Source organism: Struthio camelus, chromosome 17, assembly GCF_040807025.1.
Source record: "Struthio camelus isolate bStrCam1 chromosome 17, bStrCam1.hap1, whole genome shotgun sequence".
Classification (NCBI taxonomy): domain Eukaryota; kingdom Metazoa; phylum Chordata; class Aves; order Struthioniformes; family Struthionidae; genus Struthio; species Struthio camelus.
The window spans coordinates 14,445,300-14,517,388 of NC_090958.1; the positions used below are offsets into that span (position 1 = coordinate 14,445,300).

General features: G+C 38.8%; 1 protein-coding gene across 1 annotated transcript; it reads right to left on the reverse strand.

Annotated features, from left to right (window-relative positions):
• Positions 1-28,861: 28,861 nt before the first annotated feature.
• Positions 28,862-38,289, reverse strand: FZD10 (frizzled class receptor 10). The gene is made up of 2 exons (XM_009666649.2): positions 37,702-38,289; positions 28,862-32,301 (listed from the first exon to the last, which is right to left on the reverse strand). The coding sequence occupies exon 2, from the start codon at positions 31,688-31,690 to the stop codon at positions 29,933-29,935; it is 1,758 nt and encodes a 585-aa protein (XP_009664944.1). The 5' UTR covers positions 31,691-32,301; positions 37,702-38,289; the 3' UTR covers positions 28,862-29,932.
• Between the last annotated feature and the right edge of the window lie 33,800 nt (positions 38,290-72,089).

Genomic DNA, 72,089 nt, shown 5'->3' on the forward strand with positions numbered 1-72,089 from the left:
CACCACCGCAGTTGTAACTGACAAACGGGAAAACTAATCTGGTTCTTAGCTGAAGCACAGGCTTTTCAGCAACTTCCAAGGGTAAGCTGTACAAAGAGCTTTCTTATTAGGGAAAATACTGACCTGGGTGTTGTCAAATCTCTTGCAGAGACTGGTCAGGTGAGTCTTTGATCATACATTAAACAAAAGCAATTATTTTAATCTGTAGGAGCTTAAAGGAAGGGAGAAAAAAAACAAAAAGACTCCCTACCAAAGATTTAAGAGGAGAATTCATAGTGAGGCTTTTAAATGAGGATATAAGTTCACTGAAGATGGAAAAGTATTATATGAAACATCATAAGAATTGATGTTGCTCACAGACAAGGAGAATTTACTGTTAACTTTCCCAGTCCAGGCAGTTAAGGAACAGTTTAAATGTCTGAGCTTTCAGGAAAGGAACTGATTCATGAAGAAGAGAAAAATGGGCCAAGTTCTGTTCTCAGGGTGAAATTCATAGCTGTAAAATGTCTATATGATTCCTAAAATAAGCTTAGGTTGGCATATACACACCTTGTTTGGACGCTCTGATGATCAACCTCCCTTTCAGTGGAGTTTGGAAGAAAAATCTGCAACAGAATAATTGACCACATATTTTGCTGCAGGAAATTTCCTATATGTGTATTTTCATGCACCCTTTCAACCTGCTAGTGGTCCAAATAGCCTCTAATATCTTCTAACGTAAATCTTAGTTTCCTCATTCAGCATGCTAACTTAAAAAGTTCAGTGCTGCAAATATGAACATCACTAAAGAGACAAGCACTTTGTTCTGTCTTTCGTGACAACTAGCAGTGAAGTTTTGAGTCTGCACCTGACATACCAGGTTTCATTGCAAGGCCTGTATTTCTAGAGGAAGAGTAAGAAAATTATTTTCAAGGAAGAAAATGAAACATGTTTAAAACTGATGAACGTGTACGTTATGAAAGACAGCTGAGCTTGCAGTGACCCAAAGAAAGGATGTTCCCAGCAAACTGACAAGCCTGCGTAACTCCCATTAGTGTTGCAAGATATGCACATGTAGAGTGAGGAAAATGGACTCCAATTAATGTGTTTATAGAGAAAAATGCTGCTTGCAGTACACTGCTCCCCAGCTGAGCTGAGAGTGACTTTCCAAGATAAGACCCTGCTGTTACTCAGCTTCTAAAAAGGGTAAGAGAAGATTGGGCGATGGGAGGTTCAGATGGCAAAGTGAATTTGCCTTGGTGAATTTGAAGTGCTTAGACTGCAGTCTGCAGTTCAGCCGTTTACCTGGTTTCTGGGTGGTTTTTTTATTTACTGTCAATTTAACAAACCTTGTCCTCTGTTGATAGGGTGTCTTAGTGCTCAGCTTAGTACACCATTTTCCCCTCTGCAGCCTCAAGCTTTTACAATGTCACATTTGTTTTGGTGACTACAATATATTTGTTTGTAAGCCCTCATACCAGGCTGCAGTGCATGTTAATTCATTAAGCCTGACTGAATGTAAAATTACAACCCAGCAATGAGAATTTTGTCCTTGCACTGATGTATAATTAAAGTGGGGTCATCCAGGGAAATTTGAGTTCCCTTCTTCAGGGAAACTTTTTGTAATCTAGAGCAGTTAAAACCACTAGTTATTCAAGTTAATTCTCTTTACGGTATCGTGCCTTAGATAGGTATCTTCTGAAGGAGTTCTGATGTGGGCAAATAGTATGATCTGCATCTATTCCACCTCAGGCTCTGATTTCACAAGCTGAATAAAGCTGGACTGACTCCCTACTGGATTAATAGACTTCTAGCAAAAACAACTTGTGCCACAGGAAACGTGATGACATAACAAATTCCACTTGGTCCAGATCACCTATGGTCATTACAATATTCTTTGGCGCTTTCAGTAGGAACAGAGGTGCTATGCGTTCTCTTCTGCGTTAATGATCTCTTTGGATTCTCTTCGTCCAAATTCAGATATGGAGTTATACTGTGCCTCCTTAAAGCTTCCCTGTAGCTTCAGTTAGATACACTTTTCTCTTTCACTTCCTATCCTGGGCTGCTGTGACAAATGGCTAGCGAAAGTTAAGTAGCTGTCATATCTTATCCAAAATGTAGATTAAGAAATACATGAAATGATTGGTAATGGTTAAATAAAAGAGGTATACAAAGGAAATGAAATTTGTTTGGCTTCTCTGTTTGTAAGAGCTTATCTTATCATTCACAAATAAATCCAAATAATACACGTGGGACAGGCCTCTTCCTTCTGAATGGTGGTAAAGGTGTGGGCCTCGATACGAAGCTTTGGTTACATCCCACTTCTGCTGCAGGGCTGCTGAAAATGTGGGGTGGGCAGCCACCAGTCAGGAAGGTAAAATTCTGCTGTATACATATAGAAGATTTCAACAATAGCAGCGTAGGCAGCTTGCAGCCACCTCACCTTCCAGCAAGGGACACCATTCCATTTCTGAAATTCACTTCATGCACCAGGTAAGCACAAAGGATATATACTACTTAAATTCCACCATCTATGATGTAAATGAGCGCTTGTCCCAGCATGCTGCTAGACAGGTAAAAGTCGCTGCAGGAGTATTTGCTGGCATGGGCTAGGAATTGACAGAGTGATTAGAAATGGCTACTTTTGCTTTCAGCTGCATAAACTCAGTTGGAATGCTATGGCAACAGAAACCCATTGCATAAGAAACCTGCTCCTCCCGGCCTCTTCTCCTCACCACCATTTTGGCCTCATCTTCCTTGAGGTCTGTTTTCTTACCATAATCACTTTACCGGCACAAGCCCATACAGAACTGTGGAAGCAGGCAGAAGTGGCTGCATGAAGCAGAGGTGCAGTGCCATGTATCCTCTCTTTTGGTAAACCTGGAGAAAGGGGGGACAAATAGGCCAGGGGAAAAATACTCCCCCCATTTCCGTTTATTTATAGCTTAGCGTTCCATTTCTTCTAATTGTACAGTACTCTGGCTGAAAGCTCTACCTGGTATAACTGCAGTGACCTTGATTTACACTGGTAGATCACCAGATCGTAACAGTGAAGTTTCAGGAAGTTAAAAATGAGGAGCCAAAAGAAGCAGTTTATGGGGTATCACATCTCTTTAGAAAAACAGAAACTTCCGAGAATGTTAGAACTGTTTCCCATTCTTTGCTCTGATTCTTCAAATTCTTCCTCTTGCACCAAAATAGACTATTTGTTTATTACAGCAGGAACTAATATTTTCCCTGTAGCCAGTTAAAAGAAACACATCCTCTTTGTGGCTTTGAAAATCCCTACAGGATTATGAATGAATACTTCAAGAGTGTATTATAAATTCAGACATGTCTATTGGGCTTTCAAGTATCACAGCAGGAGCTTCTTACTGAGGCAACCTGAGGGTAAAGGCTTTCCCACCTTTCCAAAGTGACTCCTCCCACAAAATTTTCTTAGGCTGAAGTTAAAAAAAAAAAAACCTACCTAGCTGAGCTTCTTAGAGCTACTGTATTCTAAGCAGAGCTGAATATAGATATAATTTAGCACAATCACACACCCAGACGTTGCTCTGGAGCCCGCTCAGTTTTCCTGCAATACCTCTCTTTTGTGGTAGGTTGTTGTTTGAGAACAATGTGCCTTTTATTCTAAAGTCAAAGCAGGTTAGTTAAAACACTTGTTTGCCAGCACGTGCTGTCCTAGATGTGCAATGAGCACCTGTCATTACCTCCCCAAATTCCTCTGTTGCTCCTACTTGCCAACTGGCAGCGTCATAGCCCTGTGACAGTGATTACAAAATAGGATTAGACATAGCCCGTTTCTCCCACCCCCTGCTGCGAGTGCTGAACCAGCAACTTTGCCCTGTTTTGATCAGATGCACTCAGCACTGACATATAAATCTAGGATAGGGGAGGAACTAAAAGTATAGGGGAGGAATCAGCAACAAAGGGCCAAAATCAAGGGCAATTAGTAGGAAAAAAATGGGACTAAAGACAGTTTAAAAAGCACATAGCTTTGAATCTATATGTGCTTTCTTCTAAAAGGGGTAGGGAGTGTTGTTACTTTCAAATTTTCAGCTTTTTGAATGCACGTTGCCCCAGCAAAAAACCTTCAGTGGGCTGAGCTTCAAAATGAACTGCAAATGGAAAATGTATTTGAGCTTGAAAATGAAGGGCAGTTGTTAAGAAGTCATGCCATACAGTCTTTGAACTTTAAGAACCACCTGCAGCAACTGGTGTAGGTGGTACTTACAAGTATGTATCACTATGCTTGATGCTGGCTCATTGCTCAGCGTATGGTATGCATGCATGTAACTTCTCCATAAAGATTAGCAGAAGGGCTCAAAGAAGTAAATACATTATCTTTATGGATGTCAGCTAAAAATATAGGACGGCATCAAGAGAAGAGTTGAAGAGGACGGTGATCTGAGGATTTTTCTTGCTCTGTTAGAAACTGGAAAGGAAAAGCTGGTGTCAGGCTGCTCCAACGTTGTTGCAAATGGAGGAAGATTTGGGGTTGGAAGCTATTCGTACAATGTACAGGATACAGAGCACGAAGTGTTTTACTTGATCATATCTAGTGCCTGAGTGTGTATTCCTAGCACTTCACTAGCATTTACTGAAAGGAGCTGCCATTAAAGTAATTACCTTCCAAAAGAAACACTCAGAGTAAGAGTCATGAAGAAAACTTCCAAAACAAGACATATAATCATTCTTGTACTATATTGTTATACTATATTGCCATACTGCAATTACTGACATACTGCAAAATCTAAGTACCCGTAGAAGCGTTGGTTGTGTAAACTCTCACTTTACAATACAAAATACCATAGTACAGAAGAAAAACTTTGGTATGACAACTAATATATGTACTTCCAATTTCTTGCACATATACTGAACTTGAAATATGTGTGACGTTTCTCTGAAGTCTCTTGAAGAACTACTTAAATCTTAAATATATGATATATGCAGGCATTTCTGCAGGACAGTGGTCTGAGACACAATCACCCCTCAAATACTTTACAGTATAGTCAGTGACTGAACTTTGGAAGAGTGTCAGAGAGGAACCACACGCATCACCTGACATTAGTCCATGTGATTTAAAAGAGGCATGGCAAAGTGATGACAAAAACCTCTAACTTCAGCCAAACTTTAACTTCTATGTAAAAATCTTCTCTTCATTATTCCATTTCATAATGAACTCCTTGGTCTGAATGCAAGAGTCCTGTATTTCCACCAGTGAAACTGAAGGCCAGGTTTGTCCTTTGCTCTCTGTCTGGCTTATTAAGCCTGCTAATTTCTATTTATGATTATAAATGCAGATATCATACCCCAGGTCAAGCATTTTCAAAAATTCTCTGTTGTAGGCTCACCCAGTACAATATGTCCCTTAGTTTTAGTTGGCATATATAACAGAAACAAGGATAGAAGCAATAAGATCTTAGGCACTTGAAAAAACAAGATTGTTATCTCCATTTTTCAATTGCTATTAGTGAGAAAAGTAGCCAGCAATATGTAGGTCAGCATCAGTGGCTGCTTCAGTAGTCTGAGAACAGTTTAAAGTAAGGAAAAGGTTTCTCTTTGTGGTTGAATAAGTTACTCTATATCCATGAGGTATCTGTGTTTCACCCCCAAAGGGAGAAGCATTACCAGCAAATGAATGAATAGGGCATTCTGTGTTATGCCAGTAGCACTGTCTTTGAAAACAAGGGAGACAAGAAAAATAGATTCAGTGTGGCTTTTATTTTGCTGCCTACCATTGTAATGGAGCTCCTCCATTAACTCATTCTTGTCAATTTCAATTGAAAGTGACAGTTAATAACTTACGCCAGCATCTGCTTGCACTCAACGCAACAGCAGTAGAGCTCTGAAATGTTCTAATAGTGTGTTGAGAGACCTGGTTTGTGGGGAGATGTAATATCTTGCATTAGACTATTAGATATGGCTGGAGAAAAAAACGGACATGGACAAACTTTTCTGTAGGTCACCTGAAAATTCCAGCTCCTACTAATACACTGCTAAAATCCAGTGGGTACATACAGCCTGCTTCAACTGGCCATCATGGGAAGTTCAGCTCCTTACTGATGCCAGGCCACTGACTTCACTAAGCTGCACTGATTTTTCCCAGCAGACAGGAGCTGGTTCTGAGCTAGAAAAACAATTAATATTTTTATTCTATAGCCATATGCAATGACTGATCCAGATGATCGCATCTTTTCTACTGTGGGAATTAAGCAGCTCAGATCAGTGAGAGGGGAAACTTCACTCCAGCCCGTGTGGTGGTACTATTACTGCAGTCTACCACTGTGCCAAACAGTGATCCACAAGGTGGAGATCTGCATTACGCTATCAGAACGGTTTGTGAAGCAGGCAGGTTATCTAGCAGTGAGCGTTTCAAAGTTATCCTAGCTATCTCTTTGCCAAGCCCTTAGACAATTTATAACACTACCACTGTATATTATACCATCTCCCTGAATGTATTCTAACCTAAAAAAAATTACATTAACCAATACATTGCTCTACCTGACATATCTGCCTAAGTAAAACTTTTGGCTCACTCCAAACCTTTTAATATTCAAATCAAAGTAACAGATCTGTAATTGATTTCAATGCATGCTTAGATTAGGACATACCTACACTTGCCTAATTAGATTTATAACACCTCTTATTCAATTCATTGAACTGTTTAGATGTTCCTTAACATTTGCCCTTGTCACATTTTCAGTACTTGTAAAATACCAGATACTGTTGGTGCCGAGTTTTATGTTGTTCCTTCATCAGCGTGTAGGACAGCAGGTTCTGGTACACTCATTTTATTGTTTATTCCCTCCATCAGGGAACACTTATGTCCAGAGTACCGATTTATCCCAGTATTGCTACACTGATCTTCTCACAAATCATTTTGCTGATTTTTTTCCACATTCTCATGTTGCCATTTTTGATCACGTGCTTTTTACAGTATTTCCTTTTCATCTTTACCTGCACCCTTTTCTGAATGGAGTACATGGAAAAAACCCTCAAAAGTGGGACATATTTTCCCAGTTTTGGTCCTTAATATTTCCCTTTCTTACTATTTCCCATCTCTTCCGTTATTTCACTAGATCCTTTTCAGTGGCCTAGTTTTAACATCCCTTTACAGATGATTCTTGTAGCTGCAAAGCCCTGCTAATAACAGATTGTACTACTCAGGAGAAGTTATTTAGGGCAGGGACAGTCTTTTTGGTCTATGTTCGCACACAGATATCCTGAGCCAGCTGATGAAACTCAGAGGTACTGCTACAATAATGTGAATAATAAGCAACTACTGTTAAGCAGGAGAGCTAAATATATCTATTAATAGATAGGCAGACAGACAGACAGACAGACAGACAGACAGATAGGGGAAGGTAAATACATCTAAAATCTGGATGAAAGCTATTCTGTTTACACACTTCGTTTCTGATCCACAATGACTCTGCTCCCCATTTATTTCTTCTGAGGTCACCTACTTCCTTTCTTGCCCTGATCCAACTCCTGTCCTGAACCTTTTCATTTCCTTCAGATTCTTGCTCCTGAATTATTGGTGTATTGTTCACAGCTACTCACTGTAGCAAAAGGTAACAACAACTCTTAACGCTGCTAGTTAAATATTGTAGTGTACCAGGTAGCCTGCAGGGGACAACCTCACAAAAATGGCAGTATAAGGCCACGATTCTCTATTTCTATTCCACAGACCACAGGTCCAGCACAAGAGTTTCCTGCTTTCCCTTCCAACAGCTGCTGATTTTTCCCTTGTTCCTTCGGTCACAGACTACCATCTGTTCGGTTTTGCTAATTCAATGTTTGGATGGTTGTGCTCTATACCAGACCCTTTATCAGTTTTGAAAGCAAAACCAACAAAGTCTGATCCTTACTTCTCTTTCTTCCTCAGTTACTATTTTTGAACTAGAAAATATTGCAGCTCTGCTTTGGGACACAACCACAATAAACCACTGATACAGAAGAAAAAAACCAAAGGGGCCAAGAACAAGCAGGAATAGGAATTTCTTAAATCAGGTCTGTCCTAACAGGACAGTAATGTGCAACCACAGCCTAACAGTATGCAAAGGCTAAGAAAAAAGCAAGCCTTGTTTGATGAACTTCCAAGTAACTCAAGAGCTGCTGTCCCCTGCCCCTCAATCAAGCGACTGTATCATCAAAGGCCTTTTTGCATCCATAGCATCCAACAGACTAGCTTGAAAGACTCAGGAATTTAGATACCATCCTCTTGGATTTTGAATGGGGCCTGCTAGATGTGATACTAATCTGTGTTCCTTGGCGAGCTAAAGATCCTTTTCTCTGTGAAAGTGTGTGTGTGAGACAGAGTGGCTATGTCAGAAGGGATGATCTCAGCTTCTTGAGTGGCTTTAATTGCATAGGCTAATCACCCATACAGGCTGACTTCAGTTACTCTCTTTGTGACACAGTAAGCCTCTACGCAGCATAAACAATACAATAATAAAGAGACCCAAATATTAACCATTGCTGGCATCGTAACACCTGAGTGTTGCAGGAGACCTACGTGAAAATGCTGACAGGCAAAGCAGGAAGGGCTGGAGAAAGAAACACATCTCCCCAGTATCACTCCTCTATGCTAAATGATTTTGGATAAAAGAACATTTAATCCTTAGATCTCGTATATCTGGAAAGCATCTGATTCATATTTGAAACTGGGTGGACTGGACAGGCACTGAGTACTTTCAGAGTATCTTCCAAGGCGAAGATAGTCCTCTCCCTATTACAGATTTTGTTTTTGGAGTATGATTAGAAAATCTACCATTAATCCCCTGGGCACCAACACTTCCTAAATCAGAGTAGGTAAATCATTAACAACTTTCCAAGGTCCTTAAAGAGTTATGAGCAAAAAACCTATTGAACCTCTACTCTCAGAATGCTCCATTCTCTTACTTCTTTACCCAGACTGCATGTGTGACATGTGTTTGTGCAGGACAGCAAGGACTTATTGGCAAGTATATCACTTACCTTAGTATGGAAATTGCTGGCTATCATTAGAATGATTTAGAAAACAGATTAATCAAAAGAGTTTAAAGTGATATTTGCCAGCAAGAATCAGAAGCCTGTTAAAGAGTCCATACAAACAGAGCCATCTTGAACCTCTGCCTTTTACCATCTGGCTCCATCTCTAGACCCCCCGCCACTCCAAACACACACACAACCTTAATCTACCTCCTCTCAGTCACAAATTAGATGTGCAGCTTCTCTTCCTGGGCACCAGGAGAAGGTAGGGCTCAAATACACTTGTCTTCAATGGCAACCCACTGTAGCGACAGTTTGTTTGCCTGCACTTGTCTCTATAATGTGCAGATCAGGACAGACTGTTCTACATCAAGGCAGACAGTTGAGATCAATAATATAATTTCTTCCACCCACAGAAACATACTTCACCTGCAAATAGCTGGAATTAATTTAAAAAACCTACACTTCCCAGGCTCCACCAGAATTCTAAGAAAAGAGAGCTATCTCAAAAAAAATATTTTCCTCCAACAGTGAAGCAAAGCTTGAGAGTTCATAGGCTATATTATGTTAACTCTAGGACTTTCTAGCTTCTTCTGATTTTAAATCAGAGGTTGAGTTAATATAATTTCTTTGCATTAATAGCCTCTTTTTAACTAAAGGAAAAATGCAATGAAATTGGCTGTGCTTTATCATGTTACCATTTAAATTGTTCTAATTAGACTCTGAAGTTCATGTGTCACTTAGGTGAATGGGATAAAAGATGGCCATGACTCCATTTTTGTGGGTTTGCCGCTTCTAATTCTCTGATTCTCTAATATGGCTAGTCTAACACACAACGGAGTGTATTTACATTGTAACAGACGTACTTTGGCAGCCTTGATGTTAGTTATCCTTTGTCATTTTTTTTCCTTCTGTTGTTAAAATAGTGTTCTCACGGGCAAAAAACTCCCACTTTCAGGGGGTTTTCTATTGTCTGTTTTTCCCTTTTTTCCAGAATAAAAGAAAAGCAAAAACTTTTTTCTGCCTTTTTCTGTCTTCAACAAGGAACCACAAGAACGGACTGAAAGGTTTAAAATAGTCTGTAGTTCTAAAATACGTTTCAAGGAAAGTGCATGTAAGGAACAAATGATCATTCACATCTTCTGATTTTCCAGGCTATCACACATCCTTAACCCTAACTGGATGAGGAAGAACTTGCTCTGGAAACAATGGAACTAATGAAACCTCGTTTCCTAAGGGTTTCTGTGGTATGTACCAATACTCCCTCACAATGATAAGCTTTAAGCCTGTCTCCACATTGCCTTCTTCCATAACCACAGACAATGCCTCTAGGTAAAAACAACTGCAAGCCTTGCAATACCTCCAAAGACCCGCTCGCTACTATGGGGTCATGCCCTATAATACTTCCCATTTTGTCTCATTGTCTGTGTGTTCCTCACGAAAGCAGCTTCCTCCTCCATTCCCTACATACCTTTGTGTGCCCTCCTGGATGAGCAAGAAAGAGGAGATGCTGTGACTGGCATGGATTTACATTTATACTGGTTAACCAACTGGTACGCACCTGCTGCTTGGCCAGGAGCTGTGCCTCTGAGCTACCAGGCTGCCTAAGCTGAATGCATGAGAGCAGAGCCTTCCCTGCCTTCACTTTCTGACTGCTGAACTCATCAAACTTGTGGGAACTTAAGTTCTTTAGAGCTCCACTCTTCTTTTAAGTTTAGTTGAAATTAACTGATAGGGTGAACAGAAAGATAAGGAGGGAACAGACAAACACTGTAAATATATATGCCTTACTTCCATAGTGACACAGGTTAAAAAGGGGTCTGGAACTCATTCTACAGCTTTGTCTATCCTTTGACATGGATGCTTCACACTGGCATGTGAAGATTTCTACTATATAATAGCTTTTATCTCTCTTCTACTTCTTTATGTGGTCTCCATTACCATGTGAGTATTCCTCCTATCCCCCTACAATGAAGACGAGCAGTATTGTCATGCCAATTTGAAAGGTAGGAATTGAGCCAGAGAGACACCTTAGTGCAGAGAGTGAGAGCTAGGCAAAGGGGTAGATGTATTGCAACACCCAGCACTCTTAACCCCTTACTGTGACTAAACCCTTAAAAACCTGTCCTCAGCAACCTCAGTCTCAAAAAGGACATCACTTCTGCTGGGCTAAATTCATGCCAAGTGTGAATGCAGAGCAAGCCTGTGAGGATACTCAGATCTTATCCTCTTTGTGGTTCCTTGTTCCCTTTTTGATGCTCCTTTCTTTCCTCTCCCATGCCTTTATTTTTCTGCTCTTTTCTCTATTTTTCCCTTTCTCTTATTAAACCATCCATTAAAAAGAGGTATCTTCTATCTATAGCACTTGAGAAAGAGATTTTTTCAATGGACTTTGACTCAGCGCCTTCCACATCGCATCTGTGGCTTCACAAAGGCAGGAAATACTTCCTATTAGTTGTATTCTAGAGTTGTTTTATGCTCATAATAAATTAGTGGCTCTTGCTTGACTATGGAGCTCTTTATCTAGAATATGTAAGCCTTCCACCTTAATAGGCTGTATTCACCATGCTATGAAAGAAGTTTATACCTTGAAAAACACAAAAGGCATCCAATTTTCATTAAATAGGTGAAGTTGTTCATTGTGCAGTCTCTCCATAAGCTTCTGATGCATGTAATTTTGTTATTACAGCTATAGGTAAGTAAACAATATATCTGTCTTCTGTTAAAGAGATTTAGTTATGTAATCAAAAACAATTCAGTACCTGTTTAGCTTTGGTACTGGCTAACAAGAGTCAGATTCCACACCCTAGTGAAAGAAGGATCAAAGGCTCTTCTGGCATTAATGAACACTAAGCAAAAAACCTAAACATTCAGTCAAGACAGAACAAAACCTTAGACTCATGAGGCTGTGAGTTTTTTCCAATTTTACATAGTTTACACTTGAATCATGTCTACGGGTCTGTGACGACACAAATGGAGAGAAATAAAGTCAGGTGACAAAGGGTAGGACATTCAAAAGCATTTTCAAAACTGCCACTGACTTGACTGGAAGCAGGGTTTGGACAACAGGGTAGAGCTATGGACAGGCTGTCACTTCTGAAAAAGCATCTAATGTGATGGAGCATGATTATGACTCAGGAACACAATAAATGTTTCAGAAGGAGGCAAAAGGAAAAGGATGCACCTGACTGGCTTTGTAAGGCTGCTTACAAACGATACAATAAATCTTTCCCAACCAATGTGGCAATCAGCTGATATCCTGAAGCATAAGATTTGATTATTCACTTACCAAACACAATGACGGTTGTCATACAATTACCCTAAATAATTATAATAATATATTATTTTCATGGCAGTTATGCTAGGGAGCTTTGGATGGATCAGAATCCAGTTTGCTATGCCCAAAAACATACAAAAGAATTAGGGGTTCTTTCCCCCCAAAGTTTATGGAAGATGATAAACAGGAAAAACACATGGAATCGAGCCACTGATATTGGTCAGCAAAACAAGAAGCAATCACATTAAACCAGATGTTTAACCAATGCTATTTTTGTACAGGCAGGGAGTAGACTTTTAAAGAGGTATTAGAGGGATTACAAAGCAATTACTTAGGAGACGTTTAAGAGGTGCTCCACCTGTGCACAGAGGAAATACAGAAAAAGCAAAGGGGCTTAGTTGAAAAAATAGTAATTAAGTGATAAAGGGTGGCACCAAAAGGAGCAGTTGTGGAAATGACACCGAATTAGTGTAGGAAAGATGACAGGTAAAGAAAGAGCCTTGAAATTAGCAGAGAAGGGGCATCTTGTAAAGTGAAGCCACAAGTGGATCATCCTACAACACAACAAAACCAAGAAATCAGGAAAATTCTCTCTGCAACAATGTTAGATGATAAAATTGAGATAAGATGAAACTCTTTCGAATAGGGAGAAAGAGGCATACCTACTAAGATACAATTAGGAGGAATCTGTATTTCACCCAGATATATAGGGAAGTAAATAAGGATTCTAGATGCATTATGCAACCTTCCCCTACAGCTTGGATGTGATGATCTACAGAGAAAAAAACAAGCCAAAAAATAAGGTTCAGGTTGCATGCCCAAATGTTGATGAAGATGATGGTATTTCCATTCCGACAGAAAAAGAAAGGAAGAATCAAATCTTGTAGACCAACTACTGTCAGAAAGAAGTGTTGAGATTTTAACTTGGTTAAGAGGGGAGTTTCCTTTGTAAGAGCTAAAAACAAAATTAACATTCTGATTTAAAAACAAAACCAAACAAAACAAAATGAAATCTATACTCCAGGTTAAAAAAAAAAAACAGGAAATGAAATCAGTGATCTCTTACCTTTTGTTTCAATCAGTTTTGGCCACCCCACCTCAGTGATGTCAGAATTTTCAACCTTCTGTCCATCAAAGGACAATTGTTTATGTATGTGCAAAATTATTAATTGCAACAGAAACTTTCAAGCATTGATGAGATCAGCATAATAGAGGGCTATCACTAGAAGTATAACCTTGCATATGAAACTTTAATTCCAATGATGATGCACCAGATGGGAGAATCCTGCTTAGTTCTCAAAGTCTAAGTTGAATCAGGAGGACTAGCAGTTAAAAAAGCATTGTTTTAATTGTGCGACAACAAGTGCATTTACTGTGGGAATCAATGAGCCAAAAAAACCAGAACGCCCTATGCAATTTGTAAGTGTCGGCTTTCAAAGTAAACCACATGAAAAATTCATTTAAATGTTTTGGAGTGAAATGTTCAGGTAATGACAATTGGGGAATCTCCTACAAAATCAATGAAACTTTGCCACAGTTGAGTATGTTTTGGTTATCCCTTTTCCATTTTTATATTGTTGAAAACCAATAGCATTTTGTGGTTAATTGAGAAATCACCTGGCAAATTAATTTCAAATGTGGATAAAATCAATAAAAAGTGAAATGCTAGAAAATCTTGTTTCTAAACCCTTATGTGAACAGTGGAATATGTAATTACTTAGACTGTTAGAATAGAACATAGATGAGTTTTTTTACTTTTAATTATTAAGAAAGATGAAAAGAAGAGGCATTGCTTTCTTGGCCTGTCAAAGCCTAGAAGAAATCTATATTGTAAACAAAATGAATGGAAAAGTGATTTTCCCCAGAAGGAGGTCAATGTTCATTCTTGGAGATCCAGAAAATGTCCTTTGCAGCACATAATTCTTTTTGAGAAAAGATCTATAAAATAGAAGAAGCAGAAAAATTGAATGGAAGCCACAACATGTGCCAAGGTTTCAACAGGACACTGGGTATCTGTAGGATTGCATAAAAATTCACAATATTCAAAGAAAAGAAATGTAACATTCTTCCTACATCTAGAAATGTTTTCATCTGAATTTGTAATTGGGGCAATTACCAGCTATATTACCTGCATGCATATGTAACTAGCTAATTTGTGCACTCCAACTTGCATTTTTGTGGTACCGACAGCCTACCTACTTTCACTGAGATCTAGTAATTAAATCGAAGGACAGAGAGGTTTCTGGATCCTTACGTAGGCTGAGTCACCTGTTGATTCTGTTGTGTTACATGGTAACCTAAGTAGGTAGCTAAATGAGATTTGTCGTTCTCACTTGGGAACTTGTCATCTGCAGAAACAGATATTGCCCTGAGTGTTTACAAATACCGGAAAGGACGAGCTTCTGAGGATTTCTGCTGTAGGACAAAATTTAGCACTGATCCTTCTGTCCCTTAAATTCTAAATCATTCGAGTTTAAAAACAAAAGATTATTTCTGCAAAATAAATTTTATTTTAACCCAAAGAAAAATAGATCAATTTTTCTAGTTTCATAGTGGTTAATATGTCAATATTTGTTTCCTACTGCTTTTCCCTTTCTCATACGCGCTTGTTACTGGAAGAAAAAGCATCTGGGTCATCAAGTTCAATATCCTGCAGTCACAGATAACCATGCAATAAACATTCATCCAGGACGGTCCACAAAATAGCTACTCCCTACATCTCACAGGCACTTCCCAACATCATACAGTGAATTTTAGACCTAAAGTAAAAGATTGAGGGCTGCAGTTGTAATTACTACTAGGAAGAGGACAGAAGAGGTGGAGTATATTGCCAGTGATGTGTCAGTGATATATACCTCTGCTAAGCAGTGTATTTGTTAGATGATTCTAGCACCTAGATTGCGTTCCACACTACAGGGGAAGACAAAAATCCCAAAAGCCTAATGATCTCTCCCAGTCTGACCTGATGGAAAATTTTTTTCTTTCCTGACCCCAAATCAGGCAATCTGCCTAACTCTGGGTGTGTGAGCAAGACTCATCAGCCAGGCATTTGCAAGAGTTTAGTACCACTTGCCAAATCCGCCCTCAAGCTGTGGCCAACCTCTAGTGCTTCAGAGAAAGACAGCAAAAGGGACTTGGATGTGTTTTGCAAGAAGAAATTTCAGCCTTTCCATACAGCTTGGCAGTGACAAACTAGAGAGGAAAAAATGAGTCAAAACAGAGTTCACGTTGTAAACCCTGAGGATGACAATATTTTCATTCCATTCCTTTCCACTTCCAGAAAAAAAATAAAGGACCAGAGCTTTTATGCAAACTGTTGTGAGAAAGACATGATGAGATTTTAGCTTGGATAGGAGGGGAGTTTCCTTAGTAAGAGGTAAAAAGAAAAAAAAAAGCAAAATAACCAAAATTAATACTCATCTCTCTTAAATACTCAGAACAGACCATATAAAAAAAAAACAACCCAATAATACAATGTAATATGCTTTTCAGTGAGTTTTGATCACCAGAGAGGAAAAAAAAAATAGTCAAGTTATACATCAAAATGGAAAACTTCCTTTCTGCCTTGTACTGTTAGCTAGTGAGAATCCATGCCTCACGCCGTTCGTAAAAAATAAATATAGGACAAATAAACATGACCAAACAGAGTTCAGTTTCAGTTTGAAAGTAGCCTTTCAAACCCATTGGTGGTACCTGCAAATCAAATGCTCCTGTCTTAAAACACAAGATAAAATTTCTGCCTCAAGATTCCTTCCCTTATGATACGATCTCTTCTATATGTTTCACGCATGCTCACTTCATTTTGCCCCTTATTTAGCTTCAGAGCTTCACAATGAAAAATAATGGTTGCCTTTCAGCTGCATCTAGCCAGGAAAAGAAGCTAGGAGAAAAAGCACATACGTGGTTTATGAGAGTATGTGCAAAGGCCATTCTCAGCTACAACAGAATACATCTATGTACCTTGCTGAAGCTGATGCATTTCATCTGAAAAGCTATGTACTCAAAGTCAGTAGAAAGATACCAGTCACCTCTGGTGAGTGATCTGGCCCATATAAGACTGGAATTGCTCTCTCGAAGCACTGTCTCACCAGAGGGAGCCTTTGGCACCTGGATTCCTAGTTTAGCTATCAATCCAGCCCTTGTATCTTCAGTGGAGGGCTCCTTTTTTGTAGTCAGTTCATTTGTTAATAAGGTGAAATGCACTGGAGAAAGAAAAGGCAGATAAATGGAACATTACTGAACAGATGTTGATTCTCCAAGAGTCAATTTTAATGGCTTCAAGTCACAGGTTCTTCTATGGACCTTGTGTGAAACCATGTCAGAAACTAGTCACATCAGTTCTAACCCCTGTAATGAGGTCTACACAACCCCTAGTCTGATCAAGAGCACTCTACACTTTGTAAGAAGTTTGAACCCAGCATTAAGAGATGGATTAGCTGAGGATGTTTCCTCTATGATATCTATTTCTTTTACTTTTGCTCACTTTCTTGTTTATACTGTATCATATAGACTGGGTTATATCCTACCTGTACATATAATATGTTCAGTTGTTAATAGCTAAAAATATCAATTATGGCTGATACTGATTTAATCACTGTTTGGTAAAGGACTTGAATATGGTCATTATCTATATAGCAACGTAATGATGAACAGATCAGTTATTATTCTGGAGGAAAGGTAACTGTAAGTGGGAAGCTGCTTCAGCTGGCATGGAAAGATGGCACAAAAGTCATGAGTGGATGAAGGAAACCAAAGCTTGGGTGGAGCAAAAAGAAAGGGGCAGGGTGTGGATTGAGATGATGGTGAAGCTGCAGGCTGCTGTGACACATTCTGTACAGTTATTACAATGCTTTTCATTATCTCTCAGGCTGCATATTCCATTACCACCATGCTACCATGTGTGGAGACCGATGGGTGGAAAGAGGTATCTTTCCTCTTCTGCCCCATGCAATTCAAATCACACTGATAACCAGTAAACTCCTAGAGATAAGGCCCTTTTACTTACTCATCCCTTCCGAATGTAAGTTGAGCCTGGCCTAGGTGTACTACGCGGCCTGTGCTCATGAATGTTATTCATCTGCCAAAGCCTAAGTGTATCAGATATATCAGTTCTTGCAGTTGTTAAGATTAGTGAGGCCTATCTTTCCTGTCCATACTATGTCACTTATGATGTGTGGCCTAATTAATAGGTGGAGCTTTTTAAAGGAAAAATAGAAACACAGTCCATTTTTTCCTTTTTCCTCAGTGACAAAATTCCTAACTGATAGAAAAATATACTTTCCTCATTATTACATCAGCTCTGTTTCTGATTGGCACAGACACTCCCACAGCATAGTGCCCAATCCCAGACTGCCAAGATCATGAACAGAGACCTTATTAAAAAAAAAGTATAAAAGTATATTGTATCTTATCTAAAGCTGAAGCTCAATAAGTACTCTGTGAAGTGCTAAATTGGGGATGCTAATATGGCAAATTGCAATCATACTGTCACAGGAAGAACTGTCTTCTATCTTTAATGCCCTTGATACAAAGTTTTGATTGCCTCCAGAATCTCATTATCCATATTATTTTATGAAATAGTTTATAAAATCAGAAAATAAAATTTTAGACCTCCAATGACATGTTGCATTTCATAAAATGAGTATTAAATAAGTCACCAGGCATTCCCCTAGCTTCAGTATACCAAGTTTCACACTCTTCCAAACTTCTAGCATTCAAACTGCCCTTCAAAACCCATATTCCTTCTCTTGCTCTGCCTTAGCTTCACTCCTACATCTCAGACGGGTAATTCAAGGCTTTGTTCTTGCTGAATTTCAGAAGATGGAAGAGCTAGCTCAGAGGCACGGTATCAGCTGGGTTTTCTTTCCCTTATACAAAAAGAGTTGGTTCCTTACTGCCCACAGGAATCCAAGAGGATGTGGGAGTCCTGCCAAGACACCAGCTTGCCCCATGAGAGACAAACAGGTCTAGTGGCTTGAATTTTCTGGAACTGGGAGCACACTGGCCAGGTATCATCAGTCAACTCTATCTTGTTCCTGAAAGACAGTGACAGTCTGCTCCTGGTGTGTTTCCAAAGCACTTCTTCCACAGCACCTGTGGGAACCACTGCTTCATGCAGATGCAAGATATTGTTGATGTTGTATCTAAAAACTGTGGCTCCCAGCTCGGTTGACTGGGGGTAATTTACCCTTCTATCTCTCTGTGAGTCAGCTGCGCCAGCTCCACCATTGCCTGCAGCAATTCAGCTGTGCCTCACTTCCAACATGTTCATGCCTCACTGGTTGGGAATGTCTTGTCTACATTCCTGTTGCATTTCAGCTCACTCTCTGTAATGGGATAATATGGCTTTGGCATTAAACTTCAGATTACCATATGTTCTAGTTCGAGGTGATCAGATACTACACTAACAGGAGCCATATAAAGAGCTAAGACAGCAGACCTCAACTGATGAAATTCTGAGCTTTCAGTATAGTTGCTGCTCCATGGTTCTGGACTCTAACCAAGGGCCCACCTTCTTATGTTCTGTACTACAGAGCACCACAGTATATTTTAAGGGATTAATATTATATTCACTTTTCCTGCACTACCATTTATTTTTCAACTGAGGTCTGAGATATACCAGTAACACGTTATCCACGTTATCACTCAGCCCATGGGAAATGGAGAAAACAAACAGAAACCAACTATTCCTACTCTAACTCCTAACTCCAAAATTAACTGCTGTTGTTAGCTTGGGAATTTGCTTTGCTGATTTGCTTTTGTTGTTTTCAGTAAGTACTTTTGCAAAGAATCAGAATGAAAGGAGATAATTTAGGCAGGTCTTCTTTGAGGAAATAAAAGGGAAAAAATAAATCTCACTAGTTTCTTGATGCATTGCTTGCATGTTTAAAGCACAAATTCAAAAGATTAAAGCTGTTCTGAGATAGGATTTACCGATTTGAAATATCAACATATTCAACATTTTCATGCCAAGAGTTTTATACATTGTCTGACTGTGATGATAGAAAGGCGTATTTCTTCATATATATGAACTGAGCTATTTACTGCCTACAACTATTTAAGTACTGTGTATTTTTGAACAGATATCATGAAAATCAAGTTATGAATCACTCATTGTAATGAATCAGGGTTACTACTCAAACTTTATTATAAATTGTAGCCTTCTAGATTGGCTATGATCTGATTCTATACTTGTCAAAATCAACTGCAAAGCTTGCATAGGATCAGTACTTTAAAAAGAATAGCTTAGGAAAAGTATGTAATGGAAGTGCCCCTGCAGTTTTCTCATTTTTTAAATAACACAGTCTGTGAAAGAAATAGATTTAATTTATTGAAAATTTGCTTCTTGGTGTGTGTAAGAGGAGACTGAGCTCCAGACTAGACAGATCCCTCTCCCATCAGTGACAGAAAAGATGGTGCATTTCAAAGGAACCTCCTTGCAAGTCCAAGGAACTTTTTGTTATGTAAATGAAACTAACTTGTTTGTTTTTGTTGATGTTTTTAAATGCCAAGTTGTAGATATGTCTGTTGTGTTAAAACACATCAAACAAGGAACCAGAATGTCAGTCTCCTGCATTCTGAGTTCTGCTGTAGACACAGATAGTTTGCTTAAGGTTGCATTTCAAAGAGCAGTTCTTTGATGCTTTAAATACCCAGCTGAACAGTGATCATTAACACAAGGAGGTGGGAACATGCAGGCAAATGGAGATACTTTGCAGGAGAGGGATGTTAACAGGGATTGCCAAACTGAAACAGCTTCTACTTTAAAATGACTTCAAAGTAATACACAAGCGTACACAAACCCAGAAACTGTCACTGCCAATGTTGATACCTAATACCTCCACTGCTATTGTGAGTGACAGCAGGAAAAAAAAAAGAAGATACAAAGTTCTGATTCTCCTGAATCTAAGAACAGGAATTCTTCCATGCACGTGGACTATGGATTAAGTACTACGGAATTCAGCACAGGACTGGAAATCACAGGACCTGAGCTCTGTTCCTGACTGGCATTCGTCTGGGCAAGTCTTCGTTACACAATGGAGATCTTCAGTCTGCACAACTTGCAGTGCAGAGACAAAAGCTACAAACCCATGTCACAATATTTAAAGGAGTTTCTTAAAAGGTCATTGGGACCTTTTCAGCCCCTCAACTTGTTCTCAACCCCTTTGAGCTTTATGGTTTCGAAGTTGAAAAGAGCCACACCAAGTTTCAGCAGGCAGAGATTCAGGTGCAGAATTTGTAAAATGGAAACAAAAGTTTGAGCTCTCAAAATGATTTTTAAAAAATTGTTTTCATAATTTTGTTTTTCTAGATGAACTGAAACTGCTTTTTTAGCAGAGAGTATAAGGTCCACTGAGCTTTCACTCTTGCTGTGATTCTGCTTTGGGGTTATTTGTGTCACGCCTGAACCACTGTGGATGATGGCAGTTTCAAAAATGGAAGGCACACTCAGAGTTGTTCCATTTCAGTATTATTTCCAATATGTGCATTCAAAAAAATGAGTGACTTTTCACAATTAAGGACTGAAATAAACAAACACCTAGACCTAATCCAGTCATTCTTAGGTGGATTTCCACTTTATTCTTTAAAGGTGGCAATCCTCTGACCTCATTGGTGTTTCCTGTCCTACCTAACACAATAAGAACAGAATCTGGTCCATTACAGCTTGAACAGAACTGCAAAACCTGGTCAAAATTATCTTTAAAAAGTACTGTGTTCAGAGGTCACTAACCACCAACAGTCCATATGAAGCTAATTATGGATGTTTTTTAAAAAAAAAGGGGGGGAGGGGCAAATAACATACCTTTTTTTTTCCTTCAAAATTGTGGCATTATCACGTCCTGCAAATCAAAGGCTTTGAGTAATTTTCAAAGCTGATCAAAGAACTGCATAATACATCTCTTCACAGTCCAAACTATGTGGGCTTTAACAGTGGAAATTTCAAAGCAGCATGCAGAAGAACCTGTTGCCCCAGAGAAGTTCATTAACAAAACCAGTAATGGCTGAAATTCTGAATTTGATCATTCTTCAAAACACTTGTCACCACATTGGACTTTCTTTCAAAACCACAGGTTGTGAACTTGAGTTTATCAAAAAATGTAATGTCGTAATACTCTTTCATTCTAATTGTGTAAAATGCAGTGCATACAAGCAGATAATCAGATTCCACTCTATGGATTGCTACATTTTCGTGATAAGCAGGGGGAATCATGGAATCCAGATCTGAGATTGTCATTTCTGTATCTGTGAGGAGAGTAGTGGGTCAGAGCAGTAAGATGGAACTCAAAGCTCCTGGGAACCAGAGGATATTAATGCAAAAAAATTAAGCAGTTGAGTTTGTGAATCTCTTGCTTTAGGAACTTACTTAATGACAACTCCCTTGAGGCTGTTTGTGCCTTCCTTCCTCCTCTCCCATGGCTCTGTTCTCACTATCTTTAACCTACTTACTCCCTACGCTCAATTTTCTTTCTCCTTTCTCTTTGGAGAAATTCAGAGTTCATAAAGTTTCAACTTATTCCATATAGATACAGCCAGTCAACCAGCATTAACGTTACTGTGAAATTTGCTATCCATCACAACTCTACGGCATTCAAGACTCGAAAGTCTCACACAATTCTCCTTGTTATGTATACAAAGGAGGTTCCTGGAGAGATATTACAGAGTATGAGGAGAAACATTAAATTTGATCCACTCTTTTTTTCCTATCTCAGCAGCAAGATACAAACAAAACAAAAAATATTACCCAGAAATACAGGTACTGCTTTGTTAGACACTTCCAAATGCTGTGCAGCATTACAGTTTGCATGATCTATGGATGGTAGTACAAGTAGCAATTGGTAAACTTCAATAAACTTCAAAAGTTTTGGATACAGACACTTCAGTACTGCTCCAGACTAGCTCAGCTGGAAGTCTGACAGGCTTATGCTTGCTAATTAGATTTCCTGGATAATTCTTTGGTTATGATAAGCCTAGAAGTAGCAAAAAATATCTGCACGTCTGGCTATTGCCACCTGGAATTCAGAAGAGCTGAGGTGTACAAAGATGTAAAATAGCACTGAGGAAAGGGTGAGGTAAGTTTTAGATAGCCATAAAATCACTGGCTTGAGCTGACTTTATGCTGTGGGAACAAGTTTTTGGCTCTTCCTTCTTAACTACAATAGCAGCTACTCTTTGTGCAAAGTATCTTCACCACGACTATGAAGAAGGCATAAAGCTTAGTTAACCTGGGAACTGTGTGAATAAAAAAAACAAACTCAGCAATAGTGCTTTATATAAACAGGTAGCATGTATTACCTTAAATATATCAAAAGGATACAGTATAGTCCTAGCATTATGCTTCATTTCTATTGCCCAAATTTCCACGAGAGAAATTACTAAAACATCTAAAAAGATTTATAAGCTCGAATTTAAAGTGAGTCTTGAACTTCCAGATTACTCTATCTGGTCCAGTACTCTGTCCTTACAATTAGCTTCATGCTTACCACCATGTCTACACTGTGAATTATATCAATTTAATTAAATAGGTTTTTAAACTGATTTCAAACAGATCAAGTTAAATTAGTATAAAAATAATATGTAGACAGATAGTTCGACCTTTATTCTCTGCTAATCATCAACAGATAACTTATGAACATGCTACCAACTTGCCTAATGTCAAATAAGAAAGGCTTATTAAAGAAGCTAAAAGGCTGCATTGAGGATGATGGAAAAGGATGAGAGATCTAGGGACAATGTCCCATCTACTTTCTGAAATCACTCTCCTAAAGAACTAAAAAAGGTTCTTTCAGGTATTTTTTAAAAATATAGCAGGATTCCAAAAAGCTATTGTCATTAAAAAGCCTAAAATGTCAATGGAAAATTTTATCCTTAAAAATCAATTCAGAAAAAAGTGCTGACAATACAAAATAAAAATGTTTTGACCAGATTCACTAAAGTGATGAAAAGATGAAAAAGGTAAAACTGAAAGAATATCAAGATCTAAATTTCAATATTACAACTTCTAATTTTATCAAATAATTCTGGTGGCTGTAGTCCAGTTCTAGTATTTGTTTAAAGAAACATGAAGATCAAAACCAGTCTAATTATTTTTGTAACGTAGTTGTCAGCAAGGTGTGTTAAAATAAGGATATGAGAAAGACAGGTTGAATGGAGATATAATGCCTCTATTAGACCAGTCAGTATAACTGAGAAAAACTTGTAAACTTTCAGGCATACAAACCTTTCCTCAGGCTACAAACTTCTGAATACAAGCTTTGTGGTTTTTTCCTGTTCTATCAATTGATCTAATGTTCTTTTTTCCCTTTCCTGTTTATTATTTCACACGGATAGATATTAGTCTCAGAGGAAAAATAAAGTAACAAATATACATGACAGAACCAAATACTGCTTGTCTTCAACAAAATAGTATTTTTCCTGCTCAGTACAGGCAGTCTGTTCTTAGCAGTCTCCTGCATTCATCAGCACCTTTGGTAGCTCAGAACTTTGAAACTCTGTTTCTTACCACACGCCTTACCCAAAAAGACAGATAAAACACAAGCTTTGAAATTGCTTTTCGTTTATATTGAACAAAAAAGTTCAAAGCAGTCATAGCTAGTGGCCAGTACCACAGAGAGCTGCATGTGGGCATTAGAGACTAAAAGGATGGGACTCGCAAGAGAAGCGAGTCACATGCAGATGCTGCAAGACTGATCAGCAGTGGAAGAGAGAGGCAGGGGAAGAGAACTGCTGATCAGTCAAGAAAGGAGGAAACAAGGAGAACATTGTGAGCCCAGCTCAAAATGTTGCTGTCTGTCCCTAGCTCCCATTGATACTACGGGACTAATATGTTGGAAGAGAAATAGTAGGTAAAAGACTCCTGAGCAGACTGAAGTTGACTGAAGAATCTTTCACGGGATAACTCATCATCAGAAAATGCAGATTTATTAATACTGAACATTCTGCAATAAATATAATTGTAGTGGGTTTTTTTTTCTAAAAAAAGTATTTCAAAAACTTCCATTCCATCTCAACATTATCAGGATCCAACATTTCTGAAATTCGTTTTGAAATAACACTCAGTTTTGGAATGTGCTATACATTATGCATTCTAACATAGTATACCATTTAAAAAACATAATCAAAACAGTTTCCACTGATTTTTTATCCTATCATGAATCTTTGTCACATTAGGATTTTTAAAAAATATTCTGATGTGGAAAAAAAAAGTCAAAACAATGACTTTTCCTGAAATGTGCTTTCCCTGAGATAAGAAAGTCTGATCTAGAGCATACACTGAAATTAGCTGGACACCCACTGATTTCGGTGGAGCCGATCTGTGAGGAGATGTTGAAGAACAGAAGGAAGAAACAAGTGACCACAAATTGAAGGAATTCCTTTTTAAACAATGCCTTATAAATATACACAATGATCACTCAGTCCTGCCTTTGATGTAAAACTCCCAAAAGCTTTAACTTTGCTAATACAGGAAAGGCAGATTTGGGCTCCCAAACCAGTCCAGCATAAACCACATTTTGTTCTCAGGCACACTAGCATCAACTAATGAGACACCACTGACTTCAGGGTATATCTGCATCCGGATTGGTAAGTCCATACCAAAGTCCTGCATATATGACATTAACTAATCAGTGAGAGTCGTTTATGCGCTTGGTCATATGGCCCTTGGTCAAATCAAAGCCTTGTTATGTACCATGTTCTAGAAATATCCATTACACTTCAAAAGTAAGACAAAGCTATTTGGAACAGTATTCAGTAAGCTAAAATCTGATCTACCAAACCAAGACCTGTTTGTTTCACAAACCTGATCCTAAGTCTCTTCTGAATAAACTTGAAAAAATAAACAGAGAAGTTCAAGCTGGACAGACTCATGGACAACACACACTACTGTCCAGACAAAAAATAAAACCAGGTTAAGATTAGCACCCAGGCTGATTTTAATTTGCAGTTCACCGACAATACAGCTTTTGTAATGGGAATGCTGATGCAACTGTACAGTTGTACAACTCTAACAGCACAAATGCTGCTACCAAAATACGGTTTTGAGTAAGCTCCATAAAAGAGTGTTTTGTAAATGAAAAATGACTTCGCTTAAAGCCAATCAACATCAAGTGTGTTAAAAAAGATGAAATAGTGCTGGAAGGCAGTGGGAGGTAGAGGAGCCTCAAAGTGCAAACAGGTGCTGATCTCCCTCCAGGGGGGATTGAGTGGCACAGACCTTACAGGCCTGTCACTTCTGATCAAAGCAAGCTCCAAGACCACATAATCACCATCACCCACCTTTTAAAGGATGCCCTGATTTATCATCTGTCAGTGTTAATAACTTGGCTACTCTGTCTAAAATACTTAAGAACATTACACAAGGATAACATTTCAAAAAAATTTTAAAGAAATGTGTAAATGTTTTAAACTAAAATGCACTGGAGTTCCTCCTTTGAGGCCATCTGTTGTTGAAGACCACCTGTCATCAAAAGACCACCTGAGCACATAATATCCCATCATTATAAAACTATCCCCTTGAAGCCATGGATTTTAAGTGTTAGAATAAGAAGGGTGTATGTTACAGACATTGTTGTTACTGAGCTTTTCATATAGTTTGAAGCCATGAGATGACAGCCATATGTGAATAACGGCTTCATAATAACATACATATGAAACGGCTACTTTGGGAAAAATCTGATAAAAGATCTGAACATTCCTTGATTGAGCTCTGTGCATCTTCTCAACTGTGGTGCTTGCATTATACCATTGAAAGTATCCTAATATGCCATACTTAAATGTAAACTTTGAAACAATTGAGCTTATAAGCTATTTATAAGCTATATTGGCATTTCATTAAGAAACGAGATTTCAAGCACGGTAAACAGAAATAATTACGTGGGTTTTTTTTTTGAATCCCATTTTTTCATGCTCTTATCTCATTAATCTCTGTTCAATAAACAAAAGTATTCTACCAAGCTACTCTTGCCAAAAGCTGAACGTTCTGCCTTTCTTCCACCTGGCCCTAACATATACAAAGATATTACCTGAATGTTGAGCCATAATCTGCATTGTCATAATTTACAAAGTCGGAGACATCTCATATCCGCATGCATGGGTCATCTACAGCTACCACTGAAGAGAACAGGGCCCTGTGGCAGACACTTGATTCTTAATGTACAGTATATGTGTATATTAACAGACTGAAATTTGAGATATTTTTATCTGAGGAAAACTAATCAAGATAAATGCAACTGGATTGTAATACAACAACCTTTCTAGAAGGCAGTTCTGGACTTGTGTCCCTTCATCAACAAGTTTGCTATGAACTGACTGAACTGTTAATGTATCCACATATAGATACTTCTCCTTACAAGTCTATTGATGAGCAAACACTTGATAGGCCTTGATAGTACTTAGAGAAAAATCCAATCAAATTCAATAAATAAAAATATCAACATGATTTTACTAATTTTTTTTACTAAAATTTAACATGCTTCTGAAAACTAAAGAAGAGATATTTTCTCAAAAGACGTTTTTGATGTTTAATTATGATTTTTTAACTAATACGTTAACTAATTAGACTTCTAAGATAAGAGTAAAATTTTCAGTTAAATTCTTAATCATGTTACATTAAATCACTGAAATGTTATCTTAAAGTAAGTATATCACTTTCCCTTAAGAGCTGTAAGCTTCATGGCAACCTCCATATTAAACTGGTTAGATTGTTAGGAGCTACAGGACACCAAGAGGTACAATTTTTGAACCAATTCATTCTTGAGATGTCCTTAAAGACAATCATTACACCCTGCTGCATTTACAGTACACTTAGTCCTGATGTAATGACATCAGCATCATGATGTACTTGAGGCATCTAGTATGCTTACCAACAGAAGTAAAAAAAACACCAAGAAAAAAATCCCATTAACTCCCCCCACCACCCTGGAAACTGAGTAACAGTGAAGGTGGATGAGACCCAAATTCCTAGCTTACATTTCAGCAAGAATCTGTTTGTGACCTAATGCATCCTACTTGCAGCCAAGTATTCAAATGCGGCATTTTTATAGAAGATCTTGCAGTTCTGCTCTGGTGACAGTGAAGGGCCTAAACTGACAAATGATTAAACTCAGATTGTCAGCAGGAATTCAGCCACTGCTGAACATGTTTCTTCATTTTTGTTCTCTCTTCCAGAGTCCTAGTAGCAGAATGTAAGATCAACAGTTAAAACAAACCAATTGTTAGAGTCTGCAAAAACCATGCAAAAAAGTGAGATGCTGATTTCAGGGGCTAACGTATTTTAGAGTGAAGCCTAACACCATTCTTGAAACATAAATCTGTCACCAGTAAAACTACCTCTAATCTTTACGTCAGAGACAGAATTTTACTGGGAAGGTGACTTGCATAACAAAACACATATCTGAAGGATTCCTATAGTAATTTGCAACATACAGCTTATGTTAAAACTTTACATTGCTTGAGATCTAATATAACTGATCTTAACTGGAACACATATAGATGTAAAGGCATTAATTCAGTAGTTTTAGAAGTGAATTTGTTTGGTGCAGTGTCCTACTTTGGGTCCAGCAGGGTGTGCTCTGACAGGATTACTTCCAAGACATCTGTCTACGAAGCTGTGTATCAAAGTGGCACATAGGCACAAAGGAGAAAAAAACATATTTTCCGTCCCAAAAGGTAAATTTTATATTGAAAGCTGCTTTGTATGTGTGCATTTTAGACATAAAGATGATTAATGATAACTGCAAGATCATTCGTTTAAAAACACTACAAGAAGACAAAAGCTTATCTCTAGCACTACATACATCCTTGAAAAACCAGGACACTAACAAACACTCCTTTTGTTATAAAGTTCCTAGCCCTTACAAGGTGACTGTGGCAAGGATCCTCACTCTACCCAAGTCCCTTATGACCTCTCATCTTTGTATGGTGAGAGTCCACATAAAGGGTGCACTGGAGGAGCCTGTGTGACAAAGTGACGTCGTATTACTGTCTCATCAGATGATCACACACCTTGTTAACCACCTCCATGGAAAACTTCAAGTTCATACAAAATTATGCTCCACTAAAAACTTTTTCAATTTGTATTTACAATTCTAACTTTACCAGAAGTCTTCCTAAGATAGCATACAAAGTCTGTATTTAGATTTCCCCAGTTTTCTCCCGATCTTTCCCTTAACTTTTTCCAAATATTAGAGATACATTCAGTAATGTTACAAGTGAAAAAATCCCAGAGGAGCAGAGACTGTATTGTATTTAAACTGTGCTGCAGTGAGCCAGCTATCTTTAACAGGCTGAACATACCCTATGCAAATTTTAAAGGGGTGTTAGCCAGGATCATTGTTGTAATCTCTGTGCTCTGTAAACATGGTACTACTCTACATCACTGCAGCTTTTCTACATCACTAAAGCTTCTTCCCTGTCAGTTTTCTCAGGTGCACGGGTCTGCAGAAAGATGCCGCGTCCAAAGTCATCTATTTAATTACAACTTGCAATGTCCCTTTAGCAAATTATGGTTCTATCTGGTTATACTCTGAGGCAAGTATAACAGCTATTATTTTCGAAATGTGCTTTTAGCAAATAATTGAGAAAACATGTTTATTAACCACAAAGCACATCAGAGAAAGTTTAGAACACACAAAATTATCAAACTAAAGAACGTATTTTATTTTTAATAAAATAGTGGAGCATGAAAAATAATTGTATATTACAAATATATACAGCATAAAACTGTGCATCCCCAGCACAGTGAAGAGCATCACTCTATACAAAGCTTCCCTTTGCAGAATCTAGTGCTTCTTGATCTATTCATAGTGAGAATTTGTTTAACAATAGAAAGAGTCAATAAGCCTTTTGGGTCTCTTTGAATTGATTCCCCCCCCCTTTTTTTTTGCACAAATCAGTCCAAACATGTATAACATTGGCTTGATTTCCATTAAAAAGCCACAAAAATGTAACACTAAAGGGTTTCTGAGGACTAGACCTCTTAGTTCTTTTGTTAAGAGATTTCTTTTGTTGTCTTTATGTACAGCAAAATACTTGTTTCTCTTTTCATGTCATGGTAAGGAAAAAAAATGTATTGCACATTATTCTTATTCACAAAGTTTGTGTCTGGTGCAGGAAGTTTCTCTTTTAGTGAAAGAATATTCGTGAGCATTATAGATTGGACCTATTTTTAGGCACTCCAAACCCACTAGACTGAGTTGAGTTGTAAAGGATTTCTCTTTTTTTTTTTTTATTTTGGAGTTAGCACGGAAGTTGCTTTCACAGATAGTATACTAACTGAGTATAGGCCTCTTTGGGACCTTAGTTTCCCCAAGAAACAATGCTCATTTGGGCACTCTTAAAAGAAAATCATTGCTCCATAAAACTTGACTATACCTTGTTACTCAGAAACCTGTAGGAAATCCAGCTCAGCTACATGAAAAAGTTAATTTTTTTTTTTAAATCAGTAGGCTGGATGAAGTATTTTACTACAAATTAGTAACAGAAGAGGCTGTTTTAATTCACAATATTTCTTTCACTGAAAACCTTTCCATAAGTACATTTACCTTCAGTTCTTCATCAGCTCCTGAATTCAGCGTGATACATTTTTTGCCTTGCACTACTAAACTGTCCTCTGACGAAAAGCACCATTTTATTTTTTAATTTCTGACTGTTACTGTGGACATTTGTAAGTCTCTAAGGTGAGATATAACCTTGTCTAAAACCCATTCACACACAAGTGGGTGGTTGTAACGTTGATTCATATTTTGCATGGTGAGTTTTCTGTGGATGCTGAGGTTTTTTGTAGATTCCACTACTTGTAATAACACTTGCAGGTTTTCTCCTACTTCTCTTCTTTAATCTTCGACTACAAACATTTTGCCAGGACTGAAGAGTCTTGGAAGTCCAGATCCACATACCACTAGTAATGCCAACAACTAATAACATAAAAATTTTGACCATAAAAATTTCTACTGCTGGAATGGAATTATGCATCGTGCAGTCTAAATTTTTAGTCTGATTGTTCATCTTGCATTTCTGTTGAGTTGCCACAATTTTCCAATAATCCATATTAAGTCTCTCATAAAAATAGCAGGCTATCACACAAGTTGCAGGCACTGTATACAAGACTGAGAAGACACCAATCCTGACCATAAGTTTCTCCAACTTGTCAGTATTTTCTCCGCCTGTTTTCATCACTCTCCTGATATGAAAAAGGGCCACAAAACCAGAAAGAATAAAAGAGGTGCCAATGACTAGATAACAAGCCAAAGGAATGAGTACAAACCCAGTCAATGCATTCACATCCATGCTTCCAACATAGCACAACCCTGTCAGCTCATCTCCAGCTACCCTTCTCATAACTAGTATCATTATAGTCTTCACAGCCGGAATGGCCCATGCCGCCAAGTGAAAATAGCTACTGTTTGCTTCAATTGCTTCATGCCCCCATTTTTTCCCAGCTGCCAGAAACCAAGTTAAAGTCAAGACTACCCACCACAAGGAGCTTGCCATACCAAAGTAATATAGGACCAGGAACACAATGGTGCAGCCAGTGCTCTCCAGTCCTTCCTGGATGACATAGAGTTGGCCACTGTCCCTATCACAGGCTATGCTTTCAGCACCTGAAAAGAGGCGAATAATGTACCCCACTGAGTAGACGCAGTAGCACATAGAAAGGAAGATAATGGGCCTCTCAGGGTACTTGAAACGCTGAGGATCTATCAGGAAAGTAAGTACAGTAAAAGCACTGGAGAAGAAGCACAAAATGGACCAGATGGCAATCCAAATGACAGCAAACTGTTTGTCATCCTTGCTCCAGTAAACATCAACCCCTGGTGTGCAGAGCGGGGCACAGGAAGCACTCTTTTCCACATGGTGGAACTTGCCAGGATTTTCACAGGAGGCTCTGCTGAGGCTGTCCTTCTGCTGCTGCAGATCATGACCGCTGCTGGGCCTCTGTGGCCGAAACATGGGTGGCAGCATGCTGGATCCCCTGGGAGGCTCATCTGATCCATTGTTGGGGGCTTCCATGCAGAGATAATTGGGGTCATTCTTGTTGGGCAGTTTGCTGCAGTCTAAGGAGTCTGGCCACTTAAAATTGAATTGCTCCATAATAGGAGAGCATTTCAGCCTCGCTTGCTCACACATAACCCTGCACGCAGGGATTGGTGTAGAAACCTGCTCTGTGCACATAGGGGCATAGAGGGAGCAGAGGAAAAATTTTAAATGGCTGTGGCAACCATACTCCACCAACGGGGCAAACTCGTGCAGCTGAATGGCAGCTTCCCTTTGATTTTCATGTCCCATCAGGTTAGGCATCCTCGTCATGTTGTACCCTATATCCTTGCACATGGGGATTTCTATAGGCTGGCACCTCCCGTCACCGGGGCGGTCAATGTCTATGGAGCTTATCCCCGCGCAGAAGCAGGTCAGCCAGCCGAGCACCAGGAGAGTCCGCATGCAGTTCCTCATCGCTGGCCCCATTTTCGCAAGCGGCCGGAGCGCTGCTGCCCCAGCAGACGGCCAGGCGGGCGGGAGCGTGGGCACGGAGCGAGTCAGTCCCGCGGCGGCGCCGCTCCTGCCGTGGCCGGCATCGCCCCCGACCCTGGCTGGGGAGCGCGGCGGCGGGGGACGCAGCGCGGCGGCGGCGCAGGGGCCAGCATAGCCCGTGCCGCCCTGCTCAGCGCCCCGCGCCGCTCCGCACCGGCGCCGCCAGGGCACAGCGGGGGGTCGGCCAGGCAACTTCGCCAACAGCCGGCCGCGGAAAAGAAAAAAGTACCCCCAAACCACAGAGGCGCTAAACTTACTGCGGGGAGCCCAGCAACTTTCTTTTTCCCTGGGCTTCCACTTTCGCGATCCGCTTTTCCATCACCCTTCCTCCTCCTTCTCCTCCTCCCCGCTTTTCCTTCCTCGAAGCACCAGCAGAGCGATGCCGGAACAGTTTGGGTCTGGGCAGATCCCGGCGATCACTGCTTCTACTCGCACATGTCCCGGGCGGCTTTTGGTGCGGCGGGTTTCTCCAGGGATTTTCCTCTTCCCAGAACGGGTCACGGCTCCTCACTTTCTTCCCAAGAGGTGGCGGTTGGTTTATTCGACTGTAGAATAAAGGAGGAGGAGGAGAGGAAATATCTAAGCCACTGAAGAGGGGGGCCTGAAAAATCCCCCCCCTTCTCGCCGCCCTCCGCTCTGGGTTTGCAATAGGTCGGCTCTTGGGCGCTTTGCAGAGCAGGGCTGGCTCTCGCGCGTGTTGTGTGTGTTGGGGGAGCCTGCTCCGCTCCCCCCGCATTAGCAGGAACTCCTGGGGCTGGAGCAGCTGGAGTTTTTAGGGGGGCGGCTGAGTCCTAGGAGAGGAAAAAAAAAACCACACACACAAAACCTGTGCAGGATCCGCCTTGCATACGACATCCACTTTGCATGAGAAAGGTGAAGCTGACACGGTGATTACTTTCCAATCACTCGGAACGCCTTGAAACCTCCTTAAGGACCCCTACAGGTTTTCCTTGATCAGCACAGATTAAAAAAGGCCCCATTTGTTCTTCTCTCCGCCTGTCTTTCCTTCCTTTCTCCTTTCTCTCCCGTTGCCCTCCCTTGAAAGTTTAACAAGATTTTTTTTTTTTTCCTCTCTCTCTAGAAGGCGTCAGCCTAACCTTCCTCGCTCAGGTAGGAAGCCAGGGAGAGCGAGCGCTTCAGACTTCTTGTCTCCTAATAAGAGGGTTGAAGGTGGTGCCTCCTTGACTGCCTTTATTGGGGGGGGGGGGGAAGAGCATGCTTTAACAGGGAGGATGTGGGGAGGAGGATGCATTTTATGGTGAGTGCTATAAACTCTTCGCTGCCAGGGTCATAAAACACGATTGCCTTCAGCCTGGAATCTCAGCTGTTTTCAGATGTTGTGTGTTGATTGTCTCCAATTCCTAAACGAACAGGACAGGCAGGATTGCTGAAAAAGTACCTGATTATGTTTTTAATCACAGCATGGCATCTCTCGAAAAGTAGATTTCTTTTCTCCTTAAATGAGAAACCCTGAGAGGACTAGAGACATAGCCTTGGGAAAGTGACTTCATCCACTATAGAAAAGATACTTACAGATTTTGGAGACGGAGATCATTTTGAAGTGAGTTATGTTTACTTTTATAAGTTGAACTGTGAGATTTGTTTTGCTTATTGATCTATCAGAGCTAGAATGAGGAAGTTAAATCCCCAACCAAACAATAAATCACTATTTTACAGGCCGAAAAGGAGCATTGCGATCAAAAGTCAAAAGATGAGCTGTTTTTTTTTTCCTTCTATGCTGAGCTTAGTTTTAGCGAACATATTAATGAGGAAGGAAAAATCTCTTTCTCTTCATTCATGCACGCCTACACAAACTGGGCTCCTCTCCATTAGTGCCTGTTTCTTATCGAAACGAACGCGGATTCTCCTGGAAACTACCAAATCCCGCAGGGTCAGAGTTAATACCCCACCAGGCTCTAGAAAGGAAACTGTTGGCTTCCTCAATTGTGATAAGGGTGAAATGGATCCAAGCAAGGACAACAAACCAGGGCTCATGTTTGTCTTTGAAAACCCTGAAGATGCGGCCAGTTTTTGCCTAGAAGTAAAAGCCATCATAAAAATGTTTTAAAACAGTACTCTTTGCTTTTTGTGGCTTTTCAGTGGATCGAGGAGATCATGCTTATGAAGTATTGGCTGTACAGACTGACTGTTCCTTGGGCATTTTCACATTCCGTAGGGAATGTTACAAAAGTAGACAGTGTTATGTGCAAAAAAGCTTTATTTATTTTAGCGTGTGTGTATGTACATATGTATGTGAGAGTGTGTGTTGGGGCTTTTCCATTCTTCATTAATCTAAGCCTGTTTTCTTAGTATTTGTATGCATCCTATTCCTCTTCTGGAGAGCTCTGTTGGGGGTAGCAGGGAAGTGAGGGGAAAGCTTTTATAAGGGACAAGCCACCTTTTAAAAAGTAAAATTTAAATAATAATTAAGACGAACACTTTTAATATTTGCTTTGTTTAGCTTAATTGTTTGGGATGTTGTTTTTCTTTTTTTTTAGCAAGTATTTTTGGAAAGCATTTTATTATCACAATCCACATGAAAATAATCTAGAAAAAAATACATGAAATCAAACATGGTTTGTATTCTTATATACCACTGATAACAACCTCTTATTTTTCTAAGAGGCAAAAAGAAATAAAAATGAAAATGAGAGGGGAAAAAAGGGGGGGGGGGAAGCCCCAACGTTTGTAGTTGCCTCTCTTAATTGAACTTTTATGTGCCAATTTAAATCAGCCTTGTTTTTTCTAGCCATTATGTTAGCCAATACATCCTGCTTTAGATCATTTATTTCAGTTTCTATATTTTTTAAAGCTATCTAGGAGTATCTCCCATTCAACAAGCTTGAGTCAGTGAAACTAACAAATAGAACATTATTATAGAAAAATGAGAGCACTGAGAAATCAGCAACTGGAAGATACCTCTGTAACTAATAAATGAAAAGAGCCTTTTGATGGCTCCAGCTGAAAAGATATTTTATTTTATTTTTTTTTTCTCCTGTGTGTGGGATTTGAGATGTGTGATTCTATGGAGCAGCCAGGCTCCCCTGCTGCTAGGCCCTGGCTAGGAGTTGGCCCCCCTCTGGCAAATGTTATGGAGAATTGGGAGGAATTTTATGGCTGTCTTTTCCCTCAGCTCTTTTTTCTTTTGTCTTCTTTGAAGAATGACTTTAGACATTTTATTTACATATTTAACCATGGATGAAAGAGGGAAAAGAAAGCATTTGGGCCGTTGTGGGAATAGTGATATGTTTAAATTAATGGAAATCTTATTAGGCTTCTAAAATTTTAAGCAAAAGATTTTTAATGAAACTTTATAATTAAACATGATTTCTTATAATGTGCCAACTCACAGGAAAGATGCATATTTCTCCCTCTAGCTATCAATCTCCCCACCTCCCAAAAATGTGCAGAGGAATCATCTGTATCTTAAAGTCCAGCTCTTCTGTCCCATAAGCAAAAGATTAAAAAAAACTTGAATGTTTAATAAGCCATGTCACAATTTAAACCATAGCTAAATAGGTATAGCAAAGCATAAATAAGGCAAGAAAAAAGCCCCCCCATCTCTGACACAGTAAAGTTTAATGCTGTGTAATCTATTGCAGTGACAGTGTAATAAAATACTTTGATATGGGTAATGGTGCAAATCAAAGTTGCATCTATTCTATACATGTTAGAGCTGATGGAAATTACAGTGCTAGGCAAGGTTTTCTGAAATAGGATTAAAGAAAACCCAAATAATCCTTTTGAGATAAAATGTTCTGACACTTCAGCAATAAAGAGAAATGAAATGATAGGTTTGGGGACTTAAAGAGTTAATTAATACATTAAAGATTTTTAATAAAATATTCTAAATGACATTATGATGACAGTGTGTTATGACAGAACATATAAACTGATATTGATGATCTAATGTTTAAATAGTCTGTGGCTATAACTGTATTTCAAATTTAAAGAAGTATTTTTGGCCAGCTGTTTGTTACACAAAAGGGAGATCAGTTTAATGTTAGCCCTGTTCAACAATCCTGTCCTCATCTATGTTTGTACTGAATCATCCAGGCACTTTTTAACCGCTTACATCGGATAAACATTTCATTTTGGTAACATTTTTCGACTATATGTGTTAGAATTTGTTAGCTATACAGAAGGTAGTGACTGTAAAAGAAAAATATCACACACAAAAATGAAAGCTGATAACAATTTAATCAAATTTCTAAGCCTGCCATTCTAATTGAATTTGCATGCAGAAAATGTTTACTGTTTAAACTGAATGGGCTCATTTTTTTTCATAGCCACAGAATTTCTGTAGCAGTTCTGCTACAATATTTAAATAAACATGTCTGCCTAATAGGGCAAGCACACTGAGAAATATTCCCATGCAAGTGCAAATATTCACAAGGCACAAAAGTTTTAATTACCTTAGAAAGCCACCACCAACAGTTAAAGGAATTAAAAACAAAAACAAATCATAAATGGATGAGTGGGTTGTATAGTATTGCTCTAATACAATTTAGCTGGCTATTTTAAGGGCACTTCCCTTGAAATGTGGTTTGAAATATTACCAAAGGTTCGACGGGGTGCATTAGTGTGAATTGCAAATCAGAACATTTCTTTAATCCCCTTTTCATGGCCTGGCTTCGGATCAGTGGCATCTAAGGGACTCCCCACTGATTCTGGCTCAGGAGGAACCATTCACTGGGGCAGCTTCCCTCCTCTATTCCCACAGTCTAGAAAACAACGCTACAGACAGACACCCTCCAACTAAATTAGATTAAACTCCTTCTCTTCCATAGCACATTAGCCTTTTCACTGCCCAAGATTCATTATTCAGCTACTCCTAATTTAAAGATACAGTATTTTTCTCCTCTCAAGAACAAAAACAACAAACAAAATAGAAGTTAAAAAAAAAAAAAAGGATAAAATAGATTCCTAATCAGAAATAACCCCCTAAAATTTTAAAACTATATAAAGGTAGGAGACTACCCTTTTCACTTATACCCTAATATTACAGGGATATTATCACTTTAAAGCACAGGCCACAGTAGAAAGTTCTATCCAGACTAAAAACAAGGATAGCCTTGTAAAACAGAAAATGCACACAGATTTTCTTTTCTAATATAAACTATTCTTTAAACTTTATTCATCATTCTTCTTGCAAGCACTGTCTGCGTAATATCTTGCAGCCAGATCTAGACTTGTGAAGGCATAAACATAGTAAAAACTCAATAGGAAAGTGAGGATTGATTAGTTCTCTTCCAGTCACTTCCTCCCTTATTTTTCTTCCACAGCTTTCCCCCTCCTATTTTTCAAGATGAGAAACAATTTTTTTGAGGTACAAGTATGTACGTCTTCATAAATACACACACAAGCAGCTAACAGTAGACAGGAGGAGGAAGATCTCACACTCGCTGTCTCATGGATCTCAAGGGTCCAGATGGCTATTGCTGCACTAACTGCATCAGGTGTTGCAGGGACATGAACCAGCTGCAGCTCCTAGGAACTCCCGCTCCTGGGCACTACTTATATAGCCTACGTTATCTGTGTTCCATCTGAATAGTGCAAAAGGAGAAAAGTAGAGACTCTTTATCCTTTAATCCATTACCATCTTACTCTGGCTTCAAAACAACAACAAGAAAACCTACTACAGAAGAATGTTTGCTCCTCTTGCTCTTTTGTCAAGCATTGTTTCACATGCGTTGTGCATTTACAACAAAACTCCAGTACAAATATTTGCAGCACCTAGCTTGCAGAGAGCTGGAAAAATCATTTTAGTTTTGTTCTTCTGGAAGATCCTGAAAGATGTTCTCAGTGCCTGAAGCTCCCAATTGTAGTTTCAGTGTTCCCCTAAATTAGCACCTAGATTATGGAAAGATGGGGGGGGGGGGTAGATGAAAGCAGTCTGAAATATATGGCTCTGTTTGTGACATATGGATATTATCCTCTCTTACCTGAGTTTGCATCAGATCAAAGATGTGGTTTCCAGCCTCCTTAGTCCACCAGATTAATTGAGGGCCTCCAGACCTAGGCAATAATCTTGCAGAAACGTCCCTTCTTGGCTATTAAACTTCTGCAGTGCACTAGTCTTCCTGTTGGCCATGCATCCTGACCTCCTGAATATTATTCTGTTCAGGCTTCTCACTGATATTATATTTTTTTAATTGCTTATGCAATGCCTTGAGCATTTCAGCACCTCTGGTGCAGGCAGGGGCTTTCAGAAGTAAAATGATGGTAATAAATATATTTTTTTACTGCTGCAGTAGAAGACAGCAAGGTCTACTCCCTTAATACTTTGTCACTAACTCATGAATGATGGTAATAAATATATTTTTTTTACTGCTGCAGTAGAAGACAGCAAGGTCTACTCCCCTAGTACTAAACGTCACTAATTCATGAACTTTCCAATAAATATACAAAAATCCAGTAATCTGAGAGTTACTCTCTTTGCTCATGTGAAAAGTTAATGAGAAATGTCGTAAGATTAGGCTTTTCTGTGAAGGTTCCAGGACTGACTGACACTTTTCAGGCCTGAACTCTCTAAAAGAAAAGGTGACGTATCTGTAGGAGAGGTCTGAGGACTGAGAGCTTTGGAGGCTTATACTCCTTTCCAGTAATGCCTCTGCATGCTGTTTTGGTGGTGGAAGATTTGCATGTGAGCTATACATTAATGCAAAAGGTAATTTCCTGCCATCTGTTATTGCTGAAATAGTCACGTGTCAGGTTCTGTACAGAACAGGCTGGGGATAGGCCAGAAATAAAGAATGGGAATAGGGAATTAGGAAGGGAACAAGGTTTGTCAGAGAGCCACCAGGGTAAGTAAACGAGCTGCAGGTCCCTGGTGTTTTGACATTACGTGTTGTTTTCACCCCCAACCCCGTGATTTAAGAGCCTCAAAGACAGCACAGCGTATCTTTCTATGTCCACCACAGATTTCCTATTTTACCTGGGGGAAAGTTTTTGTTTTTGTTTTTTTAGTTTCTTAGTTCTTAATTTTTGACACTTTAACATCACTTTCTACGTCAAAGTGATGCTAAAAATTTTGTAAAGGTCACCAAACTGTGTAGGTAGAAGGCAATAAACCAGATTATATACTCCTTTGACACTTCCATAACTGGCCAGAATCAAGAAGCCATGGAAATGATGTACCAAAAAAAACCCAAAACATAATTTGAAAATCAATTGAGTAGGTAGGCTAAAATCTCAGAACACTCTGAGTGAACCTCCACGTCTTTTCGTCATCTCTTATTTATATTGTTGTCTTAAGGTAATTTTTTATTTGTATAATTTTAATAATACTAACGATGTTAACCTTTAACAGTCCTTGACTTGGTTTTTATATATCTACCTAAATGTCAAATTAATAGTAATAATCCTCAAGGGGGATGAACACGTATCAGAAGAGAGTTCCGAAGTGACTTATGACCTAAAGTGGGGTCATTCTGGCCCCACTTCAGCCGCTGACACGACGTTCTGCCAGCTGAGATGCAGCAGCTTTCTGAGGTACACTCCCCTTGTCCTTGTCTTTGACACCTCGCTATGCGAGCTGGAGAGGACTAGGCCAACTCCTTTGCCCTGCTGTTGAGGGTACCAGACTTCTTATATGTTCATTAAGTAAATGGCAAAGACCTCTCAGGCACTTTAATCCAGCCGAGTTCCCTTACAACACTGCATGGTATATTGTATTGTACTTCACAGTAAAGGTGGTGGCAGCCACAGTAACACCCTTTCTGAAGTTTTGAATAACGTTTTTCAATTCATTTTTCAGAAGACTGGCAAGACAAGTTTGCTTTCCTAATAACAGACTGGTTTTCTTTGATTTCTTGCATTACCTCTTAATAAAGTTTTAACTCTAACAGGATTTAAAAATTCTGGAAAAAAACAATCACTTTGGAAACCTGCAGTATACCTCTTCTTCACGCCTAACATAAACCACTCTAATATAAACATAGCCTGATTTATCAGCTTTCTTAGCTGACAAACAGAATTCTGGCCTTAGTTGCCTTCCTGTCTGAAGTCCAATCTCTTCATAAGAGTCTTTTAAAACTGAATTTAATAGGGACCTGTGTCCCTCAGTGTTTTGCAGGCATTACTTAATTACAGCTTTTAAAACCCTTGCAAGGTATTGTAGGTAAGTGTTTTTAGAACTAATACAAAGCAGGATAAAACAAAATATGCACCATGCATCAGAAAGTGAAACAATGGCATGGCAAATAAAATCCTGGCATTCAAATCCAAACCCTGCTCCCCAGATAAGGGTAATCTTTTCCTTTGTCGGAAGGTGTTTACCAACACTTGTCATTTGCTGGACAGCACACCAAAGCCAGGTCTGAAAGGCACATATGGCATGCATGGTACATATAGAATTGGCTATCTTGTCTCATTCTTGCAACAGTGGATTATTTGTTGGTGATACCAAAATGGAGAACATATCCTGGTAACTGCACATGAATTCAGCGCCGGACAGTTAATAGTATGTTGCCTGATGTGCACTACTTGTTAAGCAAAGGGGGGAAAGCAGAACTGTGCTTCTGAAAGTCACAGCATGTCAGTGAGGCGGAACAGCTTTTGAACAGGGGATTTGCCTGAGCACACTAAAGCTTTGCAGCAGTGCAGCTGTAAAGATGCAGGTTTTCAAACCAAAACAAACTTTGCTGGCCACTGTCAGCTGAACTGGCCAGCGTGAAGCAGGTCAGAGCACATTGCTTTTCACTTCTAGGAGTACGTGATGTTTCTTTAGATTATGAGCAGGATACTCAAGAGAATCACTCTGCAAATGATCTGGGCCTAAATTTTATCCTCATCTATTCCACCGTAAATCAATATTGAGTTGAGTTTCACTAGTATTAAAAGGAGTATCAGGCAGTCTGGGCCAAGAGAAATCTAACTTCCATGATTCAGATATGCTTCTGTGATGGATCTGAATTAAAGACTAGTAATGCTCCCATTGGTATATGACAGTCAGGGCCAAGGCACAGAATTAGCCCACAAGTCCATCGTTTGGGCAATGCTGTAACGAAATTTACTGGAAAAGGACAAAGAATAGTGTTGTTAAATCAAACTGAACTAGTGCTTAGTGCAGGACACAGAATTAGGTCTTCTGGACTAGGAAAAAATAACGAAGAAACAAAACCAAGAAAATTAATCCATCTCTACAAAATATTATCAATATGGGGGGGGGAGGGGAACTGTGTAAACACAGTTAGTTCTTAGTAGATCTGGTTTAAACCTAGTGCATCCTTGACTGTATAAAATGAACAATGGTATCATATCACAGTTGTGTGTGTTTCCCTTAGGTTTTCTAGTATAGTGAGACAAGGCCTAATATAAAAGTACAGACCATATATTTTCCCCATAGTAAACATTATTTGCCATTAGGTATCCACAAATTGGATGTAAATACTGCTGTCACAGTTGCCTACCAGTATGGAACTATGCTGACATGTTTCTGATGCTGTCCTTACCACTTCATTATTGTGGTAAAGGCCTGTGGTAATACAGAAGAGCCTAAGATATAGTTTTTTATGTCTTACAAAAGTTCTACCATTCTGAGTGCTGCTGATTTGCAGTGTAACCTTTGTCAAGTCACGCTCAGTGCTCTAGTTTCCTTAGATGGTGGAATAACTATAACATCTGTGCTCACAGAAGCATCAGAAAGTTTAAATAATTAAGCACTTAACTTACAGGATGAAAAGTGAAAGGTGTTATAACTCTTTTCTTTTCACTTAACTAGTCCCATCTACTTTCTCAAGGTCTATTCTAGATACCACTGAAGCCAACTGAGCTTTCATCACTATATTAGTAGAGGCCCCACCTTGTACACTTGAAGTATGTTATTTTCATTCTGCTAATGAAGCATAACACCAGTTACTATACAAAGGGAGTCACTGGAAGTACTAGGAAAGGGATGGAGAACAAAACAAAAAATATCATTTTGCCATTGTATGAAACTATGTGCAACTGCTCCTTCAAGATCATATGCTGTTCTTGTACTCATAGCTCAGAGAAGAACTGTAGAATAATAAGAGCAATTAAAGATAACTAAATAAGTCTCCTCATCCTAGAAAAGAGATGACTGAAATAAAATATAACAGAGGTTTCTAAAGTCACTAACTGGCCTGAATAGGGAATGAATATTCACTGATTCTTCAAAAACACGAGTTAGGGAGCGTCATACGGCCAGTTCAAAACAAATAAAAGGAGATACTTCTGCATATAATATGTAGTGAAATTATTTCCTTCACAATGTTGTGAAAGCCCAGATTTTATATAGCTTCAAAAATGATCAGATAAATCTGCAGAAGGGATATCTATAAACATCAATTAAAAACAAAGATACCATGTTTTGATCTGGAAATCCAGCATCATAAATTACTGAAGAGTAGGAGAGTATATTGGGGAAGCAGCACCTTCCCAATCGCTTTGTGCTTTACCCATTCTTACACTATTCCCTGGGCATCTACTACAGGGCGCGTTAGAGACAGGATATTGTGCTAGATGGACTTCTGGCCTGACCTGCATATCCACTCTATATTCTTGTACTGTTGGATACCATGAATGGATAGGGGCTTAATCACTGCTGTATGTTGCTCTTGGACATTCTCCATCTGGCATTTTAATTTTAAGGGTGTGATGTCAATAGTTCTGAAAATGTTCTCTGCAACAAGCATGAAAAGTGTGAAATTTAAATACCATTGTTTGGAATGCTGTTTATTATTTCCAGATTACAAAAAAAGAGTTGCTCTACATATCTCACAAGCAAGAAGCACAAGAAAGGTTGGTTCAACAGTTACGGCAGACATGTCAAATGTCACAAACTGAGCATAAAGGTCACATATAAAAGTTGATTTTGTCCTGCAACAAGGGCCACATCTGATGTGTTTGTGGTGCAGTCCTTCTCTCATAGTCCTTCCTATGACATCCCAGACTAGCTGTAGCTGGTTAGCAGACTCTCAAATGCAGCATGTCATGTTACAGGAGAAGAGAGACCCAGTTAGGCTGTGTTACGGTCTGGGTGTGCCCTGGCCATTTGAACCCCGTATTCACTTACAGTCTAAGCTACAGTCCATTCCTGTGTCACAAAATCCAGTGCAGACCCTTCTCTGTCTTGAGCCCCAACTCATCACTCATAAGCTGACATGGCTGAGTTTCCCATGTCAAGGAAGGAACTTTAATATTAAAGGCATTAGATTGAGAGTCAATCTGGCTCAAATCCAGAAACTGCCAGCATGGTATAGGAATAAGGCACATAAAGGTTTCCTAAACGGCACAGTTATATCAGTATGAAATATCGCGAGGAAGTGAGTGTTACATTTAGATCACTACATTTAGATCCTGTTTAGATTTTTTGGATTTAGAAATGATTTAAACAAAGCGGGAGAAAAGCCACTCTTACTCTGAAATACTTGGACCTGCACAGGAAACTGAACAGACAAACTAGCAATGGTTTAAGTATAATGACACAGTATTACTGGAAAAAGCCTGTGGGTACACAAACCCATTGTCTCACTTTGTGTTTCCCCCATTGTTAAATGAGAATTAAGAATACTCTGCCTGATGCATGGGAAGTGCTCAGACACCGCAGTGTTCGAAGAATATCCATACTATCTCATGAGAGAGTGATCAGAAAAATTAGACCTTCGAAGACTTAGATAGACCTCTTTAGAGTGATTGCAAGCTCACTACACATAATGTTCCAGTTTTGCCAATCTCATGTTCAAGAGCGTAAAAATAGTGTTACATGTTGCACACATTAGGCAACCAAGTAAACAGAAGCAATTAGAAGCAGCTGTTGAAGATCAGAAATTTTAAGGGAGCTATACGGTGAATTCCTCCATCTATACATCTTTTTTTGGAAAAGGGAATGGAAAGGAGGAGGGAATGAAAAATTGATACTGCTCTGTGCTCCAGATGAAAGAACAAACATAATTTTATTTTCTTTAATGACTGCACTGGATTCTGAAATTAAACCCAGCGGGTAAAAAGATCCTGTGCAGATTTCAAAAGAGATCATGTAGTCTGTCCATGTGCGAAGTCAGGCACATTTCTTAAGCCCTGCCATGTTCTGTAAAACTGAAAAGGGTTATCCCTCTAAGCATTTTGCTTTTCAAAGCCATCTTTCTCTCTCCTCCTACCCCAAGTCCACAAATATTCCGAAATAAATGTCACCCTAACTTTAAACGTCATTTTCTGGTTCCTCCCTCTAACTTCAGAAGGAGAATTCCTGTATACGCTGCATTAAATATTATTAGAGCTCAAAATATAGACAGCATTCCTTTTTTTTCCTAACCTCTAAGCAGAGCCAGACCAAAAAAAAAAAAAAAAAAAAAGAGCCTTATAAATAACTGAATATAATCCCCAGTACAGATTTTAAACCGAGTGAACTGAGAATAGCTAACCTTCACTCTGAACTCCCTCCAACTGCAGGTTAATGCAGTTAATTGCAGAGCACCTGGTCTAAGCCTGAGGTAAATGAATCATCCCCACAGCACACCTTTCAATCTTTTATTCTTATGTAATGCCCTGGGGCAGCTGACAGTGCCTGTTTAAGCTTTGTTCCTAGTGGGTGTGCCAACACACTGTCAGAATTCCCTTATTATATGCAAAAGAAAGGTTGTACTTTAAAGCGTATGTATGTATCTCTAAGGCTGTGGTTTGAGGATACGTTGTCTCCAGTAGCAGTACTGACAAGATATACTCACCTTCCCTCCAAACTAAACTCTGCTGCTGCTTGCTGCTCCCAGGCTGAGCAGACCATCTGTCAGAATCGCTAACACAGCTGTTTGTGTGGTCATGCTGTGAACTGGATCAGCAAATCCAGTCTTCTTACGAAGCAACCCAAAACACATTTACAGATTTATAACACAAAACCACCGTATAACGTTGCGCTAGTATTGCTTCTGGAATCAACACATCCTCAGACCGTGACCTGTAAGCATGGACACATAAACCGATATATAAGCATATATGTGTATACATGTGTGCTTTTATTTGTATGTGTGTGTAAGACATACATATTTTTCAGTGTATATGTACACACACAATACTTCAGACACACATACAATATGTGCTTTTAAAACCATGGCTAGTCCCGTTTAGTTTGAGTTTTAGCACTTTTTAGCCCCTATCTTTGGAAAACCTGTTCTCAGACATAGAATTATTTCTAACATCAATAGTAAAAAGGCATACTGAATTAACTGTTTACCTAAATGTCATAATGTATATGCATACAACATATGCACAACCATATGTATTTTATACACAAATATCTAAGTATATATGTATAAATAAATGTATTTGTGGCACTGAAATGCCTACTGAGTCTTTTAGTATGGGTGAACTACTTGTAGATACTTGTGAGTTCTTGCTAGTCTGGGATTGATCATGTCCTACTTATTAAAGTGGTTTGCTGCTTTAAATTGGTAAATATTATTCAAAAGGGCGGGACAATGTTTTGAAAATAGTTGGTCACTGCCTTATCTTGCACGGACGTAACTAACTTTGAAAGTACAATCTTACTTATCTTCACATACATTCCGAATTACATTTTTTTTCAAAGGTTTAATGCAACATCCTTCAACTCTAGGTGATGCATAGAGAAAGAATGTGAAACCAAGGGATATAAAGAAGCTTAGTGGAGAAAAATTTGTGAAAATTTGGCAACTGAGCTGCACTGAACATGTACTTAATAGACAAAATTAATGTGTACAATTAATGTGTTAATCTTGTACAAGAACTGTATTATAAGACCAGTAGTCTGGAAATTATAAAACTGCCCTCTCTTTGGCAATACTGATTTCTTGTTTCTTTGATGTGTGCTAGCTCAGAAGATTAGGTTACTCCTTAAATTATACACAAATAACAATCAGACATTGTCACAACAATCTTGATGTTGTCATCTTTTCCATTATGCCATTCCACTGCATTCACTGAAATATCAAAGTACACACAAGTGTTACGATTTCAAGCTACTTTTCAGTCTGCCTGACTTTCTTTTCCCTTTTTTTTTTTTGCACCTTGCTTTGTTAAATGCCCTCATACATACTATGTTGTGAGTGTAAAATATTAGATTTCTGATTTCATAGCATTTTATGTTTGCTTTGTCCAAGCATAAATTTAAAAAGGAGTGAAACGAAAGGAAGTGTTTAGCTATGTTCTGTAAGTCTTCACAAGTGGGAGCCTTCTAAAAAACTGGGATGCAGTCTTTTAGACAGAAAAGGCCGTATCTGCTTCCACTGAAATCGCGTCAAAACTCCCACTGACTTACATGGAATCAGGATTTTGTAGCTGGAAAGTTTATGTTCAAATGCAATTTCTGAGCCTACAGTGAGACCGCACCTCCAGGATGAGCGATGCAGCCAGAAGAGCAGACCGTTCAGACATCCCTACAGGGCTACAAATGAATCTCATTACATTAAAACAATTTCTGTCTATGATGCCTGGATTGGGATAGATAGCTTTCTACCTCTGACATCCCTTAGGAAGACTGCTGACTTTATTATCTTAATCTATAGATAAGATTTAAATAATCTGAAGAGTTTCCTTAATTACACTCAGTTGAGCATCAATCCCAGGATATCAATCCAATTAATATTTCCACAGTCCCAAGTCATTACAACCTCCCTATCTTCCCCACTTGCAATCAGTATTGGCTGGTGCAATTGGGCGGGACACTTCTGCATCAGTAATTTTGATCACATAGATGTGCATCTACCCTGATATTGTGACAAGTGAATCCAAATCATGCAGTTTAGTATCTAAAATAGTCTACTTCAGTTCAGGCATAACTCAGATACTGTAAATTTAGATGAACTCATCCTTCTGTAAGGTCCTGAACAAGGTCTGTGCATCACTTCATCTCTTTTAAGTAATGCGTAAGTGATATACAACGGAGAATTTCACCATGAGAAACTGGGTCCATCTTATACTGTCTCTAAACCAGAATATATGAAAAAGCCAGGAGTGATTCAAAGTCCATGGAATGGAAGGATGCTCCAGAAATCATAACTTTGCTCAGTTATGGACTTTAGAATTCAGTCTAATGGTTTTAATGTTTTCAGTATCCTTAGCTTTATCAGAAATTCAACTTGAAACTCAACTTAATAGTACTTTATGTTATCGCAGTAAATATAATTTTATCATCAGTTTGGTTATTTACGTCTCACTTTGCTTCATATCAAAACTGTGAAATAACAGCATTAAGTTAATCTTCCTATTTCTACTGGTCGCTGGTATCCCTGCAGAATCTTTCCTCCAGCTCTAGAACAAGTGTTCATAAAAATGCTCTGTCAAAGGTAAAGTAGAGAATATACACATCCTTTCTTGATTCTTATGATGAATGCTTGCTGCCACAGGTCATAAACTTTGTAACATTTATTCCAAACAAAAGCTTGCTATTATCTAAGGGGATTATCTGTAACAGGGGAAAGAAAAGAGAAACGCTTGCTCTTGTTTCTACAGTTAAAAGTTTTATTTTATTACTATTCAGCTGATATTACCCTTTTTTAAAAAAAGAGAGGAAGAAAAAAGTGTGGAGTTCATTTTGTTTAGCTTCTAATCTCTTGCCAAATGAATTAGCTAGAAGCATTTTATACTGACAAAATACAGACTGAGTTGTAACAGTTCTGACTCATCTGTTGCTGTCCAGTCTCCCTTGAGAATTAGCTTACTGAAGCCACAGAAAGTTTTGGTCCACAGAGTTATCTGTTAATCTCCTTTATTAGCGGAGGTACTTCTTTGAGCCTGAGATCTCACTGGTTCATGAAATGGTAGAACAGGAGAAACCCACCCAAGTTTACAGGCTAAGAGGTGATCAATCGGTGCAAGCAACAGTGCCATGCAGACAAGCTTTAATAAAAAGAACGAATGGAACCAGCTAAGCCCGCAGGCACAGATGAACCCACTTCTCATTTTCTGTTTATTAAAAGCATTCATGTCAATTTGTCATGTGGAAGCATTTAGTTCATTCAAGCAGACATGTAATTTAAAAATGCTATTAATAATACTTTAAAATGGAAACTGTAAAATTCTTTACACACAGGTGATAAAGGAACTGGAGTGGCAGTTTAAGATCTCTAGTTCCAATTTCAGCACAAGATTTACTAAACAACGGGTCAAATTCAGTTTTTCCGTAACTCCTCTGAAACTAATGTAGTTATGGCAGGCATGAATTTAGGAAAACCACATCTATTCACTGCCCTCCAAAGGCCAGATTAAAACTTCCCTGAAGCCGTTAGAATTTTTTTCATAATTTTTCTGAGATTTATCTTTCCATTGTTTCTAATTGGCTATGGACTGAGTTCAATAAAAAGGTCCTGTAAAACTCAAAACGCTTTTTTCTCAGGAGTCAGAAACATCTTGCAAACGCCTCTGTTACTGACACCAAAGGATATTCATTCTGGCTACAAGGTATTTGCAGTGTTTTGCATACTCACTGCAGGTCTCCTTATCCACGAGATGGAAAGGAGCCAAAACACAAACCTGCGTCACTCGGCAGAACTAAGCCAAGTCACTAATAGCTGCAGTCACTGTTCTTTGCAGAACGTTCTTTGTGAGAAACTTAATGGCAAAATTTGTTCAAAAAAGTGAACTGCTAGGGAGACGGCCCTGTTACTCTGCTTCTCTGCATCAGTCAAAAAACATGGCATAGCTTTCCTTGTGCAAATTTATACATTTTTATGAATGAGAAAGATCCTGTTTGACTCAGTGCCCTCATTGTCTCTGCAGTGAATTGTGATTTTGGGCTTGATTCAAAGCCTGGTGAAAGGATAATCTCTCCATTTACTTGAACTACCTATAAATCAGACTCTCTACACGTCGATTTAGAAATACAATGAATGTCTGTGCAGTTTGGGAGTGTAATTTCCAAAGAGCACGGTGAGATGCAAAACAAAAGTCTTCCTCGTGTGGCCTTGGCTTTGACTTTCCTCATACATTCATGGCCAATAAGTCAGACACTTAGCCCTAGCATAACATCCATCTTCACATATATAATTAGTATCACACCTACAGGCTCTGTTTCTTTTAAATAATCTTTTGATGAATGCCAGAGATATTAAGCATACTATTACAATGAGATGGTGCTTAGGAGAAGCAAAAAATGCTATACCGCCTGACTGCTTTGTTCTTCTGAATTACTGCGTAGCAGAGAAAGAAAACAAAACCTTTTTTCTCTATCCAAAGGAATATACAAAATGCTGCTACAGATTGGGCTGAACTGTTTCAGGTTTTAAATAGTTACTAATAATCTAAGGCAGGAAGGAGTGGGAAGGCAACCTCAAACCCTCAAAATATTCAATAAACTCATGGCTCAGGAACAGCTCAATACATGACAGACTATAAACCTCAAGGCTGTGAATTGAAACAACAGCTTGATATGAAGTGACTGGACCAGACCTCCCTCCTTAAACTAAGCGAGTACAGTACCTGGTAAAGTTTTATAGCCCTAACAAGATCTTTAACAAATTAAAGCCACTGAAACCATGACTTTGTTCTTTCTTTTCAAGCTGCCCACCTTCCCATTCTGATCCACCAATGCTACTGCCAAACGGATGGTTTTAATTCAGGTCCCAGAACGGTACAAAGCTTGGTAGTCATACAATAAACCTTTGAAAGAGGAATTTGGGTTCAGGGGAGTTAACTGTTTTAGAAGCTCCACTATAATACATAAAACTTCTGCCATTCTTATCTCTTGGTTATAATTGACTAAATCTATTAGAATATATTCATAACCCAGGGAAGACTGGCTTCCCTGTGACTGCACTTATATTTGCATTACTTACGTATCACCAAGAACCACATAAGGCAAAGAAATAAGATCCATTCATCATCATCTCCTTTGATCATCTCCCCCTTCCCTCACCATGCACACAGTGCATACCATAAAGGTATTCTGGTTCATAACTGGAGCTCCTCACACTAAATACCAGGAGAACTAGACCAAAATTTATCCTGTACTTGAAGGTATGTGGGATTGTTTTGATCTGAGGCTTTACTGGAGGATTATCTTTGTGACTGTGGCAATATTAGTGCTCTCTCTATATATAGTGCCTTGCAAACTGCTGAGCATATGCACCTGCAGTATAAGCTATCCTGTGCTGCCTTCCAGCCCAGGAGAGGCAACGTGCAGTACAATCAGAAGGAAACACAAATATTGCAAGTTCTTTCTCACTAGAAGTCAATCTAAACTGTTTATATGCAAAAGATACGGGCCAGTAGCTATTTAGTTTACCCTCAAAGCCATACCAGCTTTCAGTCAGCACTGAATCCAGGTGGTATCTGCTTTTGCTCCCCCTGCTAGGCAGAGGTGTCTGTGCAGTACGTCCCCTAGTACTATGGATGCCCAGTCATTTTCTCTTTCCTTCCTCTCGGAGCCTTTTGTTTTCTGTGGACTTTCACTGTTAAATTCCCAGCCAAAGATGCACATCAGAACCCAGGCACCGCTCCAAAGGAAGCCCCTTTGCATACAAATAGGAGACAGACACAGACATTTTCTTCACTTCCAGTTTAGGAAAATAATCACATTCCATAAACTGTGCTTCAGGTCTGTTCAGGATAGTTCTTAGTTTTAGTATGACGCTACCAGAAAGTAGCAAATTGGTACCAGACTTTGAATACTTAAAGGAAAGGAAAAGCACATTAAAACACATAATAGGATGTAAACCATTTCAGTAAGCAGAAAGAAAATGCTAGGAAAATCCTTTCCTATTACATGCAAGGAGATTTGGATTTAGTTCTAGATAGTTTGCATTTTGAATTCATAGCCAGGTTTGGCATGTCCTCTTCTATTGCTTATACAAGAGTCTAAGAATCAAACAGAAACCCTGAGGATGTTGCACTTGAAATCAGATCCGCATTTGCTAGGGAGCTTTCATGGTCCAGGTGTAAAATCTCCAAAAAACGTTAGACATAAACTTTAGAATTAGTCTAAATGCAATCTTCACCAAGGCTTAGGGCTTAGAGCTACGTTTCCTGCATACTTTGAATGAAAATTCCTGGAAAAGAAACCTGATGTTTCAATTGCTGAAACTCAACTTTGGACATTAAATTCCCAAAATATCCTCACTGCAGGGTTTAATGCACTTAATGTACTGACTTTAGTGATTATTCTCAAAGAAGTAAAACAAGTAAGTTTTTACCATTAAAAATACAGAAAATAACATTATTCGTGACAAAAATTTCAGAAGGCTTTAGGGTGTTGCTGCTCCTTAAAACTGTAGGACTGACCAATAAACTTACTACAATATGTAGTGTAAGAATATACTAATACAAGGCCACCTCCCCTTAGCTGAAAAGTTCCTCATGGTAACTAGGAAAACACACTTTCCAACGACAAGAGTTATTTTCACACGTTCCATAATACATCCTAACTGTAAATGACATTTTGCTATGAGAGGCTAAATCTCTTATGTGATGTCTTGTTCTACACGACATGCTGCATTTCCCAGTGTGTGTTATTTTGCATTTCATGACTTGTAAATTCATCAGACTTTCTTTTCTAAGGGAAATTAAACATACAGTTTATCAACGTGATGGTTAGTTTTACCTCTGATTGTCTCTAATTCTTTCTTCAAAAATGTATGTTTCTTTGATGACTGCATTAATGAAAGTTTTTGTCTGCAAATGAGAAGTGATTGTTTACATTTCCACTGAAACTTGTGCAATGATGCCGGAAAAGTGCCAAAGAAAATGAAAGCTTAAAAATAAAAGAAAAAAATAGAAGCTGGGACAACCTGGAAAGGAAAAGAGTGGGAACTCCAACTGTCATTGTTGTATAGTGCAGACCGTTTGACTCTTCTTTCCTGTCTGATGGCCCCTTCTAAAATCTGCAAAAGTCAGTCTCCATTGACTTTACTGGCTTTGGATCAAGCTATTAGCGGAGAAATGCTTGAAGTAAATGCAACTCTGCGCCAAACAATCTTAATAGCAAAATGATTGGTAAGATAATATTCTGATATACTTCAAGACAATAATTGCTATAATCAGTGATTTCTTCTCTGGCTAGTCCAAAATTCTATTTTATTTGATTATTACTGCACTAGTCTGAAGGGAGAGAGGAGAGATAACAAATAGAAGTCATCTGTAATATACCACTGATGGTGAGAAATATGGAAATAATGTTATCAGAAAATGGTAAAATGTTTGCATTTGCACAATTAGTTGTATATATACAAAAAAGAAAAACATGAACACACTCCCTGAATTGTACCCTTTTGTGCTTGTGGTATTTAAAGTTTGCACGCTTTGCTTTGGATACTTCCCTTATATCTGAATGGTAGACCCGGGACCTCTTTTGACTTGCTCAGTTGGTTGATCATATATGCTTGTTTGTCCTTATTTCTATCTGCTCCAGGACACCATCCATTAAAATCCAGTTTAAAGAAATGGTTAATCTCATATTACTGTACAAGAGTGCTTACAGTTGTGACTGTCTATAAGCAGTATAGTGCAATAAACACTCCCCAAGAGAGAGTATTTCCCAGTTACAGGGTTTCATCAACAGATGTAACTGGCTGTAGACTGTTGTAGGAGATTCAGATATGTGTGACCTATTAACAGTAGTCCAGAAAACAGAGGAATCATGGACGGTGGTGTTCATATATGCAAAGTCAATAGTTTTGCGGGGACACAAGTTAGTGCAGTCACTGAGACAACTTACATCTGTTCAAAAGCTGATCTGGCTCCTGCAAGTCATGGAATCAAGGAAACACACTGCCCACTCTGTCAGAAATGCAAAATAAGTACAACGGGTGGGGGAACTGACAACTTATGAATGATACTGAACTCATGCCTAGCTTTTGGCGTCTGTACCTTTGTGTCATGAGGAGTAAAAGAATTTTGCATAGGGACGTAGGCTTGCTCTTTGTTCTTTTTTACCTGTTTAGCTGTGGACAGTACAGAAAAATCCTAGTACATATAGGGTTCTATACCTAGGATTGAGCAGCTGTTAATAGCCAGTCCTCATCTTGTCACAGAGCAGAAAAATCACACAATCCTGCAATGTGTTCCTCACTTGAACAACCTCAGGGCATTACTGGAGGTACATTCAAGGGATCTAAAATTGTAACTTTCCAAGCTATGGCTCCACAGCGTAAGTTTAGGCTTGATTCCTAGCACATACAGTGCAAGGTCCAAGAGGTTCTCGGCTTCCTGCAGAGCAGGTGACAGTGCAAAGGCGCTCACTGGATTTGGTCTATATACAAATAGAAAAATGAGACAGTTAAGACCCTCATATTAATATCCTGCCACCATTAAACTGAGTTCAAATATCTCTGATAGTAGCATAAGGTCTTGTAACACTTAGAAAAAGTATTCATTTGCTTACAAACTCCCCTGAGAGCAAATTTGGTAATGTAAAAGGTGGAGAGGTGAAGAAGTGTGCCAGTAAGAGTTTGTTTTCTTCTGCTAAGGAAAGTGCTGTTTTCAAGGCAGATTCAATTAAAGTCAGTGGATGTTACCTTGAGGAGCTACGTTGTTTACATTTCAAAGGCCTAGACCTCTTGTTAGACTGATACTGTTTCATGCAGCTCCTAATGAAAAGCATTTGTTTAGGATTATACCTCAACAGCAAATTAGATTCTCCCAAGACAGTCTGACTATGTGAGAAAGCCTTTGTGAATGCCCAGACTTCTGTGGTGTCGTTAAGATAACGACCCTCACATCTGCTCTTTCAAATCCTGTTCTCAAGGACAACACAAGAATTATTCACATCTATTACAAATTCAGAGGGTTTATCACCCTAATTGAATTTAGATAACTTATTTTTCCTTTAAATTGATGAACTCAACTTGAAATAAATTACAGTAGTGAAGATTTTTAAAGCTTTTCTCACCCACTGCTTCAACCAATCTCCCTTTCCAAATGTAACAATGTCTGACTATAGAAAGCAGCAGTGGCAGTTTTTTACAGAGAGATCTTTCTGCAAGGGTTCTCACTACACTGAGAGTTGAAAAAGATGGAATAGTGGCAAGGAAAGATGACAGCAATCATGTCAGACATTTCCTGCCTCTTGCTTCTCTCTTACTGTCATCAAAAAAGGGCTCTCTCTGCCTATCCTGAATATTTTGCAATGCCAATGGCTCGAAATGAAAGTTTTTACTTATACCTATAAGTCTACCTATAAGTTACATTCGAAGAATGCTTGTAAGTTTGGGTTTCAATACTGTGATAAGAGCCAGAGAATGCTACAAGAATTTCACCCAGAGAGAGCACTAAACTGTGTTGTAATGTAGAAAATGGCTATATGTATGGAGGTCAGTGAGAAAATGTTTTGATATCCACCACTTTAGTGGCTAGCATATGCTAGAAAATGACTATAATCTACTTGTTGAGATATCTATACAGTGAATACCTTTTTGGAATACATGCCAATCAAAAGTTGTAGTGATCAGCTAAAATCCAAAACCCGTGTTATCTTTTCTGTTATTCCTGGTATCTTACATAAGTCAAGTTTGCAGAGCTCCCTGAATGAAGTGTGGAAGAGCCATCTCAATATTACAAATATATTTAAAAGAAGAAAATACTGTGATTAAGATTTTATTTATAATCATACCTCAAAATCATATCAGTATTGTTTGTCACATACAGAAACCGAGCATATGTGAGTCACATGCTAACTTTACATTCAGTCATCGGGCCTGCTTTAAACTTTGCCAAAGAAAGCTAGACACACTATATCCTCAACCAGAAGAGCCTGAATGACAAGTGACTCATATTAGGGATTCCTTGTGTTCAATCAGCTACCCTCGATGTGAGATAAAGACAGTTGATGAAAACAGACAGAAGCCAGTTTCAGTCTTCTCTTGGGAAGACCTTTTTTACATAGGGACAGGCTCATTTCTGGCATAAGGTCTTTTACTTCAGTGGAATAATACCAAGGAAGAAAACAGGTCATCTTGTTTTATACTACACGCTTCACATCGATGATAAAATAAACTGGGTCTCAAAGGAGAGGTGACAAACAGTCAGCGCTCATGCTTTGTTGTCACTTTCTTTTAAACTGTAAAACCTTTTATCACTTAGTTTTTAAAATATATTAGTTTGATATATCATTGACTTATGCAACACTCAGTGCAATGACAACTAAAAGCTCTTCATGGAAAATAAAACACTACTTTCTCAAACTACCCAGATCCAACAAAGCATTTGTGCCACAGGCCTCACAAAGGATTCGCCTGCCTCAAGTATCTAACTTGAAGAAAAAAACAAAAACAAAAAACAAAAAAACAAAGGCCTTCTAATTATTCTAAATATCTCCATTTTTGCATACTTGATTTGCGATGCTTTAATAGATCCTGAGTCACAAAAAATGCTGGGTACTACTTACTGAGAATTAGGCAAATCAAACTGGGCATCCAAAAATTGTTTATGAAAAGATGCAAGGAGAGCAAGCATATTTGATTATTTAATTTAGTTTATGTTTCGAACTATAGTTTTTGTTACCTGAATATCTCTTTTGTATTTACAAATATACAAAATACAAAATATATTTACAGTATTCCATAGTAATGGTTGTAAATACTGCAGTCATGCTATCACGCAGAATCAAGTATAATACTTTGATCTTCCTATTATTTGGGTCATATTTTTGCAGGTGAGAACTGCATCAAGAGAACTTACTGGGTGAGAACTTATTGGGTGAGAACTGCACCAGGCTCACTCACTTCTGTCACTACCCACGGAACAGCAACTACATGTTAACAATCTGTAACTACCTCTAAACAATGTGAACAGGCAGCCTAGTACTGCAAATTCATTTCGAGGACGTCCGTTGCCCTTGCAGCTAACGCTTCCAAGATCCTAGGCCGCAAGGTAAAATGGTCCTAGGTAAGAAATGCTTGCCCTCATAAAGTGCCATCTGTGAGGTTCAGCTGTTGCTGGACCAAAACAAGAGACATTTTCAAGAGTTCTTAAAGGGATTTTGTGACACTGTCTTTGACAGAACTATATGAAATGTCACTGCATTTTTATCTTAATTATATCATGTTAAACTCCCAGTGATACACCTGATCTGATGTGTTTAATATGTGTGATGCATTTTTATGATACAAAAGATAATAGCTATTAAATATAAGCAGGAGCACTATAATAATTTAAAATGAACTTTGGACCTCAAAAATGATCCTCTCCAAATTAAGGCAATAATGAGCTATTCTTGTGGTGACCTTGCATCTACTAGAAAGTTTTCATTCTTCTGCTTTGAGGGCTGATTAGGAATTTGGCCAGTCAGATTTTTAAAAAGTAGAGCAAAATGGAGAGAACTAGGGCTTATGGGGAAAAATGCATTCACAGAATAGCATATACCCCAGCTTCCTTTCAGCATTTGCACCTGGGGTTCCTACTCATGGAAACTAGGTCATGTGGCAAGGGGACAGAAAGCGCGCTAACCCTGCTGCGTGCCCAAGGAGCTCAAACATGGCTGGCATGCCTGTGAGCCAGACCTTGGGGCTCAGGAGCATTTGTAAGCCTTCTGGGTTTGGAATAGACTTTCTCAGTAACGTCTGTGCTTTCTGGTTCTGTTCATCCTCTCTCCTCTGTCGTGATAAAGCGCTAAACAAATTAATTTAAACTTCCCTATATCTGCTGAAAGCTACACAGTTGCCATAGATCCACCAATAGGAGACAATTTGTTTGTAAGTCCAAATTCAATTTCTAGAGGAAATGCCAATGATTTATTTACTACAAACAAGTACTACATGCTTTTTTTCGTTGCCAACAATCCTCTTCGTATTAAAAATTAATCAATTAATAGAGCAATTAAAATACATTTTCCAGTGAAATATTTCTTACATCTTTAAGAGAAAACTGATGTCTGTATTACAAAATGAATAGAACTTAAAATCTTTAGCTGGCAATTCCTGCATAAGCATCAGGTTATTAATGGGAAGAGAGAGTCAGGTTCCTTCTCTTATCTACAGATAGCTATAGTGTTAACTTTTAGATAGCAGAATAAATCTTCTAAAATAATGCAACAAAAATAGCTTGTAATAACAGTTCCAGTGCCTTCTACCCAGGCTTTTTCGCAACACAAATCATATAACTTTCACAGGAAATAAAAACCGGTTAATAGTAAAAACAATTGTGCAAAACACTTCAAAGTTTTAGGCATTTTTTGAGTGTAAGCGTAAAATGCCAGTGCTGTATTCCCATGACTTCAGAGTGAAGTGACTGCGCAACTGTGAAAGGCTGCCAGGAGAATCCTCTCCACTATCCAGCTTTTGTAGAGGACTAAGAATTTGCCCTGAATTTTCTGTAATAAAGATATTCTGAAAAAAAAAAAGTGCAGGAAGCTGAAGTTGAACAAGATCTAATCTCAAACTCTGAATACTTGTACAATATTGTAAAATGTGATATATTTGCAGGTTTTTAGGGTGTGGTCAGTTTCAGTTTATGTTTGTTTTGTTGTTGTTTTGGTTTATCTCAACAATCTCCTATAATCAAATCCTTGGAACAAAGTAATCTCCTAAAACTCCCATGACATCATCTAAGATCAAAAGTTTCTACTTGGATAAGAAATATTTGAAACCCACAGCAGAAGAGTACAAATTATTTATAACTGCTGATTCCAGCAGCATTCCATGGAATAGGGAAGAGGACAAAGACACAAACCATAGTGGTAAGAGTAAGGAAGATGTCACTGTAGAATTAACTTAAAAATGTAACTTATAATTCAAGAATTCCTCTAAAAAAGCTACTATAGTCTCACTATATACTGTCAGAAGACTTCATTTAATTGTTTGGAAATTGGTCTTCAAATATACAGAACCATTATTATTTTGGGAGTCAACCTTTGTAGTTTTTTGTGTTTAGTGATGTTTTCAGACTCTTAGTGACTCAGAAGACAGAAGTCCAAAATAAATCACCCTTCACATGTAACATCAAACCAACAGAAGAGCTCTGACCAGTGCTCCAGCTCTCAGCGTATTTTCCTTATTGGGAAAAGAAGTCTCCCCCTCTTGTACTAGATCACCAACTGCCAGGGTTACCATTGCTGAAGTCTGTCTCACAAGGCTTGCTTATGGTATTCCAAGTGAGCAACAATATACCCTGCCTTGGTCTGAAAAGTTCCACTAATCCCTCTCTGTTCAAACTCCTGACAATGCCTGGGTTTCTCCCAAACCTGCCTGATTCCTCCACATAAAAATCTTTTCTCAAACCTATCTGATCCCTGAAGGTTCCTTCCTCCCACCTAACTTACTCTCGGGGATCATCTGTACCCCCACAGTTCCCGCAGACTCTACTGACCCTTTTCAGCTTTCTTGCCTGACCCCTCTCAGATCTCGTTTCTTTATGTCCCCTACAATGTATTTTACTGCTGTCACAAAATAGAATTTTATTTATTTTGCTGAGAAGCCTTGAGCCAATTAAGTATATTTAGATCCTTTTGCAAATACTGTGTTTAGGGGTTGTGTAATCACACTGAGGCATCTATTTAAAGGCCTTGGTATTACTATTGACCTGACTGACTTTGAGCAGGAGTTTTAGTGACCTAAAGCAACTAAGAGAACCAGGTTTCTACTGTATGTTCCAGACAGTTTGATATGACCGATAGAGTAGAACAAATTGTGTCAATAATTACATTGGATTTTACTGAAAAGCAACCTCTATATAAACAACAGAACAAATCAAATGAAGACATAGTAATCTGAACAACTGTTTTCAGTACTAGAAAGTGTAAGGCGAGCAAATTGCTGCCCTAAGGACAAGGTGAAAATCCCTAGCCTCCTTTTCCAAAGCAAACAAACAGTAGTGAAACGTAATTTGACGCTCATTTCCACCAAGGGAAAACATTTTGTCAGGCACCTTCTTTTTGAGATTGCCTGTACATTGTTTTCTTGTAATCTGACACTAACAAGTGTTCTTGGTAACTATCTTAATGACTCCCAGAGGAAGCTAGTTATCAGTAAGCGTACTAACGAGACGCATGCTGTATCCTCACCTTGCTCAAAGATTCTCAAATAACTTGATAAATATTGTTAGATATGTTTCAGTACTGTTTGGCCACGATGCCCATTTTACATATGGATAAAAAGAGGTATATTTCAAAAGTGGCTATGGTGATTTTGGCAGCCCAACCTAAAGCATCACTTTCAAAAACAGCTAAATGCTCACAGCCCTTAGGAACTCAAATGACGCTACAGTTGTTCAGTGACTCCAAAGATGTTCCTCTCCAGATGCTCCAAAATTTAAGACATTCAAACCTAGAGGACCTTTTTTAAAAGCTTGATTTAAGTGATTTGTTGAACATCACTTGCAAATTAATAAGAAAGCTAGAATTAAAATCTAGAAGCTCTAAAATTTAATACTTTGTACTATCCAGGTTAGCAATGGCAAAGTGAAACTGACTGAAAAATTGTCTGTTGAGGATTGACTATCATCGGATTTATTTTTAAGTGGAATTAAATAACGCAAAGCACCACCAAAGCTTGTACCAAAGTTATATTTTTTCTATGCTTTGATGAAGAAACTATTGCACTTTGATTTCAGAGTTTCTTGATAGCTTTTGAGCGACAGGCAGCCCTTTACATTATTAATAAATGTTTTGAATGTAAAGACTTTAAACTAAAAAAAAGTTTTTTGGGGAGGAGCTTTGAAAAACCTAGAAATAAAGCAACCCATCATAATATCAGATAAAGCTTTTTTCACATTGAGCTTTGGTTTAATCACTGTCATGATTTTAATCAAAAATTCTATCTAATGTAGAAATAAGTGCCAAAGATGATGAGTAGAGGAGCTCTGCCTTTTTAAATCTCCCATCAAGTAAGATGGGAAGGTGAAATTCGCAAGTGTGTCCCAGCAAGGATCACTTCATTTGCTTAGAACAAAGTTCATTCCTGTGTAGAGGCTAAGTCCAAAGCTTGTGCACTGAGCAGTGGAAAGGGAGGATGCAGAATAGCAAACTTTAGGCTAAGAGGTTACTGTTCTGAATCATGGGCTAGAGCAGCCTATCTTCCTCCAATGATTATAGTAGGAGTGGAAGAATATCAATCTTCTGAGCAAAACGTAGGCTTTGCAAACATGCTCTTAAGAATCTGGTCCAGTGTTCATGGCACCAGTTGATAAGCACCTCTTGAATTGTACAGAAACAAATTATTGTACAAAGAGCTCAGCAATAATGCGTCTAGCTCCAGGGAATTACGCTAGAACTGCTGCTATTTTCTTTTATTGATCTGAATCTCTTTACTCATTAAATAGATGAGCTTAGTGCAGGGAGTAGTTTTCTTTTCCCCCTAGGTCTCAAAGCAGCAATAGATCTACTTCTGCTGTGTCCTAAGAGCACAAAATGCAAGCAGCTATATTGGTTCAGAATAAAGGTTTGTCTAGCCCAATATCCTTTTCAGCTCTATGTAAGTGGTGGTCCCTACACACAGCCAACAGCATATCTAGACAGACACTGATCCGAGGCTTTTAAGTGAGCAAAACTGAATTTTGCAGTCCAGGGATGAAGACCATCACATTATATGAAGCAACATTCAGTTACAGTAGAAAGGTCTTTAGACGAGAAGGAAAGCTGGGAAGGTTTGTCAGGATTCTGCAGTTCTGAGGACTGGAGAAAGGGGGAAGAGGAGGCAGCTCTACGAAGTGAGAGAACAGGAGAGGGAGAAAATAGAAAGCCAGGGACGGGAAGAGTAAGTGGAATTTTGGTAACGCTGAGTAAGAAGGCCTAGAGGCCCAGGGCATTTCAAGCGGTTTTCCATAGGGAATGGAGAGAGAACTGAAGCTGACCTCATAGCAGCCCCCACTTATCTTTCCATAGTCCTAGCTGTTGCCATCCAATGCCTTCCTGGAAAGGAAAGAGAAAGGAAGGGGATGATCCTACCTTTGTCTCAAGTGGGGGAGGAAGAGCAGGGTAGACCCAAAAGCCCTAACTAGCAGCTTATGTGACTCCCATAGCTGCTACAAGATGGGGTTGGCAACTACTATTGCTGCTGCAGAGATGGCCTTCCTATCACTCTCCTCTCCAAACATTATCAGCTCCTCTATACACCTAACTTCAACTGCCTCTTTGGTTGCAGCAGAACTACTAGGAAGGAGGCAACAAATGGTGCTTGAGCAGCTGGGCTTCATCTCCTCTAGCCCATGGGAGACAATCTGCCACCTGCCACTTTGTGTCCTGCACATGCCCAAAGCATCCCTGAATTGAAATACATTTATTGGAACTGGGATTTCATACTTGATTCAAGCACACACCCAAATATGTACACACAAAATGAACTGAACTCTCTAAGTGTCACAAAGAAAAGATTTTAAATAATTTACTGACCTAAGATACACAGATTATGTCACCCATCAATGAACCTTGAAAGAAGTCCCACATCTCCCCAACGCCACTCTTAGACCCCTAACCCCTCCAGTTAAGGGAGATACTACAAATCATCCTTGCTTATTGACCAATGTTAAGATCAGTCAGTTTGATACTCTTTACCAGCAAAGTTCACTTAGATTTCCTGTTTACAGGAGAGATTTCTATTTGAAAAACAACCAAAGGCTGTCATTTTCATTTGTGCTTTGATCCTGGAACTTCTTACATATGTGCAAAAAAGTGTGCAAGTCATTTGCATGCCAGTGGAAGTGTGAGTGGCAGCCAAATGCCACAGTCTATTGCAGTTAGAGTCCTTGACAATGATTATCTGTAAAAAATCAAGTTTTCTGATTTCCTACAAGCCATACATAGCAGCAACAGCATAATTCATGTCAGAATCATAGCTCATTTTGTTACAGGGTTGGTATATATTTAACCTACAGGAAGTTTTTATCTCTGTAACAGCACGTCTTAGTGTACTATAATAAACCTACTGGAAAGGATTTCATCATGTATTTTGTTTTGTCAGAAATTGACAGGAACTTTGAATTAAACAGAGCGCTCTACTCCTTTTCACACGATAACTCTCTTAACAGTCACAGAATGTCACCTTTCATAACATAAGGGTTTTTTAAAGTACATTTTAACTTAAAAGAGCTTGAATGTTTACGCAGGGTTTATACAGACTGATCTGCAGTAATCTATCCAGAGTTTTTTGCCTCCATGAGAGATATTTGAAGTGGTCCTTACTGTATTCTGATGTTTCACCTATTGCATAAAGAGCTGCTTCTGAAAAAGCCCATGATGTACTGGGTAAAACATCAAGAGTAATTAGATTTAGCAAAATTATTCAGAAGAGGCCCAAGATCAAATAAACATTGCTTTCCACAGCAGAGGGGAACACTCTGCTACTTTTTGCCTAACAACAAGGTACTGACAGCGGTGTTTCAAGCAGGATGGGGCCAGGCTTTGATCTCAGCAGGGGGGCTTGTGTTAACCACAACTGCAAGCTGTCTTAAAACCCACAGGTCAAGCAGGTATTTTTAGCTCTATTTTGAAGACATAGAAAGATACCTTCCCTCATTTCAACAGCAGGACTGCAGACAGATATATTGTTGAGATAAAATAAAATACAGACATTTAATATTTATGCAGTAAGAAAAACTAGTGATTCTATCCACTGTGATAGAATTCCTCCTACCCATTTTATCAACTATATCACTCATAAAATTAAAAGATAAGAATTATAGGACACTTGCACAATAGCAGTTCTAAGCATTTCAGTAGCACTTCAAACTGTAGCATTTTGGACATCTGTTGCAAATCACCTCAGCTGTCATTTAAATAAATAAATCAAATCAATTAAAAATTTGAAAGACTGCCAGGGTGGCTGCAAGCTATCGTATAACCCCCCAACAAAGATTAAAAAAAAACCATGAATCGGATCAGTCTATTACTGTAGATAAGTATGATTTAAGTTTATTAAGGTAGCTCCAAACAACCAAACAAGAATCAATCCCTCTGCCCTAAGCAGTAGTGGACAGCTCCTGCTCTGCAAACCTTACAGTCTACATGGACATGAGACATAGATCATGAAAAAACATACACCATTTAAGTGTATAACACTGCGTGATGCAGCAGATAGCAAGCTAGGTCTCCAGAGTTTTCTGATGCCATCAAATTAAAGGGAATAAGCTAGAGGAAGAGACACAGGAAAAGAGAGGAAAGGGACAGAGCAGAAGGAGGATGGGAGAGATGTCCGAAGCTGAAGTGACAAAACAGCAAAGAGGAGATGGGATGGGGATAGTACAAACAACCAGTCACCACCAGAGAGATAGAACTCAGCCACAGCAGTAGAAATCTTTCAGAATATTCAGAGGGCCTAGTGGCATGAACTGGCTGGACTATATTCTTGTCTTCAATCTGTACTTTTTCCCCAAGGCCAGATCCCAATGGAGAGAAAGAGACACCACCTGTTTCCTCAGTTTCTCCCCTGCAAAAGCCTAGATGCAAGGGATTCCGGTGAAAGCTGTACTGGAGACAGCCTGCCTGGGGTTATGGCCCTGAGCCTGTCAAACTGGCACACAGTAGATTCCCACCAACTTGGATGGGAATTTTTTGCATAATCGTTTCAGTGTCTGACCACAAAAGCCATAAGTGGAATTAAAACATCAACTGGACTGTTAAAGATCCAGAACCTTGGCACCAACATAATATGGTTTAACTTTAGACTGAATTCATGGCATTCATATCTACATCTTATCTTATGTGGCATTTTAGTAGATTTTCATTTACTGCACAGAAAGACTAAATTAAATGTTGCCCTGCATGGTGGCAGTAAGTATATTACAAACACATATTTTAAACATTAAAGCAATTTCCCCCCTCCAACTCACCCATTAAAATTGTTTTTAAAAGAAAAATACAAACCACAGCTTTTTTCCTCCTATTTATTATAAAAGCTTTCTTTCCCTTAATATTTGATCTGTCTAAAAAGGCAAAAATGTTTTGTTAATAAGCTTCAACCTTTGGCAACCAACAAAATGACTAAATTTCCTACAAATAATTTCAGTTACTCTTTTGTTTACCGTTGTGCTTGTTTCCCATAATCCCCCTGGGAAGATATAATATCCCTGTGCAGATGTTCAATGTTATAATTGGGCAACATTCAGCATAAATGTCATCAGTGACACAACACTTTAACAATAAAAGAAAATGAAACAGACATCACAGGGGACTCCCATTTCAAAGCAAACCTTCAAGGTTCTGAATGGGAAGCATATTTTCCATATTACAAGTTCTCATTTAAATTACAAAAGTACTTTGACATTTATTTCCTGAATAGATGAGTTTATCACTAGTTTAGTAATGGGTATCAATGGCAACTGAAATCACAGCTCCTTTCATACTGAGCTTCTTTTGATAACTGCCTTTCCATTACTTATATTCTCATAGAGATTTCCTTTATTCTGACCATAACATCCAAGATATTGCACAAACATGAATTTCCATTTTATTAAAAATAGTTGCTGAAATGACACATGTTTTTGGGGAAGAGTGTATGAGTAAGCCCTTTCAAATCTGGACTTGTGCCAAAAACTGCTCTCCAGTCAATCCAGCTGTAATTGAGTACCTGATCTCATGGGCTGAGAAATCAAAGGCAAATAGCAATACTGGCTCCATTATTCCCGTGTTTGCTATTGACTACAGAAGCTGACATGCTAACTAGATTAGTCCCAAAGCGGCACCTAGTCCCAGGAGCACTGAACTAAAATGTCTTTCTGTGCTTTAATAATTCTGCGCACATAATGTGCCAGCAGGACAAACAGGTAATAGTTGGTCTCTGCTGGCTACGGTGAGATTTTCCACTCAGAAACTCTCGGCTTTCCAGGGATTTCTTCTCCATGAACTAACAGCCCAATGAACAACCAGCCAAATGGAGACCTAACTCAAGGGATACTGCATCAGATAGTTAAAACAATCCCACATGCTAATATCCAGGGAGAAGATCTATAGGTATGTATAAGTTGTTATGAAGGCAAACTTTCTTCTCAGGTATATACAAGAGTTAATTCTACTGACTTTATATGAGTAAGAATTCAGAGAAATTATATGGGCAAGGATTCAGAGAAATTCAGAAACAGTAAAATTTGGTCATTTATATTCCCTCAGCTTCATCCAGGAAACAAGTAAAACTAGCATTTCTACATCATCTTCCAGAACTTCTGCAATGGTGATCCTTGCCCAACTCACTGGCACATTAGCTAGAAATGTATTTAAGTAGTTATCACAGGTATTCTACGGGGAAGCTTTGGGGCACATGAAGGTAGATACTGCAACTGAGGCTGCTCATACCATGCAGGGCATAACCCTTTGCTATTCGAGACAGACAGAATACACTGATAAGATAACTCAATATTGAATAAAATAATATCCAGTTTTCGTTAGAAGTCTAGCAAAAACAGCATGTAAAGATCTTTTGTGCCGTCTCACCTCTCATTCACCACGTATAGCAGTGCACAATTCTGGAATCTCAAAAGCAGCTTCAGGAGGATGATCCTCAATTAAATTCGTCTCAGCTGGAAAAGGTTTTGCATTTGGCTGTAGAACAAACAAATAAACAAACAAATGTAGTGCAGTGCACCAAAGAAAACTTTGAAGTAACTGTCTGGTGCAATGTGAGGTACAATGAGTGAGGTACAATAAAGAAGTCTCAAATGAAGAATTGCAGGAGTCCATATGTGGGGGAATAAATGGGAGGTAGGAATTCACACAGTCCATTTTCCTTTAAAGAATCATCTGCAAGCCTCAAAGCTATAATTTGCAGTTTTGTCATAAAAATGTTGGTAATGCCGTGGAAAAATACCAATATCCAGTCTGTATCACAGCTATACCGAGAGAACTGTGTCTTGAGAGAACTGTGCCTGTGAAGTCTACCTCCCTAGGGAAAAACTCCAGCAAGACAAAAAAATTTTCATAGACTATTCTCAGGTAACACAATTCACCCCAGAATTACCACCACAACCGTACCTCTCAGCTGTGTACATCTATAACAACTTTCTTCAGCACTACAAGAATTTATTAACAATGTCTTTAACTTACTCAGGTCCCATCCAGATCTTGGCCTCCTGGAAGTGGATAATCAGGTAAAATGCCTAATGAAAATGACAAATTTCTCAGAGGAAGCAGCACACACAGGAGGAAAATCTCCTTCCATATCCACAGGTTCACTCACCAAACACCCTCCTTACCTTTGCACTCCTAATGAATAACAACAGAAAAAAAGTCTAAAACAAACCCCTATCCCCAGCAGAGTTTTGACTCTTCAGAAGACGACATTCCTGAGATTCTATGACGTCCAGCAGGAATTTGCTTTTATTACTGATCTTATTTTTGTTACTGATCTTAGATGGATTATGTGCGTATTTTGTTTTTGATGCGGAAGTCACACAAACGCTACTAGTCAAAGATGGTGGTTTGAAAAAATTCTTAAGAGAAATCATATATGTTTCCTATAGACACACATTACCTCTAATGACAGGGAAGGAATAAATATGGTTCTCTAGCCATCTCCTCTACCCTCCTCAACTCAAGCCACCTCAAGACTTCTTGCTTTCTTGAGCTCCTTCTGCTCTCATTGTGTCTTCCTCACCTTCTCTAACCCTTTCACTCAACTGCATTCTTCTTCTGCACTACAATCAAAAAATTGTTCAAGGCTTTGTGTAGGTGAGGGCCTTCTCACTTCTCTCACCTTCTCTCCTGGAGGTTCCCTTAATCTCTTCTCAGTTTGGTCTCCATGCCTTCTCTCGTGCTAACTCTCACACTGGCAACAAGGTCAGAGTTTCACTACCTCCCCTTCCTTTCCCTTTACAAAAACAATCTATACATTCTGCAGTGATCTACATATCTAATGATCGTATTTTCTCCTCCCTTTAATCTGCTGGTATAACTGTCATAAAATTGCATTCACTTGCTTAGTGATAGACTGTAAGCCCTTTGGGTTACTGGTTCAGCATATTTTCTCATTTTACACTCCTGCTGTGCATAAGGCATAAGGCAGCAGAGAACTTCAGCTGGGTTAAATTACCCCTTAGTTTAGTCAATTTGTGCTTATGCAAGGCAGTATGTACCCAAATCCATTTCAGTCCCAAAACCTACTTTTAGGAACGTGACACAGGTGGTCACATCAAGAGATAAGCATTCATTTGTTTGTTGAATATATATCTAAATAAATAGAGGGAACTATGAATCATGGCCTTAAAACAGACTTAATTCAAGCTTTTCTGACACCTCTGCAACTTCAGTTGGAAGCTTTTTGAGTAGAAGGTAAATGGTTTCATCATCTCACTACTGGTAAGCACAAGCCTATTTCAACATAAACAACTGCATGTTTCTGATAACTCTGTTTGGGACTGGAAACCACTAACTCAGCCATATTGGTATGTGACATTTGTGTGACTGTGGGTCAAGAGCTGGCTGCTGAGCAGGAAATTATTCCACATGGAACCAACACACATGAGACAGAACCAGAACGCTGAGAGAACAGGAAGGAAAAAAAGGAAAATGGTAGTGGGAAAATGTGAAAAATGATAAATAGAATAAATGAATCAATTTTGTATTGAGGTCTATTACCTATTCCTGATTAAAAGGGCTGACTTAGACACTGAAAATCTTTAAAATTTGAAATAAAAAGTGATTCAAGAGGAAAAGGAAACAAAACTTTCAGGAAAATGGTTATAAAAATTGATTTTCCTAGATAACATTTATATGCATGAGATTCTGAGCTGTTATTCTGGGTTTAATGGTGAAATTTCCAAAATCAGTGACCAGTTGTGTTACATTGTGTACTTTATGGCGCATCAGATCTCAGTCTGCTCATGTACTTCCGTATCTCAACAGGAACACAGCAATTGGAAATAAAAAATTCAAAAGCCTACCCTATTGATTCTTCTGCTATAATCCCCATACTCAGATTCTGCATTTAGATCCCTTAAAATAAACTATCAGGGGCAGGGGAAGGTGTTGAAAACAGCTTCAGAAAGTTATCTTAAGTCCTCTAAGCATACTAGAATCTACGTACATCTGTGCTGGCTGTAACAGATGTTGGAAAGTTTGCCCTTTTATTTTTTTCTTTTTTAAGTGAAATAGAGACAACCAGGCCTCTAACAGACCCTCTTTGATCTCACCTGGGAGGAAAGTTATAATCTGTCCCTGAGAATCTCTACAGTTCAGGCTTAAAAGACAAAAGAGAGCAAAATGTGAAAAGAACAGGAAACAGCACATAAAGTAAAGCAAATGGGCTTTGAAAGGCAGCCTGGTTCCTGGGAATGGCACTGTGTCTAGTTATGTCCTTGGAAGGTTGTTTCTTTTCTTTTTTTTTTTTTTAAAGTTGTCTCAGAGATGTGCCAAACCACTTGCTTTTGATTTGGGTGGCAGCAAATGGGACATGGCAAGTAGAGCAGAGCATAGTTGTTTCACTGCCCATGGCAAAGAAAGTACCATTTAGTGGATAACAAGGAAAAAAAAGGTGATAACCCCTGAAATTGCTCATCGAAAAAAGAAAGGGTTTCAAGAAAACAATGCCTGGAAAGCTATATTTTAGAAAATTAACCCTATCAGAACATACAAAATAAACAAAATCAGTCTATTTCTTTGTACATTCTGTTTTCCTGAAAACATAAGAAAACTCTGTATCTAATTATCACAATTAATAGTCCTTAAATGACAGCCAGAGCAGAGTGCAAGAAGTTAAAAGGCACTAAAATCTGTAATGGAAATTCAATAGTAACTGTACACATCAGAAACTGTCCATTAATGCCATTTGGCATGAAGCTGCAATTGTACCCGTCCAATTACCATCTTGGCAAACGGCACTGTTTCATGCTATGGATTTTCCAGTATGAGTAATACTATTTTTTATCACAAATTGGCTACTATTTCTATTTTTACAGTTTAACGTTCACCTTTTTTCTAATCCTTGCAATGATACGAGTGTAGATGCTGGCTACTTTACTGAAGAACACAGGTGTCAAGGTGTGGAAATACAAATTTCTCTCTGCAGAATACTGTGCATCACTGGGCACTACTTGTCAGGGCATTCCATGTGCTACACTCTCAACTGCCACAGGGCCTTAGTCAACAGCTGACACAAGATAGAGTCAAGGTCTCTGCTATGAGTCTGCTGTGGAATTTCATAGAAATCACATATCCACCTCAGCTTGTCCAGTTATAAAGTGTATGCAAATAACTACGTATAGATGGCAAAATAAGCAAAAGGTGCTCTGAATTTTTCAGTGAAGATAGTTAGAAGTAACTCCTAGTGTTTCTTGTTTCCTTGCCAGTTATTGAAATAGCTTTCTATATCACTCTTGTATAATTTAATAATAGAATTAAGTTGGTATAGTTGCAGCCTCTCTCACTCCCCAGTGAGAGAAATTCACATGAAAATAGCCTTTCATTATCTCTATTCCTGCATAAAAATTGGAAGAGGAACGGGCCTCATACATTCTGCAAGATAAGAAACACAGTTCTGGAGAACTGGAAGAATTTAGAGGTGCTACTGGCACGAGGAGGACAGATGATTGATACATTCAGTAGCTCCAAGTTCAGTTACAACAATGCATTTTACACAAATCTACTGCTATTTAATCTTTACATATATTCAGCAATTCAATATGACTTCAATGAAGCTCACAAATCCCATAGTATGTGGAGGAGAGGAACGAGGCACAGATAATCAAAGAATTGCTGTTTGGTTTGGGCAGGTTGGGGGGGGGGGGCGGGTTAAACTTTTTTTTTTTTTTGGTTAAGATTTCATCGCCAGATTTGAATTATTTCTTTAAAACATTTCTATATTTTCTTCTGTGACTGTGGCTCTCCTCTTACGCTGCTTGGATTACATTCTGTTGGTTTTGAACCTCGGAAGAATACGAAGTAAGTAAAGCATTTGTAAACTTAAGGTGAATCAAGTGCTTGTTAAATGCATGAACTACATGTTTATAGAGAACATGTTTACATCACTCAACTAATGTAAAGGCTACTAGAAGAACTAAAGGAGGATTGGAGACCTGAGTTTTTGTTATTTTACTGATGGGGACCAGTTAGAAATTACAATCAGAGCTACACAGGGTTATGCACATTACAATGCTAACTTCTAGCCAATAAAGTCATTCAGTCATATCAGCTTAAAGCTGTGTATTACCTGAACCTAATAAATAGACACGAGAACCTCTACCCTAAGCAGAGTTTGAACTCTAAAAGGAGGTGTACGGGGCTCCTTGAAGCCCAGACTATAAGGACTGGGACACAGTTTAAAATAAAGCAGACAGCAATGCACGGGAATTTTGTTTTGTTTTTATTCATAAGGTGGGAGAAAAGCTTTGAGGTAGCAGGGAACAGTGAATTATTTGGATTACCTGCCTGCTTTATCCTCTCCGTCGTCAAGTAAAGCTGAACTACAGCAATTCAGAAGACTATTTTTCTAACTCTTGTTTCAGTGTTGACTCTTACAGTCTTTCTTTTCCATGGGATTAGAAACAGAAATGCTGTTCTAATGGCTATTTCAACTTCAGAAGCAAAAGGCAGTCTCAGAAAACCCACAGGTAAACCTGCATTCCTAGGACCCTCCTCTCACAACCACAGCAAGGTTTGCACTACTAGGATGGAGCATCTGTGGCCTTTAAAGAACTCCGCAGTCCTAAGAAATGAACATTGCAGTGTCTGCACTGAGAAAAAAATTTTTCCAGAAGAATCCAGGTCTAAAGGTTAGGTCAAAGAATATCCAGCAACTGCATGGGCACACAGATTCCTTTTTGAGAAATGAAGGGACGGAGAGAACTTTTTGGATATTTATTTTATCTTCAATTTTTCTAAAATTTAGAGATCCTTGAGAACAGTAAAAAAATTTGCATTCCAAGAATTTAAAAATAAACTAGCAAAATTGTACATGTACTTCACTGAACACATGCCTTCTCATGACATGGAGCATCTACGCTTCTAATTTTCGGAATTGTTGAATGGGACATACTCATGTATCTACCCTTTCCCTGTTTCACACCCTACTGGCTGCCTTCAGAATACAGATATGCCTATTGTTTTTTGCTCCGAGAAGTACTCTCCCTTTTTACTCATCAAGGTGAGCACCATACATGCCACCACATGCCTAGCTATTATAATACCCATGGTTTCACTTGATTGAGACATCCAGTTTGGACTTGCACCCTTTACAAATATCACTCGACCTGCTTGCAGATAACACACACCCACTTATATCAACACACAAACTCAAACCTGTGTTTCTGCCTTAAGTTAAAAATAAATCTGGGGAAGACCTCTTACATCATTCTTTGTGTCCTCCTGGCATTAGATTGTTCTGCATAGAATTTTATCAATAGAACTTGTATTTGATTAATGAAATATGGAATGAGAGGGACTGTTTTTAGGAGAGGCTACTCAACTATATCAGAAGAATCACTCATTTACCAGACGTTTCCAAGTATTTGCTCTTAAATTTTCCTATGCTTAACTTAATTTATCTTCACTAACAAACTGGCACACACAATTTTCCACTTAGCCAGCCATTTACCCATACCAACCAACGGGCTGCCTACTTGACTTCCTCTTCTCTGCACTTCTCTATGTCACAACATTTGCTGGTGTTGATATCTGATATTGCTTAATATCTTTTTCCACTATTTAGATATAAATAGGGAGTCTCTCCTCTCTAGCCTGTAGCCTAAAACCTATCCTTACAAGCCCCTCAGGTAAGCAGGTAGTCTTCTCACAGTTCAAATATATCAGCATTCAATTCAACGCCTATTATCAGTGTACAGAGCCAAATCCTTAGCTGATGCAAACTGGCTTAGCTCCACCGACTTCATCAAAGCTACAGCAATGTGCTCTCATTAAAATCCAGCTCATATACTGGAAATAACATATATCTGATTTAGAGAGATCTCTCTGCTTAACAGAACACATGCAGTCTCCAAGGCAAAATTACTTCCTCATATTAAACTTTTATTATTCTGTTTCATAACAGAATAGACAAGTTCTCAGGAAGGGACAGTGATACATAATCTGTGGGTTAGGTGCACTGGGGGACAGTTTACAGCAATAAATAAAGATTATAGTGTGCACAGTCCAAAACAGAGACACTGCCAACCCTGTGCACCCTCAGCAGCCTTCACTGACAGCATGGTACTGACGTATCTCACATATTGCCCCATTACAGGGCTCACAAGGCTGTTTGTCTGTTCTGTCTTTGCTATAAAGAGCTGTTTCCTCTCAGCTCATGGTGGCTGGGGAGCAGTTCTACCAAGTTAACTTTTCTGAAGTTTTTATAGTTATTTCTACCTTCATTAGTAAGCTGATGGCCATGGTACAACAGTAAATTACTCCACCTTTCAAAAGTAGGTTAGCAACCCGAGTAATAGTGATTCTGCTCAAACAATTCCACCTCCCACACCCTTTTTAATTACACATTTTCTAAAATAGTCTGAGATTTGGATGCGCAAATAGTCTTTTTGGTGCCAGCACACAAAATAT

What these genes read in the sequence shown, in the direction of transcription:
- FZD10 (XM_009666649.2), bottom strand. Translation starts at nt 31,690, where the DNA reads ATGGGGCCAGCGATGAGGAACTGCATGCGGACTCTCCTGGTGCTCGGC.